Below are 71574 nucleotides of genomic sequence, written 5' to 3'. Positions count from 1 at the left end.
GAAACCAAGACGAAGCCCAAAAGCGAGGAAGGAGGAATAACGAGGATCCACGAGATGGCCCCAGAAGAAGGATTAATATGATAATGGGTGGATCGCAATACTGTTTCGACACCGTATCGTCGATTAAAGCTTTCCAGCAAAGATCCGATGCAAGTGTTAACTGGGCGGAGCCTCCGAGCTATCCCGCTACCACAATCTCATTTTCAGAAGACGAAACAGTGGGAATCGATGCGAAACATAGTGATCCCCTTGTGATCAAGCTTACCATTAGGGATCACGATGTCGTCAAAATATTAATCAATACGGGAAGCTCGGTAGACGTTATCTTCCGCAAAACCCTTAGGAGGATGGAAATCGATTTGTTCGAAGTAACTGCCGTCCCGAAGCCATTAAAGGTATTCTCATGGGAAACAACAATGACAATCGGAACGATCAGGCTTCCCGTGCAAGCAGGAGGAGTAACGAAAGTTGTGGAGTTTTCCGTAGCTGATCATCCGGCAATTTACAACGTAATCATGGGAACGCCATGGTTGAACTCGATGCAAGCCGTTCCATCAACATATCATTTATGCATCAAGTTCCTGACTCCTGGCGGAATCAAGAAGATATGGGGAAACCAAAAAGAGTCGCGTATATGTTTTTTGGCCGAGCATCAGATGAGGAAGCATGTGGTAGACTCGGTCACAAACGAAAATAGGAAAAAACTAAAGACGAACCGAGAACCTGCGAACGAGCTCGCCAAGCTCTTATAGTGATAGTAGGGTTTTAGCCCACTAAGGTCAATTAACCTCTTGTGTTGTAGCACTTGAGAGTCAATCCAAATGGAGAGATTAAAGACACCATGACTATGAGGATCAATTCTTAATCCAAGTCGAATATGCAGATGAGTTGGTAACCAAGATTATCTAAAAGCATATAATAAAACAAAGCAATAACAAACAGTAATTAAGAATTAAACAAGCAAATAAGACAAACAAAACAAAGACTCAAATTCAAATAAAGAGAAAGCTAAACCTCTAGATGTGATCATTGATTAGGGTGCTTTCAATGTGAATTCATGATGCTAAGCAAACAATGCAACACTTGCAATTCTTTAGTCTAGACTTCCAAATCAGATTAATTCATTCCCATGACCAAAATCCCTTTGTTAATTACCAAATCAAGACTAATTCCCATTAGATGGATAAGCAATCAACAAGCATAAGGTTCCAAGTCTAAAATGACCAGACAGCCTCTTTGTGCATCAAAATAAGAGCTAAGAAAGACTGAATCTTATACAGAAAGATAAAGCAAGCATCACATAATCTCAAATTCCAATTAACTTAGAACTATAATCTAGATTAATCCTCTCATGAAGGCATTAACCTCTACACTAATCCATTTTCAAACCAAATCATCATTTGTGACATATGAATCAATGAGCATTAAGAAACAGTTCTAATATGTCATTTATGCTTCAAACAAACATTCTCATGGCATTCAAAACATAAACCCTTAAGTTAGCTCATTCAGGCATTTCATCAAACACCTTTGGTGCATGAAATGCCTATGAACCCAGATTTCACTTTCTCAAGGAAATAAGGCATTAAGAGCAGTTAACTAAGGAAAGGAAATGAGAATCTAGAACCTAAACATCACAAATCAAACATCTAAGCACCCTAATCTACACACCTAGAAGTTTAAAAGAAGACTACTCACTAATCATGCTTAACACACCTAATCTTTTGCAAGAGGTGATGTTAAACATGATTAGAAGCAAAGATAAGAAGAAAAGATGCTAAGAAACAGATTAAATCATTGAGATATCTCTTAACAAATCTGGGTTTTCACAAAAGAGGCAAAGAGAAAAGAGAATAAAGCTTAGTCTGCTGGATAATGCCTAAAACATATATATATAGGTAGGGTTTCTTACTGGGCTAACCAAGGACAAACTAGGTTTTGGCCCCAAAAAGGCCCACAAAACGTCATGAAGCGAGAATGTATCGAGGTGATTTTGGCCGGTGCAGGACTGATATGATCGTGACCAGCTCAGAGGAGGAGGAACCAGAGGTAACTGGCAGGATCACTCGTTCCAGAGCTAGAGAGATGGCTAAGGAGGCTCATGCACTCATTGCCGCAGAGGACAGCGATCAACTGGAGGCTGGAGCTCACATCTTCAACATCTCTATCTTGAAGAATGAAGAACCCAGTAACAATGACTAGGTAACTTAGGTGATGATTCTGTACTCTTTTCCTTGGTGAGGATTTCGGAAGGAAGGAGGTTCTTCCCCAAGGTTTTTAACGAGGCAGAAATCATTGTTACGTCGAGTTACTTAAAAGTTGTTACTAATGGGTAATAATGTGCAAAGTCACAATGACTTGTGCACTAGTATTTTAGGCGCACCACTTAGGATTTAGAAATGACGCCTCGCTGTTTTATTTTTAAATCAAACTTTTTGTTGTTTTATTTTAAACTTCATGTAGTTATGTTATTAGGGCTGTGATTTTCTCTCTTAGTCTATAAAACAGAGAAAATCTCCTAAGTGTTATTCAGTGAAAATTTTTTATCGAAAACCTTATTATGTTCTTCTCTCTTTTGATTTCTGAGAACAAGAAAACTCTGAAATTCGAATCTCTTAAAAACTAATCTGTTTACAAGAGATTCTTCTATCTCTCCATCATCATCAATTCGATTATCACACTTCCACCACCACCCCATCGAATCGATCTCTCCACCATCACCATCATCGATCCGATCTCCATAGTTCTATTACGACATCATCAAACCATCATCGCACCTGTAGCCTTTATTCTTCAGAGTAGATCACCTTGGATCATATCACGTGGTATCAGAGCCAACTCTGAACCAAAGGTTGAGCGAAACTCTAACCCTAATCTCTGTATTTTGAATTTTCGTATCTGTGCTATTAGGGCTTAGTGATTTCGGTTGATTGTGTGCATCGAACTGATTCCTTTTACTTGCTGAATCATTGTCGCGTCGTGTAGGTTAAGAGTTATCGACTCGTATCATTCGTTTTGTTTTGATATTTGTTAGATCGTATTCGTTTTAGTTTGTTTCGCTGCATCACTTCTATATCTTCGTTAGATTGCATCGATCTGGTCTTTTGCTGCTTATTCATTGTGTCGTGTGGTGTCGAAAATTTTGTTAGGTTTAGTTTCATTGATAGTCTTCGTGTTTCGCATTCGTTAGGAGTCTTCGAGTGTCGTTTGCGTTGATGCTTTTTAAGAATCTTTGTATTTTCGGCTGTTTCGTTTAGATTTGATAAGAGAGTCTTGTATTTTCGTTCGTTAGGTTAAAAAAAAAAAAAAAAAGTGAATTCTGTGTTAGATTATTGTAGGTTTCGCGATTTTTTTTTATGTTGAGCTTAGCTAAATCATGTCTATGTCTTTGTGATTCCGTCTAGAACAAGTTACTGCGAGTTCTTTTAAATTTTTTTTTTCAGGTACTATGGAGCTTTCAGCTGAGGCGATGGAAGCTCTGAACCGAGCAATGTCTCAACAGATTAAAGAAGCGAATCAAGCTATAGCAACTCAGCTCACACAACAAATAGAACAACTCAATGACAAGTTCGAGACAAAGATGAATGATCTGCTCAAAGATCTTAGTGCAAGTGGAGAAGAGTCGTCACAAACTCCAACTCCGTCGGAAGCAATGCGCTTAGCTAAGGGTAAAGGGCACATAGGATCTTCCCGGAAACTCCCACGCCACCCAACACCTTCCGAAGCCAGGACTAAAGTTAAGTCCAGTCGAAGCCAAATTGGGGGCAGAGAGACTACGTTTAATCCGAGGAGGAATCATACTGGTGCAGAACGAGATGGCCCCAGGGTAGATCTTCAACACCGCAAAGAGGAATATATTGCTGGGCATTGAGTTACCCTGGAATCAGACCCATAATACTATGAGGAGGACGAAGCTTCTGATCATAGCAGAGAAACTGTGAGACGAGATCGAGGCCGAGGACATGGTCGAGATTATGATCCTCTACGTCAGCAGCTGCGTCACATCAAAATCCAGTATCCTCCTTTCCATGGAACTAATGATCCCGAAGCTTATCTAGATTGGGAAAGGAAGATGGAGTCTAATTTTCTGGTCCAAGGAACTTATGAGCTCAACAAGGTGAAGATTGCAGTTTCAGAATTTCATGGGTATGCGCTTCTATGGTGGGAGCAGTTGGGAGTCACCAGAAATTGCCTGAGGGAAGTTCCGATTACTACTTGGGATCAGCGTGTTATATAGATGAGGAAGAGGTTTGTTCCGGCCCATCATCAGCGCGAAATACTCAACAAGCTTAGGCGCCTCGTCCAAGGTACAAAGTCTGTTCTAGATTACTATCAGGAATTGGAAACTTTGCTCATTCGTGCAGATTTACGAGAAGGAGAAGAGATGGTAATGTCGAGATTTCTTGGAGGACTTAACGAGAAATTCAAGACAAGCTGGAACTTCAGGATTTCGCAGATATACAAGAGATGGTGCATAAGGCTGAATTGGTGGAATCTCAAGTCAAGAGGCGAATCATCAAGTCCACATTCACGCCTAGTGTGCCTAAGCCTAAAGAGATCAGCAAACCAGCTTACTCCAGAGACATCAAACCACCCTCTACTGGAGCTAAAGAAGAAGCTAAAGCTGAGTTCAAACCTAGAAGTGGTACTTCTATCAGCAATGTGAGGTGTTTCAAATGTCAAGGAATGGGACATTACTCTCGAGATTGTCCAAACAAGAAGGTTTTCTTGTTACAAGAGGGAGGAGAGATAGTTCCTCAAGAGGATTCAGAGGCCGAATATGAACTAGAGGAAGAGGAAGAAGCTCCTGCCGTGGGCGAGATGCTGGTTGCCAGAAGGACTTTGAGTGTTCAGAGTCAACCTGAGGAGACTTGTCAGCGAGAGAACCACGGTCCTTGATGTTCTTCGCTCTCAATCTCTCTTTGCTAATTTATCTAAATGTTCATTCTGCACTAACAAAATTGTTTTCTTAGGCTTTGTAGTGAGTGCAGGAGGAGTTAAAGTAGATGAAGAGAAGATAAAAGCTATCAAGGAGTGGCCAACCCCTAAGAATATTGGAGAAGTCCAAAGTTTCCATGGTTTAGCAGGATTCTACAGGCGTTTTGTTCGTGATTTTAGCACCATAGCCGCGCCCTTAACAGAAGTAATCAAGAAAGACGTGGGGTTCAAGTAGGGAGAGGCACAAGAACAGGCTTTTACAGCCCTTAAAGAGAAGCTTATCAATTCGCCCTTACTAGTACTTCCTGACTTTACTAAGACTTTTGAGATTGAATGCGATGCTTCTGGTGTAGGTATCAGAGCAGTTCTTATGCAGGATAAAAAGCCGTCGCTTACTTCAGCGAAAAGTTAGGAGGTTCAACGTTGAATTATCCCACGTATGACAAGGAGTTATACGCACTGGTTCGAGCTCTCCAGACGTGGCAGCATTACCTATGGACTAAAGAATTCGTCATTCATACCGATCACGAGTCTCTAAAGCACCTCAAGGGTCAGCAGAAGCTTAACAAAAGACATGGGTGATGGATGGGGTTCATTGAGACATTCCCCTACATTGTTAAGTACAAAAAAGGTAAAGATAATGTGGTCGCAGACGCATTATCCCAGAGGTACACTCTTATTTCTAGCTTAACGTCAAAATTGATTGGATTTGAGCATATTATAGATCTTTATGAATCTGATACTGACTTTTCTGAGAGCTATGCCAAATGTCATAAGTTTGCCTGTGAGAAATTTTATAGACAGGATGGATACTTGTTCTTCAGTAATCGATTGTGCATACCACGAGGATCCATCCGAGAGCTACTGGTACGAGAAGCTCATGGAGGTGGATTAGCTGGACATTTCGGTGTCACAAAGACACTTCTTGGACTACAAGAGCACTTCTATTGGCCGAACATGAAGAAAGACGTAGAGAAAATCTGTTCTAGATGTGTCGTATGTAAGATGGCTAAGAGTAAAGTTCAACCTCACGGTTTGTATACTCCTTTGCCTATTCCTTCTCAACCTTGGACTAATATCGCTATGGATTTCGTAGTTGGCTTACCTCGAACCAGAAATGGTAGAGATTCTATTTTTGTAGTTGTTGACAGGTTTAGCAAGATGGCTCACTTCATCGCTAGCCACAAGACAGATGATGCTGTGAATGTAGCTAACTTGTTTTTCAGGGAAGTGGTAAGATTGCATGGAATGCCACAGGTTATCGTTTCCGATCGAGACACAAAGTTCTTAGGACATTTTTGGCGAACGCTTTGGGCTAAGCTGGGAACAAAGCTCTCATTCTCAACTACGTGTCATCCTCAGACCGATGGACAGACCGAGGTGGTGAATAGAACGTTGTCCACACTCCTAAGGACTTTGGTGAAAAGTAACCTCAAGACATGGGAAGAGTGTCTGCCTCATGTTGAGTTTGCTTATAATCACGCTAAGCATTCCGCTACTCTCTTTTCTCCTTTTGAAATTTTATATGGGTTTAATCCACAATCACCTCTAGACTTGATCCCTTTGCCTTTAAGTGGAAAATGTAGTTTGAATGGCAAGGAGAAAGCTGAACAGGTCCGAAGAATACATGCTAAGGCTAAGGAGAACATCGAGAAGAAGACAAAGCAGTATGAGACGCATGCCAACAAGGGACGAAAGGAGCTGATTTTCGAAGAAGGAGATCTGGTGTGGATTCATCTGAGGAAGGAGCGATTTCCAGCTGAACGCAAGAACAAGCTAATGCCGAGAGTTGATGGACCATTCACAGTCCTCAAAAGAATCAACAACAACGCCTACCAGATTGATCTTCAAGGTAAGTATGACGTTTCTGATGCTTTCAATGTTTCTGACTTGCTTCCTTATGTTGCAGATTCAGATTTGAGGACAAATCCTTTTCAAGAGGGAGAGCCTGATAAGATCGTGACCAGCTCAGAGTAGGAGGAACCAGAGGTAGCTGGCAGGATCACTCGTTCCAGAGCTAGAGAGATGGCTAAGGAGGCTCATGCAGTCATTGCCGCAGAGGACAGCGATCAACTGGAGGCTGGAGCTCACATCTTCAACATCTCTATCTTGAAGAATGAAGAACCCAGTAACAATGACTAGGTAACTTAGATGATGATTCTGTATTCTTTTCCTTGGTGAGGATTTTGGAACGAAGGAGGTTCTTCCCCAAGGTTTTTAACGAGGCAGAAATCATTGCTACGTCGAGTTACTTAGAAGTTGTTACTAAATGTGTAATAATGTGCAAAGTCACAATGACTTGTGCACTAGTATTTTAGGCGCACCACTTAGGATTTAGAAGGGACGCCTCGCTGTTTTATTTTTAAATCAAACTTCTTGTTGTTTTATTTGAAACTTCATGTAGTTTTGTTATTAGGGCTGCGATTTTCTCTCTTAGTCTATAAAAAAGAGAAAATCGCCTAAGTGTTATTCAGTGAAGAATTTTTATCGAAAACCTTATTGTGTTCTTCTCTCTTTTGATTTCTGAGAACAAGAAAACTCTGAAATTCGAATCTCTTAAAAACTAATCTGTTTACAAGAGATTCTTCTATCTCTCCATCATCATCAATTCGATTATCACACTTCCACCACCACCCCATCGAATCGATCTCTCCACCATCACCATCATCGATCCGATCTCCATAGTTCTATCACGACATCATCAAACCATCATCGCACCTGTAGCCTTTATTCTTCAGAGTAGATCACCTTGGATCATATCAAGGACGTCGATATTTCTTCGGCAATCTGAGAGTGGTTACATCAAGGAAGTTTTACGGAACCCTAAGCCCAACTCGAGATATACTCAGACATAGCTGAGGTCGACATCATCATTGGTTTTAATAAAAGAAATCAAAAACAGTAAAGAAAATAGATGAAAGAAAGCTTCGCTATTGAAGAACCCAGACTTGAACAATCTTCTACAAAAATCGTATAAAAACGGCTAAAGGAAAAGGGTTTCTGTAAATTATGAAGGTGGTGTCGAAAAACGACCTAAATGACAAGTATCTATAGTCTTCAATACTCCATGGTCTCTAGGGTTCCGGGATTGAGGCTGAGAAATGACTTTGGGCTTCAGAAACATGGGTTTTAATTTGGAGTTGGCCGGCCGCGATCGTGAGTGATGTGACCGCAGGAAATAGGTGATTGGCCGCGGTCAGGAGGCTTGTGACCGCGGGGAATGGGTTGGTGGCCGCGGTCGCGTGATTTGCTGGCCGTCGTCGAGTGGCTCTGGGGCTAATGGAATATCTTGAGATCCAACCGTTGGAATGTCTCCAAACCAAGTGCATTTGAAAGCTGGTTGATTCTTCTATAAGTTATACAATTTTGAGGGTGATCAGACGGTGAGAAGGTCTTCGTCTCTTCATGAGTCTTTTTGTTCTAATTTGTGTCTCTTTATCCTAAATTACCTGAAAAGTCTTTTAAAATCCGAAAACATAGAAATCCTTTGAAAACCTGTGAAAAATGGAGTAAAAACACCTGTAAAAGATATTAAAGTGATCCATAAAAATGGTCAAAATCCGGTGTTATCTCAAATAAAACAAAGGCCAAATCTCGGTGAGAGGTTTGAAAACGCAGGAACTAAACAAAATCTCAGAGACCAAACTTCTAGACCAATATCAATCAGTATGCATCAATCGGGAATAGCCTAGAAAATTCTCACTAGCAATACGGGCATAACTAGAATCCGTCATGCGGAAATATATTACACTAAGATCTAACTTCCAGTCAAATAGCTCTTAACATTCATTAGAAATCTCGGTGGCCCTCATCAAGAAAATATAAGCAAAGCGATCTAGGCTAGGTGTAGAAAGGGTTATTCTAGGGGTAAGGCTTAAAGTGTTTACGTGTTACCTGAACATCTGGAAGATGCAAGATATTATGCAAAACCGCAAGAGAGAGTGAAGCTGTTGGTATCCACAGTTTACTCACTTTCTTCTTGCCATAGATTCCTGGTCTTCTTCCTCAGGTTCTCTCCTAACTCCCCCAGACTTAGATTTTTGTAAATCTTTCAAAACCATAGCTCTTTAAACGGAAAGTGGTTGCTTCTTTCTCCAAAAATTTCGACAATCTAAGACTCATTAGGCTTTTTGTTTCCCTCTCTCTTTTCATTTATTAATTTATTTATTTATTTTTTTTTAAAGAGGGAACACCTTTAGATATAGGGTCATAGAGAGCACGAAATTACCAATTAAAATCAGACTTGTAAAGCTTAATAGGGTTTCTGATACTCTTCCTTCCCAACTCCATTCAGTCTTCCTTGTGAATGACTAAAAACTGCATCGCTCCTCTTTTCTCTGACGTTTTTGCACATATCTGCTGATATAAACTAAAGAGAGAATGCATGAGGGTTGAAAACAGGGGTTTTGGGTTTAGGGTATCGTACCAGATAAAGATGAACTGGCCATCTAGAACGACAAAGAGTGGTAAAAATGAGGGTAAAAGACGCCCTAAATGTATATCTCGATGCCTGCCTAAAATCAATGATGAGAAAATTAGATATCAATATTAAGGCCAAATAAAATAAGCTAGTATATCCTGTCAGAAAGAATCTCCATAAATAGAAGTTCTCTGGTGGGAGTTCGTAGTGCAAGTACTCTAACTACCACCTAGTCTAGTGCTAACCACAAATGAGCTATCATGCATAGTGTATAACCGTGCAGGTCTAAATCATCATAGTTTTGTGTCAAACATTCCTGAAAAATACTTAATGTCGAATAGGTTACATATTAAAATTTGAAAATTATTTGAAATTTTAAAGGCAAAAACAAGAGAATGATTAGTACGGATAGACATCCTCCCCCAGACTTAAATCACACTGTCCCTAGTGTGAAAAAGTTGGTGAGAAGAGTGTGAATAAAAGCGAAAAGTGAAATAAGATAAAAGAAAAGAAAATGATAGAACCGTGATGGCAGTGAAGTGCTGATCAATCACTCATCCTCCGATGTGTCTGCTTCGAACTTGTGCAGCTCCTGTAGGAAAGTGACAACGCGCTCAAAGCGTCGTACTTGTCTCTCAACTCTGCGCTCAAGATCAGAATGTGTGTGTGACGATGTCGACGATGATGTGTGGCCTGTCGAGACAGATGGCTGGAAGTGAGCACGGGCTGCAGCTGCATCACGCTTTGCTTTGGCCACTATGTATTGGCCGATGGTGAATGCTAAACGAGGTACAGATGGCAGAAACTCATCGGGTTTTGGAGTCCATCGCGGACGTCCTCCGTTACACAATCTCGGGACTGATGCTGAGGGTAAACAGACTCGGTGCTCCTCGGTGCCAGTGCAATACTTGTAACCAAACCTGTCTGGATCGAAAGCAGCACGAGAGATAGTGTGATCGCGAGAGAGATAAAGTAGGTCATACCAGACGTCATGAAGTGGATCATCAGATGAGAAGTCGAAACCTACAGCCTGTAGTATCGCTGTAATAGCGCTCCCGTAAGCTGGAGTAGCGTCCTCGCAACCATGTAAATGCTGCTTCACCTTCACCATGTTCTGTGCTATGATCCAGGCAAAGCAGGCAAGTCGTGGGTCGTCCATAAATGGCATCTGAAGTGTAATGAGCTCGGACTTCAAAACACATCCCATGTTGGCTCTAGAGAAAATCGTGTGTGCTAAGACTTTGTGCACAACTCTCACTGCAGGATGAGTAAAAAGGGCTGACTTGGATCTCCCGCTATCATAGACGCCATGACCCATCTCTCTCCACAAGTCAAAATCTGGTTCCTCTTCAAGATGAATGTCATCAGTGTATGGAAGCTTAAGAGCTTCACAAAGTGCAGAAATGGTGAGCGTGTAAGTCTGTCCCCGGATAGATAATTACAAGATGCCATCAGATGCTCTGGGGTTCGTCCACTTCGTGTGGTGGAGTGTAATAGTTGATAAGAACTCGTGGACTAGCTCAGGATAAGTTGGAAGGTTCAGCTCCATGTAGGGTCTCAGCTTAAGTGCATCGATGTACCAGATTACATCTTCTCTGATTCCAAGCATCTCAAGTGTATGATAATCAATGCAAGGCGTCGGTTTGATGTTCAGTTTCTTGAAACGTCTTGCATAGTCCACTCTCGGGTTTATCTCCTTGCCAATGTATCGGATCTGTGGTGGCTCGGGAGTTGCTCGTGTTTTTCTTGAGTGATGGAGCAGTCTCATCACATAGTTTCTTCTTCTCGGTCTGGCTTGGTTCAGCATGTACTCTTCAAGAGTAACATCGTTGGGAATGTCCTCCGAGCTGTCACCAGTGCGACAGCTTCTTCGGGATCTGCTTTGTTCCATTTTCCTACAAGACGAGATGATTCTTGGAAAACACTGAATATGGATGATGATTTTAACACATTAATGATCGGTTATACTAATCCTGCTATCAAGAGATTAGTTAAAACCATGAGCAAGCATAATTGACATTGAATTGAAGAAATCGAGTAGTTCATGACCAGATTCGGATTTTTGATGTTCTCAACATGGCAATCTTCTAAAAATTGGTTTTAATGAGCAATTTCCATGTCAAATCTATAGGTTACCTAATACTAATCACTAATCACACAAGACTTAATCAAATTCATCAATTTTTGTTGTTCCAAATTTGATTTTTATAAAGCATGTAGAATCCAGATTTCAAAAATCTCAATTGCTCTTAAGCTAGGTGTTAAAATCGATTTTCAGATAACCTAACAGGATAATCTATTGTTCTTAAGCTATTTCCACCATTAATAAACCAAGATTTGGGCTTTTTAAGAAAACCCTAAATTCTAAAATCAATTAAAAATGGCGAGTTTGAGCTTCATACCTTGCTGGAAAGAGAGATTGGATGACAGATTTGAAATCAGCTTTGAAAAAGAGTGAGGTTTGGGGCCAAGAATCTCTTAAAAAGCTTAAGAATTGAAAAAGATGTTCTATCTCCTAAATCTCCAAGTCTTTTGGGAGAGAAGAGAAAAAGGTGTTTTGATCCAAAAAGTGCATTTCCTTTCTTTAAAAAGCATTTTTGTAGCGAAAACGGGAAATTTACGAGAATTCAAAAGTTTACGGGAACTTACCTTTCTTGTCTTGTACGCAACGGGGAATTTAAAACTTGCTGAAAATCTTAACGGGCTTTACCGGGAATGCTCCGGGAATCACCGGGAATCACCAGGAATCATCGGGAAACACCGGGAATCACCGGGAAACACCGGGAAACACCAGGAATCACCAGGTAACACCGGGAAGCACCGGGAAACACCGGGAATCATAGGTAACACCAGGAAACACCAGGTAACACCAGGAAACACCAGGTAAACCCTAAACTTTTGAAAAGCGGCGAAAATTCGAGTTCCCGTCCCAACATTCACGGTGCCGCGGTCAGTGATGCCTTGGCTGGGGGTTGGTTGGTCTCGACCGCGACCCTTTTTCCTGCGGCCTTCATCTAACTTTTAGGTTTTTGCCGGGCCGAGCAGCTAAAAACCTATCCTTCTTTCTTGGTTTTTCTAATTTTCTGATTTTTTTGTGTTTTTGTTTTATAAAATACCTAAAACTTAAAAGAAAACATAAATTGTAAAAAGGAAAAGAAAACTAAAAGAAATAGTACCTAAATGGGTTGCCTCCCATTAAGCGCTTTTGTTTTAAGTCGTTTAGCTCGATGTAAGCGTGAAGAATCAGGCTGATTTGAATGGCACTCCACCTGATGTGCCTTTATTACTTCCGGTCGCTGGAGGTTTTACTTCTTCTCCTTGAGGAGCCGTCTTCTTTCCTTTACTCTTCTTTTGGACTTTAACATTGTTTAAAACCCTTTTTGTGTTTTCGATCATTTCCTGGATTTGGTCCTCACTAGTTTCTGTTGCATCCGGTGGAATGATGATCTTGATCTTTGCAAAAGCTTTCGGTTTCTCCTTTTCGTTCTCTTTTGGCCAGTTTCCTTTGCTTGGCCGGTTTCCTTTGCAATAGTCGGGTAAAACTTTCTGCGATCTACATTGAGGAAAACAGCATGCCAATCTGCGTGATCGATTACTGCTCCTACGGTAGCCAGAAATGGTCTCCCGAAAGTGAGTGGCCTCTCCTTGTCTTGATCCACTTCCAGGACTTGGAAATCTGCTGGAACAATCTTGTCTCCTACTAGAACTTGTAGATCATGAATCGCCCCTTCGGTATCCTTTTAGATAACCTTGACTCTCGATGTCCTTAAGGTTTTTATGCCCAATTTTTCGGCAAACGTCTTTGACATGATGTTGACATTGGTTCCAGAATCACACAGACAGTCTGTGAACTTGATTCCTGAAATAAAACATTGGAAAACAAAACGTCCCGGATCGTCGGTTTTGTAAGACTTTGAAACAGTGATCGTTGAGGTACCTTGAATGGTGGCTGCTTGGCATCGACATCCTTGTAAAGTGGTACAAAGATTGGGGTTTCTTCATTCTTTACATCGGTTCTGGCTCCTTCTTCGGGCAATGTGGTTATGGCATTGCAAAACCTCTTAGGATTATCCTCAACTCTTCCTGGAAGAACTCCACTCTGCCTCTTCATAGAGTCGGCTGTTTGGGCAACTTGTACATCTAACTTATTGACGTGCGAAGATCAAGCTTCAAACTTCCCGTTCAGGTCATTGTACATGCAGTCAACCTTCACGTTCATGTATTTAGATGCTTTTTTGTTCGTCATAACGAGCTGTTGGATGGACTGCTCAAGTCTACCGATTTGTGAAGCTAGCTGGTTCATCGTGACTCCTTGCTGTTGTACAAATTGATTGTTAAAACTCAAACCTTGAAAGTTATATGGCTGTCGCGGTTGATAAGCTCCTGTCCCTCCGAAGTTCCCACCTTGGAATTTTTTTTGGAAAGATTTTTGCTGAGGTGGGTAGTACTGATCTTGAGGATTCTCTACATTTAAATTGCAGTAAGAGAGATTGTTGTAATTTGCATTTCGGAAGTTGTTGTTGAAGCCATTGTTGAAGCGATTTTGATATGGTGCTTGTGCTCCTACATAGTTCACCTCTTCTTCTTGAAAGGCTTGATTAATGTGATCGATATCACTAGGTCCTTTATCTTCTGCGTCATTGTTGGTCTCACAAGCATGGATTGAGCGATTGTTGCTCTTCAAAAGCTGGCTCATCATGTTCTTCAACTCGGTTATCTTCTTGTTGTCTGCTCCGGTCTGCTTCGTCGAGCGATCATATTCAGGACAATCATTGCTATTGGCTTGAGCCAAATTATCGATGAGGGCTCTTCCTTGTGCTATCGTCTTTTGTCCAAAATCTCCATTGCTAGCTGTATCAAGCGAAAGTTTGTATTTTGGTTGCAAACCTCGGTAAAAGGTGCTCACCAGGCTTGATCCGGGAAATCCATGGTGTGGGCAATCACGTTCATCCTCCTTAAAACGTTCCCAGGCTTCATAGAAAGGTTCAGTCGGTCCTTGCTGAAGGCTTGAGATCTTTGTTCTCAACAAGTTTGACCTTGACTTAGTATAGAAGTGATTCAGGAAAGCAGTTTTACACTCTTCCCAATTAGTAATCGATCCTGCAGGCAAAGATTTCAACCAACGGTGAGCTTTATCTGCTAATGAAAAAGGGAACAACTTACACTTTAAATACTCTGCTGGAACTTGGTTTGTTCTCATCATGCTGCAGATTTCTTCAAAGAGCTCGATATGGTCCATTGGGTGTTCAGAAGGAACTCCATAGAACTGGTTTTGTTTCACCAATGAGATGATTTGAGGCTTGACTACAAACTCATTCCGGTTCGGAAATGGAACTTGAATTGCAGATCGGTTCTGAAAATTTTGAGTAGGTGCATCGAAATCAGCTATGCGATGGTTCCTGGCTTGTCTTCGAACTTGATTTGCTGGCTGAACAGGGCGGTTAACGCGTCCATTCTGCTGCATCCCTTGGTGGTCACCATCGGCTGCATTGATAGGTGCATCAAGGTCTTTACATGCTTCTCTCGCGCGGTATTGGTGCTTTCTTGGAGGAACCTCATCCTCTTCTCCATCTTGTCGAGCATGATCACCTCCTCTGTGATCGTTCTCTTCATTTTCTCCATGTTCGGACCCATCTTGGTCCATATCTAAAGCTCGGTTAATAGGATCTCCAGGCTGGTCGTCGTTGGCCATTCCTTGCGTTCGTCTAAGTCTTCGAAGTTCTCTTTCGTGTCTGTCTGTCTCGTCTAGAACTGGAATGTTTTCTACAGGTCTGCGCCTGGTATTCATGCAATTCAGAGAAAACCAAAAGAAGGGAAAGATAATTCTGCAAAATTTTAAGAAATAACTAGAGATCAGGTGTCTAGAGAAGAAATTAAAACAAGAAAAATAACAAAAGGCAGCGAAATAAATCCCCGGTAACGGCGCCAAAAACTTCATGCGTGTCAACAGCGCGAGGGAACAAGTTTTACCCTTAACAAAAAGAAATGAAAGCCGCAAGTGCACAGCTAATCAGTTGTAGTATTATGGATCGAATCCACTGAGATTTGTGTGCCTGGTATTCTTCTACGATTTCTAACTTTATGTCTAGACTAGATTGGTTTTAGAGGTTGGTTGTTTGTCGCGGATTAAACTAAAAAAACAAGAAAGCAAATAAATCTATCCTAGAAAGCAAGTAGAAAAATCGAATGAAAAGCAAATGAAGCAAGCAGAATATCGAACTAAAGTAAATAAAATGCAAATCTGATTAAACAAGTAAAAATCGATTGGTTTGTAAACTATGGCTAAAACCGCTGAGCTTCCGGGAACTCTACAGGGATCATAATCGGTTTTAACACTAGGGTTGATAGATTGGGATTGACGGATAACAGTATATATGGGGTTCTAGACCTAGAGTACGGTGGTATGACTACGTCACTGTCGTGATCATAACCAACTGTTTCTCGCAACCCTGACCAGTAGGTTTCCACTCTGGCCCTGGAAGGGAGAGAACGCATGAGCTGCACAAGACTCGTCAATACTCACGATCTCGCCGCAGGTAGGTTTCCACTCCTACCGAAAAATCGCCTGTTTCATTTTAGGTCTGATACTTAATGAAAACTTTCGCAACACTAACTATCTAGATCAGATACTAGGTGATCAATAAAGCATACATGCAACAAGAACAAGAATAAACAGAGAACAAAATTAAAATCCCAGATCTATAAACCTAGATGTCTTAATCGATTATGAGAGCCCCTTTCGGGAACCTTAAGCCCAACTCGGGATCTACTCAGACATAGCTGAGGTCGACATCATCATTGGTTTTAATAAAAACAATCAAAAACAGTAAAGAAAAGAGATGAAAGAAAGCTTCTCTATTGAAGAACTCAGACTTGAACAATCTTATACAAAAATCGCATAAAAACGGCTAAAGGAAAAGGGTTTCTGTAAAGTATGAATGTGGTGTCTAAAAACGACCTAAATGACAAGTATTTATAGTCTTCAATACTCCATGGTCTCTAGGGTTCCGGAATTGAGACTGAGAAATGAATTTGGGCTTCAGAAATATGGGCTTTAATTCGGAGTTGGCCGGCCGCAGTCGGGAGTGACGTGACCGCAGGAAATAGGTAGTTGGCCGCGGTCGGGAGGCTTGTGACCGCGGGGAATGGGTTGGTGGCCGCGGTCGCGTGATTCGCTGGCCGTCTTCGAGTGGCTCCGGGGCTAATGGAATATCTTGAGATCCAACTGTTGGAATGTCTCCAAACCAAGTACATTTGAAAGTTGGTAGATTCTTCTATAAGTTTTCCAATTTTGAAAGTGATCAGATGGTGAGAAGGTCTTCGTCTCTCCATGAGAGTTCTGACGGTCTGCATTTATCCAAAAAAGTCTTTTTGTTCTAATTTGTGCCTCTTTATCCCAAATTACCTGAAAAGTCTTTTAAAATCCGAAAACATAGAAATCCTTTGAAAACCTTTAAAAATGGAGTAAAAAAACGTGTAAAAGACATTAAAGTGATCCATAAAAATGGTCAAAATCCGGTGTTATCACCTGGAGGATCCGGTTTCTTCTTCTTTTTTCTTCTTCGAGAGCTCCGAGGTTTCGAAGGACCTATTCCGAGCCGAGCCATTGCAATCTCAAGTTCGCGTCTGCCCTCAGCAAGATAAAAATCGAACTCCTCGGGTTCGGGTTTTATGTCATCGGCGAGATCCTTTGATTCGGAATCTCGAGGAGAGTCGCAAAATCGGGCTCGTTGCAAAGTTCGACGGACCTTGATGCGAAACGGAGTTCGCAGAATCGGCTGAATCGGTGGAAGTTTTTGGCTCGGTTCGTTGTGACATCTCGCTTTTGGCTCGGGTGATAATCGAGGAAAGGAACGAATCTGAAGAATATCGGAGGAGGATCGGGAAGTTTGATGACAGATCGGAAAGCTCTCGAGCATATCAGAAACATCAAATGATCTGCCGCAGCTTGAGAAAACCCTAGGTGGTGCGGCGCCCAAAAAAAAAGAGATAGAAGGAAGAAAAAAAAATCGAGAGAGAAAGAGAGGGAGATGAGATAGTATCTTTTGGAAATTTCGAAGAAGTGAGATTGTGAGAATGAAGGAAGGGAGCTCGAGTATATATAGCAATCTGGACGTGGGTCCTGCTTTGCCCAGGGAAGTCACAAAAAAATAATGGGCTTAGGAAAAAAAAAGGCAATCCCTAAGGCCCAAGCCCGAGCTTAAAAAAAAAACAAAAAAAAAATTTCGATAAAGCCTTGGTGTCATCGTATTCAAAAGTGGCTCATAACTCGCTTCGGAAGATCTCTGTGTGAGCCAAAACTCGCACAACCAAAAATTTGTAAGGAAAAACTAAGGGATCCGAAATTTCTAGGGTAATCGCAAGAACAGTAAGATCGAAAGAAGGTTTTGTTTGCTGTGAAAGTGTTTAGGTCTTATTGCTCTCGAGTTGTGAAAAGTTACCGAATGAATTGCATACATTGTCTATTTATGCTAACTTTGTAAACCGTTTAACCCAGAATCTCGGGAGAGATTTTAGGTACATTTCCCTATCGCTTCATGCGGCCACCGCCTCTAACCATCGCCTAGGGTTTTTATGGGCTTTCTTTCTTCAAGACTTCGGTTCGGCCCATCTCGAAAGGTAACGGCTCGGCCCACTCTCCTTCTTGCACGGCTCGGCCCATCTTCACTGGTGTGCGGCTCGGCCCATCTTCTCTCATACGCGGCTCGGCCTAGTCGTCTTGGTGAGCACGGCTCGGCCCACTTGTTTCGTGGGTCGGCTCGGTTCGCATCTGGCAGGCAGCTGTTCCTTCTTGCCTAATTGGTTTTCTCCGGTACTTGGTCATTTTCGAGATGGTTTTATCCGATTAGGGTGAAACCGACCCCAACAGTTAGCCCCCCAGCTCGTCAGTTTCGGAGACGAGAGTGACGAGGTTCATTGCTCCTAGCCATGGGGTAAAATATCAGGTTAAGCCGTCGCGAAACAATTCCAGGTGAGGCGTTTCGGGAATAAAAATGCCAAGCCGTTCTTTGATGACGCATTAAACCGAGCCGTCTTCGGCTAGGCTGTTCAAAGGGAATTACCGAGCCGTTTAAAAGATGAGGTTACTTTGACAAAAATAGCGCCGAGCTGTTTTAAACGACGTGGTGTTTACGTAGTGCCGAGCAATGTTTAGCGACGAGGCGTGTCAAGATAAGAGATAATGCCGAGCCGTTTTGTTAACGACGAGGGATGTCAAGATAAGAGATAATGCCGAACCGTTTTGTTAACGACGAGGCGTGGCGCAATCTGTGCTGTTTGATGAGATATCCTTAGGAAAAGGATTGTACGCGAGACGACTTGTGAAAGTTATGCCGAGCCGGATAAACGACGAGGCGTTTTGTGAAAGTTATGCCGAGCCGAATAAACGACGAGGCGTTTTTTGAAAGTTATGCCGAGCCGAATAAACGACGAGGCGTTTTGTGAAAATTATGCCGAGCCGAATAAACGACGAGGTGTTTTTTTCTAAGAAGGTTGCCGAGCCGTTTTGCGTTAACGAAAACGGTGAGGCATTCTTATGAAATTGTCGAGCTGTATCGACAAAACATGGTTCGGTTCACACAGCTTGATGAGATATTCTCAGACAACCATAGCTGTGTCATGGGCTCGGTTTATCTGGACAGAGCGGCTGTTAGTTCTTTCCAAGACATCTTGAGTGTTGGCGTGTATGACGGACGCGCCAAGAGGTTACGCATTCGCCGTGGACTTCACACGCCCCCATTGAACACCTTTGCGCCATCCCGAGGTCCACGCGGACTTCACGCGCTTTGGTTTTTCCTATAAATAGGTGAGCTCCTTCGTTCCTTCTCATAATCTTCAGATCCATTCGTTTTCACTGAAAGGTAGCTCTCCCTTCTCTCTTCTTTCTCTATCTAGTTTATTTATTTTCCGGCTAGGGTTCCGAGGTCTCCGCCGCCTCAGATCTTTTTCCGACGAAAGTTAGCCGCGTAGAATTGTTTTTTCCGTTCCAGCTGTACATCATGCCAAACCATTCCAACGATTAATTAGATTCACTCTTTAACTACAAGCCGAGCCGTGCAGACGCCGAGGCGAAAGGTGTAACAGGATCCTCTGAGGCGTCTATATCGCCGAGCCCTTCCAACCGTTTATCCGAAAGCGACGAGGCGTCGAATCGCTCTAGTCCGTCAGGCGCTCGCTCTCCAGATGACGAGCCGTCGGTTTCGACGAGCCGCCCTCAGGGTCCCGCTCTTGACGAAGATGTGTATCATGCCGCAGTGAAAGCCAAGGAGGAAGCGTTTCCCTTTGATCTGTTCGAGGCGAAGCGTGAATTAGAACGTCTCATGGCGTCCCAAGGTGCTTCTTCATCTGGGCGAAAGAAGCGAGTGAAAAGACAAAAAACTGACCCGCCCGGCTCTACGCTCTCCTCCCCTGACTCACTCGAGGCGTTGAGATGTCGTTTCGGGATATCCGAGGCAGTAGAATTCGTCCTTCCAGAGAAGAACGACCGAGCCGACAAACCTCATGAGAATCACTTTACTCTGTACGAGGCATTCTTTGAGATTTGTTTTCTCTGGTTCCCGATCCCCGGAGTTATCCTTGAGTACCTTTGGAAACATGGGATCTCAATCGGGCAGATCATGCTGAGGGGTCTGCGGCACATGATCGGTATTCTGGTTTGAAGTTTTGAATGCGGGCTCGATATGAAACTGAATCACCTGAAAAGCTCCGAAGGGAGACAGATTTTACATCTCCAACAAGTCCAACCGCCGGATCATAGGTGGTTTTCCAAGCAAGGATCAGTTTTGGACCGAGCGCTTCTTCTATGTCTTGGTGAACGAGGCGTCAATCAGCCAGGATTACGTTAAAAAAACCAAGACTGCTTGGGGACCACTTGGTAGCCGATCCAAAGCTTTGCCTTGGCTCGGAGCTATTATCGTATAATCTTCCCTTACTGAATTTTTTGTGTTGTTTTTGCAGTTTGGAACATTCTTCCCCCAATTCCCGACGACCTCTTTGTTGTCCGAGGTTCTCTTGCGGCTCAGAGAGTTAATTGGAGGAAGCATTTTACATTCGAAAGAGTGGAAAGAGCGCGAGCCATTCTTGTCGGAGTTCCTGTTAGCTCTTCGTCTTCAAATTCCTCACTAGACACAAGGAAGAAAATGGTGATCAGTACTCTTAGAGACAAGAAAAGGCGCGAAGAAGAAGAAGCTGCGAGACGAGCCGCTGAGGCGGCTTAAACAGAGACTGAGGCTGTCCCTCAGGCCGATCCGCCGAGCCACGAAGGTGAAGGCACGGTCCGAGCCGCAGAGGCAAACATTGTCGAGGCGACCGGGAAAGAAGCAGTGCCCGAGGTAGAACCAGGCAAAATTATCCCCGAGGCACCCAAAGATGACTCTGCGGCGCGGAGTAAAACTCCTTCAAACTCGGCTATCCTGGCTCTTCCGAAGTCATCGAGGCCCCCAACTTCGGTTTTACAGAAGCATGAGTCTGGCCGAAAACTTTTGGCCGCTGATAAGGGGAAGGGCGTAGCTATCCCGCCACACGCAAACTGGTCGTCAACGACCCTGATGCCTCGGCAATGATGTTTGCACGTGTTAACAATGCGAACACGCGTCTTCCTCCTCCTGAGAAGCTGAGGAGACCGAGGTCGTATGGCGCGATGGCACAGCGCGGTACCAAGGTATGTTCTGTTTGCTCTCCTTATTTTATCAAATTCTCACTAAGTGTTTAACGCGTATTATTCTTTGCAGTTTGTAGCGGCCATCAACGAGCTGATGGCTGAATACGAGGCGGAACTGTCCAAGGTCGAACGTCGCCTGGACAAGGCTCGGAACAAGACCGCGGCGGCGAAGGGGAAGCTGGATGAGGCGATGACCAGGGTGTCGAGGCTAGAAGAGGAGAAAATAGTTCTTCGTGCCGATGTCGACAAGGTTTCTGCCTCGGTCATTCGCCTCGAGGAAGCTAGGAGAGCCAAAAGCGCTGAGGTGGCGTTGCTCAAAAGTCGTATCGAGGCCAAGGATGCCTCGGTTAACGCCAAGGTCAAGCGCTGAGGTGACGTTGCTTAAAAGAGACTAGAGTTCCTTTGTGCCTTCCACTGTTAGTGCCGAGGCGTTTGAGTTAGGAAAGAGAGAAAAAGTGCGAAGCATTTCAGATCGGATTTGGTCTTTGGCCGTTTAAAGCGCTAAGTTTGGATCTGTTGTTGCCGAGGTCTAAGTTCTGAGACGATATCAAAGTTTGATTATAGACCGGCGTTCCCGAGGGGGTGAATGTGTTTAGCCGGGTTGTAAGGGTTCGTTCCGGTTTTAGAGAAAGCGATGTAGTCTCGTCTTATAATCTCGTGTACGATGACGAACCGTGGTGACCGATACGTTTTGGGTCTTAAATTTGTATACCGCTATTGATTTTAATCCATGGAGGATGTAACTTGCACCCTCGTCCTAGGAAAGGTGGTTAAAAGTCCATTTAGAGAACTTTGTGACTGTTGCCTCACTGTGGCCAGCAACGAGGCGAGGTGTTTGGAGACTTTGTTTGCCGAAGTGGATACAAGGAGAAGTAACAGTCCGAGGCGATCAAGTCACGATAACTTGTCAAAGTGATGAATGAACGAATTAAAAATCCGAGGCAAACATGAAATAAGTAGCTGATTTAAAACGAATGAGAATCTACCCGAAGCGACAATGAACGAATTTGAATTCCGAGATGAAAATGAAATAAGTAGCTGGTTTTAAACGAACAGAAAATTGGCCGAAGTGGCAATGTTCCTAGAGACGGTAGATGAGCTAAAATTGTAGAGTTAAATGAAGGTATGTGTATACGTACCCACTCCCCCCCTTTTTTAGGAGGGGAGACAGCTGAACCCGTCCGAGGACGGCCTGCCTACATACCCTTTGCAGGGATCAAGCCGTCCCGTAGTTCATGTTGACCGTGTTGTAGCCTTAGTGATAATACTTCTTCAGGTGCATTGTGTTCCACGATCTTGGAATTGCTTCGTCAGCTACCGTCGCAAGTTCGTAGACTCCTGGGCGAACTACTTTTGTAATCTTGTAAGGACCTTCCCAATTTGCTCTGAGCTTTCTTGCATTCTTCTCGGCAGCTTTGAGATGAACTGGGATCCGTTGGCTGCTTCGGCTTGTCCGTTCCCCTGAGGATACCTTGGCGTAGATTTGCTCAAACGAATTTTCCATTTTTCGAAGAAAGCTTCGAAAGCTTTGAGATGAACTGGGATCCGTTGTCGGTGACTATCTTGTAGGGGACCCCGTGTCCGCAGATGATATTTTTCTAGACGAAGTGTTCGACTTGAGCATCCTTTATGCTCGCGTAAGAATCGGCCTCGACCCACTTTGAAAAATAATCCGTGAGGACGAGCAGAAAGCACTTTTGCCTTGATCGATGTAGAGGTACGACAAGATCCATTGACCATCTCATGAAAGGATAACGTGACGAGATCGATGACAGCAGCTCGGTAGGTTGGTGAATAGTTGGCGCGTGTCGTTGACACTTCTCGCACTTCGCCGTAAACTTCTCGCAGTCCTTGACCATCGTAGGCCAGAAGTAACCGTGCCGTTTTATCTTGATCTCGAGCGATCTTCCGCTAGAATGGTTTCCGCACGCACCGCTGTGTACTTCGTGCATGATCTTTCTTGCCTCCGGTCCTTCGACGCACGTCATGAGCGGTCCTGAAAATCTCCATTTAAACACCTCGCCGTCGACGAGGACATATCGCGTGACCTGAGCTTTTAATTTGTGTGCTTCCCACTTGTTGGTTGGTACTTCTCCATCGGCGATATACACTCGGATGGCTCTGAGCCATTCTTTGTCGCAGCCGTACTCCAGCTCGGCTGGTGAGGCGTCTTCATCCATAGCGACTGCTTCGTCGTTTTCTGGTTCCTGCTCGGGAGGATTTATCAGCTGAACTCCTTCTACCTCTTCGATGCTAGGACGTTCGATGAATTTGACTGGAATTGTCCGTCGGAGATCCGGGTCTGAAGTCGAAGCAAGTGCTTCCAAGGCGTCAGCCGAGGTGTTTTCGCCTCAGGGTATTCGTGTGAGTTCGAACTCGTCGAACTTTTGCACCAACTCTCTGACCACCTTGAGGTAAGCTCCCATTCGTCCATCGTTTGCCTCGTATTCGCCGTTGAATTGACACGCTACGAGCTGTGAATCGGAAAAAGTTCTTATCTTTCGAACTCTGATTCCTTGTGCTAATCGTATGTTGGCGATCAGCGCTTCGTATTCTGCTTCGTTGTTCGAGGCGTGGAAGTTCAGGTAAAAAGACTGCTCTAATATTTCTCCGGTGGGAGAGGTGAGACAGATTCCTATTCCCGAGCCGTGTTTAGACGACATGCCATCGACGTGCAGCGTCCATGCTTCGTCTGGGGTTGGCTCGTTCGGCGCTTCGGCTGGAAGTTCGATGAGAAAATCTGCGAGCACCTGTGACTTTGCAGACGACCTGTTCCGATACTCGATGTCGTACTTGCTCAACTCTATGGCCCACTTGGCGAGCCGACCGGATTGGCTCGGGCTGTGCAGGATCGAGCGCAGCAGAAGTGTAGCGAGCACAACAATCAAATGTGATTGAAAATACGGACGCAGCTTGCGAGCCGAGACTACGACGGCTAGGGCGACTTTCTCGATCTGGGGGTAGCGGGTCTCGGCGTTGGTCAGTGTCTGGCTGACGTAGAAAATAGGTTTTTGCTCGGACCGTTCTTCTCTGATAAGCACCCCACTCACAGCTATAGCAGATACGACGATGTAGAGGAAGAGAGGCTCTCCTTCAACTGGTTTCGCCAGGATCGGCGGGCTTGCCAGATAACTCTTCAATTTATGGAAAGCTGCTTCGCATCGCTCGTCCCACTCGAATTTCTTATTTCCCCGAAGGGTGTCGTAGAAAGGCAGGTACTTGTCGGTGGAACGGGAAATAAACCTATTTAGCGCAGTGACCCTTCCTGTAAGCCTTTGCACTTCTCGCTTCGTCCTTGGAGAGGGCATCTCGATTAATGCCTTGATCTGTTTGGGATTCGCTTCAATGCCTCGGTGAGTTACCAGATAGCCGAGAAACTCCCCCGAGGTGACCGCAAATCTACACTTCGCCGGGTTCAGTTTCATGTTGTGTTTGTTCAATTGCTCGAAGCATTCTTGTAGGTGCGCGATATGTTCTTTCTCTTCGAGTGATTTGACTAACATATCGTCGATGCATACCTCCATGGTTTTTCCGAGCTGATCCGCGAACATTTTATTGACGAGCCGTTGATATGTTGCCCCTGCGTTCTTGAGTCCGAACGGCATGACTTTGTAGCAGTATATCCCACGATCAGTTATAAATGCCGTCTTTTCCCGATCACTAGGATGCATCAGGATTTGGTTGTAGCCGGAGAACGCATCCATAAATGTTAACAGCCTATTTCCCGCAGTGCCTTCGACGAGCTGGTCGATGTGCGGCAGAGGGAAGCTGTCTTTTGGGCACGCCTTGTTGAGGTCAGTGAAATCTACACAGACCCGCCACTTGCCGTTCTTCTTCTTCACAACCACTGGATTCGCAAGCCAATCTGGATATTTGGCCTCGGCGATTGATCCTACTTTGAGCAATCTCTCCACTTCGTCGTTAACCGCTTAGGCTCGTTCGGGTCCGAGCTTCCTTCTTTTTTGCTTGCTTGGTTTGAAGGTTGGGTCCACGTTCAGCTCGTGATAGGTCACGTCGATGCTTATGCCCGGCATATCTTCCGCTGTCCAGGCGAAAGTGTTGATGTTCTCTTTGAGGAAGGAAAGAAGTTTGCTTCTTAGAGGCTCTTCTAGTTTTGCTCCAATTTCGACGCATCGTTCTGGACGCGCTTCGTCTATGCACACCGAATCCATTTCATCACATACCGGCTCGGCGCGCGTTTTGCGGCTCTCCGCGATCTGTAATTGCTATAAGAGTTTCGAGAGCTCGTTCGCAGACTCTCGGTCCATCTTCATCTTTTTGCGATCTATGTCCGCTCGTGCGTCGGTGACAGGGTTCCTCAGCTTGTGCTCCGCTAGACAGCACATTCGCGACTCCTTCTGATTTCCCCAGATCGTTTTGATGCCTGCTGGAGTCGGAAATCTGAGGCAGAGGTGATAGGTGGAAGGGACCGCCCTCATCGCGTTGATCCATGGAGTTCCCATAATCACATTGTAGATTGCTGGGTAATCAGTGATGCAGAATTTGACGATCCTAGTAACTCCGCCAGCTACCACAGGGAGCCTAATTGTTCCCATAGTCATCGTTGTTTCTCCTGAAAATCCGGTTAGAGGTTTGGGGATCGCTGTCACCTCGGAGAGATCGATTCCCATCCTTCTGAGCGTTTCCCTGAAAATGACGTCTACCGAGCTCCCACTATCGATGAGCACCCTCGCTACATCGTGATCCCTGATCGTCAATTCGATCACCAATGGATCGTTGTGTGGTCTGTCGATTCCTGCCGTTTCCTCCTCGGCGAAGGAGATCACTGTATTTGGGAGGTCGGTTGGTTCTGTCCAATTTTCCTTCGCTCAGCTCGGCGCTGATAAGCTTTGTCTTGGTAATATTGAGATCCACCCATGATCATGTTGATCCTTTGCCTCGGCTCGGGTCGCTCTTCGGGTTCGCCACTCCTGTCACGCTTGGTGTTATCGCCTCGTCGGGGAGGATTTGCGGGTTCTGCCGTGCCCCTCGGCTCGGCTCCTTCTTTTGGTTTATTAGGGACGAGAGTCTTTGAGGTTAACCGCTTTCTAAAGCTCTCCCGCCGCCATCTTAGCTGCGAGTTTTTCTCCTAGAGTTTGGCATTGTGCCGTTGAATGCCCGTAGGTCTGGTGATACTCGCAGAATGCCTTTTCGTCGTAGTTGGTGGGCTTTCTTACCCAAGTGTTGTTGCGCGGCTCTCCTCTTCCGCGTCCAGTGCCTACTTGGTAGTTGTGGGCACCTCCGCTTCTAGGTTCGTCCGAGCTTGGCGTTGTTTTGTTGTTTGGTGGATTGCCTTTCCTCGAGGGGCGCGGCAAAATCAAGCTTCGGATTGCTGCTTTCGTTGCTTCGTACTGCTCGTCCAAATTCTTCATCTCTTCCTCGTTTACGACGAAGTCTGATGACCGATGCAAGGCATCTTGAATCGTTTGTGGCGTGTTGAGTGCCATTTCCCGTCAGAATTCGGATTTGTACCACAAAGACCGTTTCAGAGCTTCGAGTGCAGCCTTGTCGCTTATTCCTTCTATTTTGGATACGAACGCCTTGGACCTCGCCATGTAATCCCGAAGCGGTTCGTTCGGTCCTTGGGATAGCGTCCACAGGTTGACATCAGACGTTCCCTTATCCATAAACATCGAGTATTGTTTAAGGAACAAGGCTGAGAGCTGTTGGAAACTGCCGATCGAATTGCGCTCCTGCCTCGAAAACCACTCGAGCGCGGCTCCCTTGAGATGTTCCACGAAGAGCAAGCAATATCCGACATCTACTTCCCGCTCGGTCAGTTTGGCAGCGTTCTTTGTGAAAGCTCGTCCCATTGCTATCCGAAACGCTGTGATGTGTGCTTTCGGATCGGTCGTTCCTTCGTAAAACGGGATTCTCACCTTTCCGGGCTCGGAAATCCTAGCCTCCGTGATTCTCGCCGTGAATGTGTTCTCTGGGTTTCTTCAAGCATCCGATCGATCTTGGGCGCAGCACTCGTCGCGTTATACACTTGATACTTCATGGCGCGTATCTCGGCTACTGTCCGAGCCATTGAGGCTCACAGTTCTTAGATTTCGAGGGTTTGTGCGTGAGTCATTCCCTTTGATTGGGGAGGTCACTCTCACTCTTCTCTCCTCGGCTCGTCTTCGCGCTCCGCCTGCTCGATCCATTGGAGGTTTTCTTCTTCTTCAGTCGGGTTGTCGCCGCGAGCCTGATCGGTGATTTCATCAGTCCGGACGCCGTTTAATGCCGAGGTGAGCTCTTCTTGGCTTATTCGCCGAGCCGAGCCGTTTTGTTGCGAGTTCGTGGTTTCATTGTCTGTTGGGCGTCCACGTCGATCACGTTATTCTCCTCTTCGCCGGCTCGTCGCCTTGAGTTCCGACGGAGTGGAGGCGGCTCGGTCATGTTGACTCGGGTTGCCGCAGTAGTCTGTTCGCCGAGGGGACGAAACATTGGTGGAGCCAAGGGGTTACTTACGCCGCTCCCTGAGGCCTCTGCAGGTGTTGAGAAATCGAAGCGTCTCCGTATTCCATCCATCGGATCGGAGATTTTGGCTCTCTAAGTTGGGTGTCGTCGCTCAGCCGTCATTGTGTCGAGCCTCTCTGTAATCGTCTCGTTTCTTTTGTCCTGCTCGTCGATCTTCTTCATCAACGCAGCCATCATGTTTCGCATCTCCTCTTCGGTTTCGGTCGTCGCCGTCGTTGTGCCTGATGCCAGAGCGTCCTTTTCCGCGCCGTTATCGTTGTTGTTGTTGTTGTTGTTATCGTCGGGGGTGTTGCTCGCCATGTTCTTCAGATATTAAAGTCTTGTCGATTTTAGAGTAAGAAAGTTTCGATTCCCCACGGCCGGCGCCAAATTGTGTGAGCTATAACTCGCACAACCAAAAATTTGTAAGGAAAAACTAAGGGATCCGAAATTTCTAGGGTAATCGCAAGAACAGTAAGATCGAAAGAAGGTTTTGTTTGCTGTGAAAGTGTTTAGGTCTTATTGCTCTCGAGTTGTGAAATGTTACCGAATGAATTGCATACATTGTCTATTTATACTAACTTTCTAAACCGCTTAGCCGAGAATCTCTGGAGAGATTTTAGGAATATTTCCCTATCGCTTCATGCGGCCACCACCTCTAAGCATCGCCTAGGGTTTTTATGGGCTTTCTTTCTTCAAGACTTCGGTTCGGCCCATCTCGAAAGGTAACGGCTCGGCCCACTCTCCTTCTTGCACGGCTCGGCCCATCTTCACTGGTGTGCGGCTCAGCCCATCTTCTCTCATACGCGGTTCGGCCCACTCTTCGTTGTTCTCACGGCTCGGCCTATCTATCCTTTTCCACGGCTTGGCCCACTCGTCTTGGTGAGCACGGCTCGGCCCACTTGTTTCGTGGGTTGGCTCGCTTCGTATCTGGCGGGCAGCTGTTCCTTCTTGCCTAATTGGTTTTCTCCGGTACTTGGTCATTTTCGAGATGGTTTTATCTGATTGGGGTGAAACCGACCCCAACAATCTCCCTTTCGATAAAATCCGCCAGCTCGCGCATTCGTAAAAAAAAGGAGTCTCGGCAAAACGAGTTGCAACATTATTCAACGATAGTAGTCCCACCGAGCCACACTAACACTTCGGTGAATTCGATCAGCTTGGTAGCATTAGTCGAATCTCTCTCTCGCCTCGCTTCCGCAAGTTAAGTCAGGTCGACAACTTTTGCTTCATCAATCTCCGCTATGCCTCGGCTCGGCAATTCGAGCGACAGCGCTCTTCGCTACCTCGGCTCGGCAACTTTAGTTGTATAGCTCTTTTCGCTTCGGCTCAACAATTCACTTCGGCAATTCACCTTATTGATTCACTCGGCGATTCTATGGAATCGCATCGAGCCGATCAATCTCGGCTCGGTAAAAGCAGAACCCGCATCTCATCTCAGCTCGTCTAACGTCCCCCAGGCGCTCTTTTGGCTCTGCCAAGAAAAAAAAAATGAACAAACAAAACTAATAACCGAGCCGAGCCAAAAATTTCGACAAGGGGATTTATCGCGTGATCCGGTAGTTAACCTCGTTTTCGCTAATTTCAACTCGGCATCTTCGTATACGAAACTGACGAGCTGGGGGGCAAACTGTTGGGGTCGGTATTCACCCAAACGAGTTTAACTGCCTAAAAAAGACTAAGTGTCGAAATTTGTTTTCGGAAAGCCCAATTCTACGATTTACCGAAGGAAGGATCGAACCATAACGCAACCAACACAGTAAACCAAGCCAAACCAAATACCATTCCAGACCGAGCCAAATCAAAGGCTCGATTTGACTGAGCCAAACTAGGGAAGTCGAAGAACCGAACCGAGCCGGTCTTGGTTCGGAAGGTTTCCTGCGTACCTGAGCCAAGGAATCACCCGTAAATGAGAAGTAGATTGGGTCGAAAGAGAAAGAGAATGGGCCGAGCCGAAGGGTTGAAACTGCTAATGGGCGGAACCAAATAGTCGCAAAGGCCTGATGAACGAGCCCAAGAGATTTTACCCTAGGAGATAACGGAGTCGTCAGCCACACAAAAGAAAAGGAAGATTTCCGAGAATCTCGGCTAGGCGGTTTGTAGACTTAGTATAAATAGTCGATGTAATTCTTTCATTATGTAACTTTCACGCAATCACAGAAACCCTAAGCAATAAAACTACTTTTCGATCTTTGTTCTTGAGATTTTCACTTAGAAGCTTTAGATCCTTCTTTTTCCTTAACAAATTTTGATTGTGCGAGTTTCGACTCACACAAAAGGCTTGTACACATGTGTTCTCTCCGATTGCGTTATCTCCAATCTCAGAACTCCAGATCGGGTGGTCTCAAGCGTTCTAGAAATAAGACTCGAAGATCTTGAATCGTCTGGAATGGCATCGTCCGGAGTAATCTTTGAAGCACATTGGATCAGTCTGGAATCGAAGGGAGACAGGCATGTCTTTTGATGGCTATAACTCTCAGCTCAGAATTCAATAATTTTAACTGTTCTGGAATCATGAAACAATCCCCTCCAACTTTCATGAAGACCCCAGAAGCTGAATCGGAGGGCAAGGCTCCTCGGACGAGTGATCTTTGGCGCGCATCGGAACAACAGGTTTTAGCCGAGGGCTCATGTACCGCGGTAAGGAAAATGGCCGAGAGTTTGTTCCCCCTGTAAGCTTTTTAGCAGATAAAACTGAACTTCCTCTTCATAAAACTTTAGCCGATACTCTCTCAACCTGGTACAGCATTTGGCCGATAAAAGTTCACTCGGTAAGGATTTTAGCCGGTGTTTTGCTTCCTGCGGTGCATGGTTTTGCCGATGGACTCCGAATCTTGGTTTTCACCACTTTGATCTTTTAAACTCCATTTCTTCACCTGGTTCACTCTATCCACTCCAAGTATCTTCCAAAAGCACCTAAAAGACACTCCAAAAATGCAAAGATTCACTTGGACCTAATGCAAACCCCTAAGTCCTAAAGCAATACCTAAAGACCTAAAATGCATGAAATAAGGCATGCTTTGGACTAAAACATGCAAGCTAAATGAGGCATTTTATGAACATATCAACTCTCCCACACTTGTCCTTTGCTTTTCCTCAAGCAAAAATAACAATTGAGAGAGAGAGAGAGAGATTGAATGCTTGGGAGTTCATATTTCCTATGGGAAGAGAGAAGTAACCACAGAAATAATTCAAATTCAGGGTCCAAATTGCTAATTCTAAAATGCAATGCAAGACTTTACTTTGATGCATCAAACTCAACAATTATCTCCACAAGCTTTCTTATTCCTCAGCTCTTAAACATTCATTAGGCTCTTTACCACGTGAATCAAGTGATGCATGTTCAAACAAGCAAAGTTTGGCTAAGGGTGAGGTTATGAGACTAAAATGATATCATCAATGCTTAAGTGGGTTCAATGCAGCAAAGGGATCTCTCTTTGAATGATCAAACTTTGGCAGAAGGCTAAAGGTAAAAAGCTACTGATGCATACAAGGGCAAGAACTCATCTCACCCCCCATTACCTAAAATGCCTCTAACCCAAAGTCTCACACTTGTTCCACCCTCTCATGAGTCTCACACCTCTCTTCTCACTCATTTTTCTCTCACTAGGGGATTCACTTTTCAGTTCCACACTCTAGTTTTGGGGTCCAAAATTTACACTTAGCTCTTCTTACTTGCACTATCTAGCCTCCCTTCTTTTCTGTTTAAGCACTTGAGCCTTTTTTGCTTCTTTTTTTTTTTCTTTTTTCATGTAGAGGCTAGATCTTTTTCTTTTTAAACACAAGAGCTTTCTTTCTTGAACAACAAACCTCAAAACCGATTTCTTTTCTTTTCCATCCCCTAGTTCTCACCACTCTCTACTTTCCACACATCTCTCTTTTAAACTCTCACCAACAGACCATTCCCCCACACTTAATTCTTGCCAAAACCTCTTAGTTCCTTGATGATGGAACTAAACACCATGAGGCTTACACTTGTCGCTCTAAACCTGACACTTTCTGCTAATATTGATCCAAGGTGGCCTCTCAACACTCACAAACATTTGGCTTGAAGGAAGGTTGGGTTCAGGGTGTGGAAACTGATCCAAAGTGTGGAATCAGCTATTTGAGCTAAGGAAAAGAGTGGTAAAAAATGGGTTTCTAGCTCAAATATGCAGAAGTACCCACAAACTTATTCAAACAATGCATCACAAGATATTTCCAAATCAAGTTTAAGGTTTTCTCTTGCTAGAGCTGAGTTCAATTCAAAACTTATATCACTGATCCAAATCGTTTCACGTCTTGCAAGCATAAAAGAACTAACAACTTGGGCCATGAACTTAATTCTCAAAGTGATGTTCTCTCAAGGAAAAAATCTATCATTACTCCTATGGAATGGTGCAACCTATATGATTATGCAACTGGACTTAATCCTAAAAATGTGAATGCAACTAAATGAACATTTTTTTGTGACAATTTTTCAGATTTTTCAGATTATTTGACTATTTTTTTTTTTGTTTTTCTATGCACTTAGATGCCAATGCATGAATGAATGAGACTCAAGACTCAAAATGGAATATAAGATCAAAGAAAGCATGATTAGCAAACATAAAACTCTTCCCCCACAATTAAATAACACAGTCCCTGCGTTATAAAAATATGAGAGAGGAGTGCAAAGCAAAACAAGAAAAATTCAAAGTGAAAGATAAAGACTGCATGCATATATACAAAGGTTTGAAGGTGGTAACTAATCACTGAGGTTAGACCCCACATATTATGAAGGGTTGGAGGTGGAACATGATGGAGATGGCTCCATTGGTGGGCTTCTTTCTGGTGACTCAGGGAGAAAGGCTGTTGCTGGATCAATCCAAGCTTCTTTACCAGGTGGCAACTCAGGTGCACAAGCTGTGGAACTCTCTCTCCTATATCTTCTCTTTGAACCGGTGCTCGAGATGTTTCCGAGTTCTTCTCTGGTGAGGCAGGTGCTGTGAGCTTCTTGACCTTCTTCTTAAGATGCCTCACACACCTGACAAGCTTGTGGATTGTCTTGTCCTGCCACTTACACCACTGCTGAAGACCATTAACTCTGCTGTTGATCTTGCGTGTGTGATAATCAGGTGAACCCCAAACATATGGGTCAAAGTGGTATCGGTTTTCACCCATTCTTCTCGGTGGAACTTGGGTTTCATCACCATCAGACTCAGCAGCTGGAGGCTCATCATGGAGCTTACTTGATTCATCTTTCTCTTCCTTTTTGCACTTGAGAAGTGGAGGATCCCTTGATGGGTTATAGATCTGGTCCTTAAGGAGGATGAAAGAGACATTACATCTCTCTTGGAGTGAACTGATCGCTCTGTTGGGCAAGAGGACTTGCACATTCTCTTCCTGAAGTAGCTTGAAGTTGTAAGCCCAGCTGTTGTCAACTTTTTCCTCAAAGGAAACACTTTTGCTTAGATATCCTTCATCAATCAGCTGTGGCTTAGCTTTAGTCTCAGAAAACTCAAATCCTTTTGCCCTCAGGATCTTCGTCACAAGCCATCCATTTTGCAGTCTCCTAAGCCCTCTCTTTCTCCTGTCACACCACACATTCTCTCTGTACACAAGCATTTGAATTGACAAGAAGGCGCCAAGAGAGGGGATTTGGTAAGGATCATCAAACTCATTCTTGTTCTTGGCGTGGGTGATGAATGGTTTTAAACCCTAAAAGCTCCATCTCATGCAAGTGAATCACTCCAGGGTTGTAGGTGGTGAAGAACATGCACGCCAAAACTCTGTTTTCATATCTGATCGCCGGATTCTTAATCCTGCTGGTCTTGCTCTTTCCTCCTACATAAGCCCCAAATGCAATAGTGTCCCATAAAGCTTCAATCTCCTTCTTTGGGTACCCAAAATTCTCATAATAACTTCCACCTTTAGTGAAACCAAAGATCTCATCAACCTCTCTAAACCCCACTTCATAGTACTCCACTCCATTGATCATAAACTCCATGTGACCAAATCCTTTTCCTTGAGGTCTCTTTGGGTATCTCTTCCCATAGATTTACACCTCTAGGGAAGCAAGGAACTGCTGTGTGATACCATCATGAACCACCTCTCTCATCTCAAAGAATGCTTCCATACCCATATTCTGAAAAATGAGCTTTACATCCTCAACAATCCACAGCTTGCTCAACAACTCCTCATCAGGAAATCTTCCTTGAGCCACTTTTGCCTTGTTGAATTGATGCATGTATTCCTCCACAGTGAGCAGACACTGTTCTTGCTTCTCAGCCTTTTTTGTCTTTCTTCTTGGCTTCTTGAGCACCTTTAGGAGCCGGTTCAAGAGTTAGCTCTCTCTCAGCATCACTTTCTGTGTTTTCGTCATCAGAAGCTATAGCCACTTGATTTCCCTTGCCTTTTGGATCAGGTACAACAACAAGGGCAAGCTCAGTGTTCTTTTCCCTCTTTGCAGCCGGCTCACCATCACTTTTCTTGGTGACCTTTTTGTTGGTCTTGCTTGTTCTACCAGGCTTTTCTGAGGCCTTACTGTACCCTTGTTCTCCTTCTTCTGAACCTCCTTCTTTTGGGCCAAGGCAGCTGTTATTTCTGTCATCTGCAAGAGACTTCTCAAACACAGAATGAGCACCAAGTAAAATCCACCAAAAACATGTTCATGTGAAATTTCAAGAACATAGTTCTCTCAAAAATTCATGGCACAATGATTTCTCAAGCCAAGAATGATCAAGAAATTATTTTTAACAATGCTAAACACTATGTAAAGCAATCAACTCAACCAAGAAACCATCTTGCCATTAAAATCGATTTTAAGGTGCCATTTCTCAAGAATTTTTAAAACTCAAGAACAGGTGAATTTCAATGCAAGAACCAGTTTTTCCTGTGTTGTCTATCCTGTTAGAATTTCTAAAATTGTTCCCAAGGCATCTAACAACCTAAAAGAATCGATTCTACACAGAGCAAACTCAATATCGCCATTAACGAACATGGAAAAAGGTGAGTTCTTTCGGACAAAATACCTTGAGATACACAGGATTCGAGATAAATGCGATGAGAATGCAGGATAGACAACTTCAACACGAGCTCAATGAACTTTGAATCACTAAGTTTGAGTGAGAAATGAGAGAGTTATGGTCTTTCTATGTGCAGAGAAGGGAAAAGAGAGCAAACTCGGGTTTATGGCTGAAAATGGGGTCTGGAAAGGGGAGTTAGTCTGGTACAGCTGTTTTCTGGATCTGTGTTGACTGGTCAACATTTCCAAAGACTCCAGACTTGACTTTTTACCCAAGACCGTTGACCCTTGTGTTTGAATTCTCTTTTTACCGTGTGTAGAGCATGGAGACCTCGGTGTGAGTCAAGGCGAGGTGTGTACAAACTCAGTGCAATTTTATGGTTTTGTGACCATGGGCCTCGGTGTGATCCACCCGGAGGGCTCACACCAGTTGCTAACATCAGAACTCAGCACTTTGACCTTAAAACCCTCTCTTTGGACCCAAGTTTCCCAAGTGACATTTTTGTTCATTCACTTTCACAAGCCCCTGGGTATGCTCCACCCCGAGAGCATCACACCGAGGGGTACCTGTTTGTGGGTTTAACACTTGAATCATGGAGTTCAAAGCATCACGGTCTTGATGTAGAAGCTATCGGGGTATCAACACGAGGTTTAGCCTTTTTCTTTCTCAAAAACCACCTCGGTGTAGGAGATACCGAGGGGTTCACACCGAGGGGTCTCTCCACACATAGTCACTGGCACAAACAACAGGTGGCCTCGGTGTAACTTAGGGCGTGGGGTGAACGCGAGGTCCTGCCCTTTTCATTCGCAAAATAGCCTCAGTTTAGGCCATACCGAGGTGTTTACACCAAGGATATGAGCTGTGTTTCTTTAAAACATCAGGCCATCCCTTTTAGACTCCTTTTGGTACCTGTTCCTTCAAGTTACTCAGCTAGAACACCTTCTAAAACCTGAGGCCAAAGCATTCCAAAAACATAAATCAAAAAAAAAATATTTACAAGGTTAAGCTTGGGGTGTCTCCCAAGAGCACTTTGTTTAATGTCACTAAGTTTAACTTTTCATCCTTTCTGAAGAAGAGGTTGGGTCATAAAGAGGAACAGATGAAGCTTCCTCTTTCTTTTTCTGATACCAAGTAGTGCTTGACCCTTTGCCCATTAACAATTAAACCTTTGCCATCTTTTCCTTCAAGCACCAAAGCACCATAACTTCTCAATTGAAGAACCTTGAATGGACCTGACCACCTTGACCTAAGTTTCACAGGAAAAAGCTTAAACATTGAGTTGAATAGGAGGACCAAGTCACCTTCTTTGAACTCTCTCTTCAAAATTTTCTGATCACGTAAAGTCTTGGTCATTTCTTTGTAGATTCTTGCACTCTCATAAGCATCAAGTCTGATGTCTTCTACCTCATGTAGCTGGAGAAGCCTCTTCTCTTGGCAGTCTTGATGTCAGAATTTAGCAGTTTAACAGCCCATAGAGCCTTGTACTCTAGCTCTACAGGTAAGTGGCAGCTCTTCCCATAAAGTAGATTTAAAGGTGAAGTACCTATGGGGTCTTGAAGGCTGTTCTATATGCCCAAAGTGCATCATCAAGCTTTTTGCTCCAATCTTTTCTTGAGGAGCTTACAGTCCTCTCTAAAATAGCTTTGATTTGCCTGTTGGACACTTTCACTTAGCCACTTGTTTGTGGGTGGTAAGAGCTAGCAACTTTATGCTTGACTCCATGCTTTCTAAGCAGCCCCTCCAAGGTCTTGTTTATGAAATGACTACCACCAGCACTTATGACTACTTTTGGTATGTCAAATCTTGGGAAGATGATGCTTTTAAACTGCTTGCACACAACCTTAGAGTCATTTGTAGGACAAGCAATGGCTTCTACCCATTTGGACACATAGTCCATAGCCTCTAGGATATACTGATTCCCATGAGAAGAGATGAATGGCCACATGAATTCAATGCCCTAACAGTCAAATACCTCAACTTCAAAGAAGGGGTTCTGAGGCATTTCATTCCTTTTTGAGATGTTGCCATGTGTTTGGCAAGGGACATAGCTTGAAACTACACTTTGTGCATCTTTGAACATGGATGACCACCAAAACCCTGATTGGAGTACCTTAGCAACAGTCTTGAATGCTCTTAGATGCCCTCCATATGCTGAACCGTGGCACTCTTGTAGAACTGGTTGCACTTCCTCCTCAACCAAGCATCGTCTATACAAATGGTCTTTGTTGAGCACATACAAGTATGGCTCATCCCAGTGGTACCTTTTCACATCCTTGAAATTTTTCTTTCTTTGGTAAGCATTCAACTCTGGTGGCTCCACACCACAAGAAAGATAGTTAACAATGTAAAAAAACCAAGGTAAGCCCCTTTCTCTGATGGTTTTAGATTGCTCAATCTCCCAATAAGACTTGATCACCATGAGTTTCTCTTCAGGCAATGAGTCATTCAAGGGGATTTCAGAATCCACCCATAATCTTGAAAGGTGATCAGCTGCACCATTTTCTATGCCCTTCTTATCTTTGACTTCCATGTCAAACTCTTGTAGGTGAAGCACCCATCTCAAAAGCCTTGGCTTGGCATCTTTCTTGGTCATTAGGTACCTAAGAGCTGCAAGATCTGTGTAGACTACAACCTTTGAGCCAACCAAATAGCTTTTGAATTTATCAAAGGCAAATAGTAAGGCAAACATTTCATTTTCAGTAGTAGCATACTTTTCCTGAGCTGAATCCAAAGTCCTGCTTGCATAGTATATGACATGCAGCTTCTTATCCTTCTTTTGCCCCAAGACAGCTCCCACAGTATAGTCTGATGCATCAGTCATTACTTCAAAAGGCAAAGTCCAATATGGGGCTTGGACTATAGGAGCACTGATGAGAGCTTCCTTGATCCTCTTAAAAGCTTCTTCACACTCACCATCAAACTGAAACTCCACATCTTTACACAGCAACCTAGTCAATGACCTTGCAATCTTATAGAAATCCTTGATGAATCTCCTATAGAACCCTGCATGACCCAAGAAGCTTCTGATCCCTTTCACTGTGTTTGGAGCCTCTAAGTTGACCATCACCTCAACCTTTGATTTGTACACCTCAATGCCTGCCTCTGATACCTTGTGTCCAAGCATTATCCCTTCTTGTACCATGAAGTGGCACTTTTCCCAATTCAGAACAAGGCTTCTTTCGTCACATCTTATTAAGACTTGAGAAAGATTTGACAAACATGAAGAGAATGAGGATCCATAGACTGAGAAGTCATCCATGAATACCTCAACCTTCTCCTCTATTAGATCAGAGAAAATATGCATCATGCACCTTTGAAAGGTAGCTGTTGCATTACAGAAGCCGAAGGGCATTCTCCATTATGCATATGTGCCATATGGACAAGTAAATGTTATTTTCTCTTAATCTTTGGGGTCTATTGGTATCTGAAAGAATCCAAAGTACCCATCAAAAAAACAAGAATAGGGATGATTAGCTAACGTCTCTAACATCTGATCAATGAATGGTAAGGAAAAGTGATCCTTTCTTGAGGCTGCATTTAGCTTCCTATAGTCTATGCATATGCGATGACCAGTTACAGTTCTGGTTGAAATGAGTTCATTCCTATCATTCTTGACCACGGTAATACCACCCTTTTTGGGCACCACATGGACATGAGACACCCATCTTGAGTCAGAGACTGGATAAATAATCCCTGCCTTAAGCAGCTTGAGTATCTCCTTCTTAACCACCTTTTTGAGGTTGGGGTTAAGCCTCCTCTGGTGCTCAATATAGGACATGGATTGGTCCTTTAGGTGTATTCTGTGGGTACAGACATCAGGAGAGATTCCTCTTATATCAGCAAGGGAATAACCAATTACTCTCGTAAACTTTCTTAATTCATTCAACAATGCACTTTACTCATGAGCTAGCAACCTATCATTGATGATGACAGGGTAAGAAGAGTTAGATCCAAGGAATGCATACCTGACCCTGTTGGTACAGGCTTGAGCTCAACAGGGGGCGCTTTGGACTGTTCCAATCTGCTTGAGCTCAACAGGGGTGCACCGGATCTCATCAGCTTGCACTCCTGAACTAGTCCCTGACTTTTTCTTGAACCTTTGATACCCTGAACCTCAAGGCCGCTTGTTTCCAGCTCCAAAAACTCGGTTTCTAAACCCACTTCCTTGTACTGATTTAAAACCAACTTGTAAGCCTCACTTTCCTCACTATTTATAGTGAAGGTAAGCGAACCGGGTCAATCTGGAACAAACCGGGTACTGACCCGGTCTTCTTGGATAGTTGGGTGAGCACCTCGATGTGTGAAGGGTCCAAGACCGAGGGGTTGATGCCGAGGAATTCTTGTAATCTGGGTTGAAATGAAGAACATGTCAAGAACACGCATGACACCTTGGCTTTGATCCATCTTTGAATATGACCGTTGGGGAAGACTTGTTCTTATATGGGTTCAGGTAAGAGGACCTCGACATGAGTCATACCGGAGGGTCAGGTTGAGGTCTGGAGCATTTCTTTCGGACAAAGCACCTCGACATAGAACAAGCCATGGGGTTTGATATCGTGTCAACTGCGTGAGGGAACAAGTTTTACCCTTAACAAAAAAAATAAAAGCCGCAAGTGCACAGATAATCAGTTGTAGTATTTAGGGATCGAATCCACAGAGATTTGTGTGCCTGGTATTCTTCTACGGTTTCTAACTTTATGTCTAGACTAGATTAGTTTTGAAGGTTGGTTGTTTATCACGAATTAAACTAAAACAAAAGAAAGCAAATAAATCTATCCTAGAAAGCAAGTAGAAAAATCGAATGGAAAGCAAGTAAAGCAAGTAAAATATCGAAGTAAGGCAATTGAAATGCAGATCTAAATAAACAAGTATAAATCAATTGGTTTGTAAACTATGGCTAAAAACGCTGAGCTTTTGGGAACTCTAAAGGATGATAATCGGTTTTTACATTAGGGTAGATAGATCGGGATTGACGGATATCGATATATAGGGTTCTAGAGCTAGAGTACGGCAGTATGACTACGTCACTGTCGTGATCATAACCAACTGTTTCTCGCAACCTTGACCAGTACGTTTCCACTCTGGCCCTGGAAGGGAGAGAACACAAGAGCTGCACAAGACTCGTCAATACTCACGATCTCGCCGCAGGTAGGTTTCCACTCCTACGGAAAAATCGCCTGTTTCATTCTATGGCTGATACTTAATGAAAACTTTCGCAACACTAACTATCTAGATCAGATACTAGGTGATCAATCAAGCATACATGCAATAAGAACAAGAATAAATAGAGAACAAAGTTGAAATCCCAGATCTATAAACCTAGATGTCTTAATCGATTATGAGAGCCCCTTTCGGACCCTAAGCCCAACTCGGGATCTACTCAGACATGGCTGAGATCGACATCATCATTGGTTTTAATAAAAGTAATCAAAAACAGTAAAGAAAAGGGATGAAGAAAGCTTCTCTATTGAAGAACTCGGACTTGAACAATCTTCTACAAAAATCGCATAAAAACGGCTAAAGGAAAAAGGATTTCTGTAAAGTATCAAGGGTTTTTCTCTAAAAATGACCTAAATGACAAGTATTTATAGTCTTCAATACTCCATGGTTCCAGAATTGAGGCTGAGAATAACTTTGGGCTTCAGAAATATGGGCTTTAGTTCGGATTTTGACGGCCGCGGTCGGGAGTGACGTGACCGCGGGGAATAGGTGGTTGGCCGCGGTCGGGAGGCTTGTGACCGCGGGAAATGGGCTGTTGGCCGCGGTCGCATGACTTGCTGGCCATCTTTGAGTGGCTCCGGGGCTAATGGAATATCTTGAGATCCAACCGTTGGTATGTCTCCAAACCAAGTTAATTTGAAATCTGGTTGATTCTTCTATAAGTTGTCCAATTTTGAGGGTGATCAGACGGTGAGAAGGTCTTCGTCTCTCCATGAGAGTTCTGACGGTCTGCATTTATCCAAAAGAGCCTTTTTGTTCCAATTTGTGCCTCTTTATCCCAAATTACCTGAAAAGTCTTTTAAAATCCGAAAACATAGAAATCCTTTGAAAACCTTTGGAAATGGAGTAAAAACACCTGTAAAAGATATTAAAGTGATCCATAAAAATGGTCAAAATCCGGTGTTATCAACTCCCCCAGACTTAGTCTTTTGTTTGTCCTCAAACAAAACAAAGGCTAAATCTCGGCGAGAGGTTTGAAAACGCAGGAACTAAACAAAATCTCAAAGACCAAACTTCTAGACCAATATCAATCAGTATGCATCAATCGGGAATAGCATAGAAAATTCTCACTAGCAATACAGGCATAACTAGTCCGTTAATCCGTCATGCGGAAATCTATGCACTAGGATCTAACTTCCAGTCAACTAGCTCTTAACATTCATTAAAAATCTCGGTGGTTCTCATCAAAGAAAGTCTAGGCTAGGTGTCAAAAAGGTTATTCTAGGGGTAAGACTTACAGTGTTTACGGGTTACCTGAAGATCTGGAGAATGCAAGATATTATGCAAAACCGCAAGAGGGAGTGAAGCTGTTGGTATCCACAGTTTTCAGTCACTTTCTTCTTGCCATAGATTCCTGGTCTTCTTCCTCAGGTTCTCTCCTAACTCCCCCAGACTTAGATTTTTGTAAATCTTTCAAAAACATAGCTATATAAACGCTTAGTAGATGCTTCTTGCTCCACAAATTTCGACAATCTAAGACTCATTAGGCTTTTTGTTTCCCTCTTTCTTTTCATTGGTTATTTTTTTTTTATTTATTTTTTTTTAGAAGAGAGGGAACACCTTTAGATATAGAGTCTTAGAGAGCACGAAATTATCAGTTAAATTCTGTCTTGTAAAGCTTCATGAGGTTTCTGATACTCATCCTTCCCAATTCCTTTCAGTCTCCTTTGTGAGTGACTGAAAACTGCGTCGCTCCTCTTCTCTCCGACGTTTTTGCACATATCTGCTGATATAAACTAAAGAGAGAATGCATGAAAATTGAAAACAGGGGTTTTGGGTTTAGGGTATGGTACCAGATAAAGATAAACTGGTCATCTAGGATAACAAAGAGTGGTCAAAGTGAGGGTAAAAGACGTCCTAGATGTGTATGTCGATGCCTGCCTAAAATCAATGATGAGAAAATTAGATGTCAATATTAAGGTCAAATAAAATGAGCTAGTATATCCTGTCAGAAAGAATCTCCATGAATAGAAGTCCTCTGGTGGGAGTTCGTAGTGCAAGTACTCTAGCTACCGCCTAGTCTAGTGATAACCACAAATGAGCTATCATGCATAGTGTAGAAGCGTGCAGGTCTAAATCATCATAGTTTTGTGTCAAACATTCCTGAAAAATACTTAATGTCGAATAGGTTACATATTAAAATTTAAAAAGTGCTTGAAATTTGAAAGCAAAAGCAAGAAAATGATTAGTACGGATAGACATACTCCCCCAGACTTAAATCACAGTGTCCCCAGTGTGAAAAAGTTGGTGAGAAAATGGTGAATTAAAGCGAAATAAAATAAGATAAAAGAAAAGAAAATGATGATAGAACCGTGATGGCAGTGAAGTGCTGATCAATCACTCATCCTCCGATATGTCTGCTGCGAACTGGTGCTGCTCCTGTAGGAAGGTGACAACGCGCTCAAAGCGTCGTCCCTGTCTCTCATCTCTGCGCTCCAAATCAGAATGTGTGTGCGATGATGTAGATGATGTGGTGTGGCCGGTCGAAATAGATAGCTGAAAGTGAGCACCGGCCGCAGCTGCATTGCGTTTTGCCTTGGCCACTATGTATTGGCCAATGGTGAATGGTAGACGAGGTACAGATGGCAGAAAATCATCGGGTTCCGGAGTTCATCGCGGACGTCCTCCATTACACAATCTCGGGACTGATGGTGAAGGCAAGCTGACTCGGTGCTCCTCAGTGCCAGTGCAATACTTGTAACCAAACCTGTCTGGATCGAAAGCGGCACGAGAGATAGTGTGATCACGAGAGAGATAAAGTAGGTCATACCAGACATCGGGGAGTGGATCATCAGACGAGAAATCGAATCCTACAGCCTGTAGTATCGCTGTAATAGCACTCCCGTAAGCTGGAGTAGCGTCCTCGCAACCATGTAAATCATGCTTCATCTTTACCATGTTCTGTGCTATGATCCAGGCAAAGCAGGCAAGTCCTGGGTCGTCCATAAATGGCATCTGAAGTGTAATGAGCTCGGTCTTCAAAACACATCCCATGTTGGCTCTAGAGAAAATCGTGTGTGCTAAGAGTTTGTGCACAACTCTCGCTGCTGGAGGAGTAAGAAGGGCTGACTTGGATCTCCCGCTATCATAGACTCCATGACCCATCTCTCTCCACAAGTTAAAATCGGGTTCATCTTCAAGGTAAATGCCATCGGTGTATGGAAGCTTAAGAGCCTCACAAAGTTCAGAAATGGTGAGCGAGTAAGGCTGTCCGCGGATAGAGAATGACAAGATGTCATCTGATGCTCTGGGGTTCCTCCTCTTTGTGTGGTGGAGTGTAATAGTTGCTAAGAACTCGCGGACTAGCTCAGGATAATTCGGAAGGTTCAGCTCCATGTAGGGTCTCAGCTTAAGTGCATCGATTTACCAGATCAAATCCTCTCTGATTCCAAGCATCTCAAGTGTATGATAATCAATGCAAGGCGTGGGTTTGATGTTCAGCTTCTTGAAACGTCTTGCATAGTCCACTCTCGAGTTTATCTCCTTGCCAATGTATCGAATCTGTGGTGGCTCAAGAGCTGCTCGTGTTTCTCTTGAGTGGTGGAGCAATCTCATCACATAGTTTCTTCTTCTCGGTCTGGCTTGATTCAGCATGTACTCTCCTAGAGTAGCATCATCGGGGATGTCCTCAGAGCTGTCACCATTGCGACGGCTTCTTTGGGATCTGGTTTGTTCCATTTTTCTGCAAAACAAAATGATTCTTGGAAAAAGAGTGAATATGGATGCTGCTGATTTTAACACATTAAGATCAGTTATACTAATACTAGTATAAAGAGATTAATTAAAACCATGAGCAAGTAGAATTGACATTAAATCAAAGAAATCGAGTAGTTCATGACTAGATTCGGATTTTTGATGCTCTCAACATAGAAATCTTCTAAAAATCGGGTTTAATGAGCAATTTCCATGTCAAACCTATAGGTTACCTAATACTAATCACTAATCACACAAGACTTAATCAGATTCATCAATTTTGCTGTTCCAAATTCGATTTTTATAAAGCATGTAAAATCCAAATTTCAAAAATCTCAATTCCTCTTAAGCTAGGTGTTAAAATCGATTTTTAGATAACCTAAAAGGATAATCTATTGTTCTTTAGCTATTTCCACCATCAATAATCAGAGATTTGGGCTTTTTAAGAAAACCCTAAGTTCTAAAATCGAGTAAAAATGGCGAGTTTGAGGTTCATACCTTGCTGGAAAGAGAGATTTGATGACAGAATTGAAATCAGCTTTGAAAAAGAGTGAGGTTTGGGCCAAGAATCTCTTTAAAAGCTTAAGAATTGAAAAAAATGTGTTCTATCTCCTAAATCTCCAAGTCTTTTAGAAGAGACGAGAAAAAGGAGTTTTGATCCAAAAAGTGCATTTCCTTTCTGTAAAAAAAAGCGTTTTTGTAGTAAAAACGGAAAATTTTGAGAATTCATAAGTTTACGGGAACTTACCTTTCTTGTCTTGCACGCAAGGAAAGTTTAAAACTTACGGAGAATCTTAACGGGCTTTACCGGGAATACTTCGGAAATCACCGGGAAACTTCAAAAAGCGGCAGAAATCCGCATCGTCATCTCAACGACCAACGGCCGCGGTCAAGAGACTCGCGACCGCGGCGATTGAAGGTTCGGCCGCGGTCACATCCACGGTGCCGCAGTCGATGAACCTTTGGCCGCGGGTCAGATGGTCGCGACCGTGGCTCTTTCTCCTCCGGCCATTGTCCAACTTTCTGGTCTTTGCCGGGCCGAGCAGCTAAAAACCTACCCTTTTCTTTTTGGTTTTTCTAATTTTCTGATTTTTTTTTTGTGTTTTTTGTCTTATAAAATACCTGAAACTTAAAAGAAAAAGAAAGCATAAATTGTAAAAAGGAAAAGGAACTAAAAGAAAAAGTACCTAAATGGGTTGCCTCCTATTAAGCGCTTTTGTTTTAAGTCGTTAGCTCGACGTAAGCATGAAAAATCAGGCTGATTTGAATGGCACTCCATTTGATGTGCCCTTATCACTTCCGGTCGCTGGAGGTTTTACTTCTTCTCCTTGAGGAGCCGTCTTCTTTCCGTTACACTTCTTACGGACTTTAACATTGTTTAACACCCTTTTTGTGTTTTCGATCAGCTCCTGGATTTGGTCCTCACTAGTTTCTGTTGCATCCGGTGGAATGATAATCTTGATATTTGCAAAAGCTTTCGGCTTCTCCTTTTCTTTCTCTTTTGGCCGGTTTCCTTTGCTTGGAAAATCGTATAAGATAGTCGGGTAGTACCTTCTGCGATCCACATTGAGGAAAACGACATGCCGGTTTGCGTGATCGATTACTGCTCCTACGGTAGCTAGGAATAGTCTCCCGAAAATGAGTGGCCTCTCCATGTCTTTATCCATCTCCAGGACTTGAAAATCTGCTGGAACAATCTTGTCTCCCACTAGAACTTGTAGATCATGAATCGCCCCTTCAGTATCTTTTTGAGATGAATCTCCAAAAATAACCTTAACCGTCGATGTCCTTAAGGTTTTGATGCCCAATTTTTCGGCAAATGTCTTTGACATGATGTTGACATTGGCTCCGGAATCGCACATGCAGTCGGTAAACTTGATTCCTGAAATGAAACATTGGAAAACAAAACGTCCCGGATCGTCGGGTTTTGTAAGCCTTTGAAACGGTGATCGTTCAGGTACCTTAAATGGTGGCTGCTTAGCATCGACATCCTTGTACAGTGGTACAAAGATTGGGGTTTCTTCTTTCTTTCCATCGGTTCTGGCCTCTTCTTCGGGCAGTGTGGTTATGGCGTTGCAAAACCTCTTAGGATTATCTTCAACTCTTCCTGGAAGAACTCCACTTTGCCTCTTCATAGAGTCGGCTGTTTGGGCAACTTGCACGTCTAGCTTTTTGACATGCGAAGATAAAGCTTCAAATTTCCCGTTCAGGTCATTGTACATGCAGTCAACCTTTACGTTCACGTCTTTAGGTGCTTTTTCTTTCGTCATGACGAGCTGTTGGATGGACTGTTCAAGTCTACCGATTTGGGAAGCTAGCTAGTTCGTCGTGACTCCTTGCTGTTGTTCAAATTGATTGTTAAAACCCGTACCTTGGTAGTTATATGGGTGTCGCGGTTGATATGGTCATGTTCCTCCGAAGTTTCCACCTTGGAACTTGTTTTGGAAGGATTTTTGCTGAGGTGGGTAGTACTGATCTTGAGGATTCTCCACATTTGGATTGCGGTAAGAGAGATTGTTGTAATTTGCATTCCGGAAGTTGTTGTTGAAACCATTGTTGAAGCGATTTTGATATGGTACTAGCGCTCCTACATAGTTCACATCTTCTTCTTGAAAAGCTTGATTAATGTGATCAATATAACTAGGTCCTTCATCTTCTGCGCCATTGTTGGTCTCACAAGCATGGATTTGGCGATTGTTGCTCTTCAGAAGCTGGCTCATCATGTTCTTCAATTCGGTTATCTCCTTGTTGTCATTTCCGGTTTGCTTCGTCGATGTATTCAGGACAATCATTGCTATTGGCTTGAGCCAAATTTTCGATGAGGGCTCTTCCTTGTGCTATCGCCTTTTGTCCAAAATCTCCATTGATAGCTGTATCAAGTGAAAGTTTGTATTTTGGTTGCAAACCTCGGTAAAATGTGCTCAGCAGGCTTGATCCAGGAAATCCATGGTAAGGACAATCACGTTCATACTCCTTAAAATGTTCCCAGGCTTCATAGAAAGATTCAGTCGCGCCTTGTTGAAAGCTTGAGATCTTTATTCTCAACTGGTTCGACCTTGACTTAGTATAGAAGTGATTCAGGAAAGCAGTTTTACAGTCTTCCCAATTAGTAATCGATCCTGCAGGCAAAGATTTCAACCAACGGTGAGCTTTGTCAGCTAATGAAAAAGGGAACAACTTACACTTTAAATAGTCTGCTGGAATTTGGTTTGTTCTCATCATGCTGCAGAAGGAACTCGATATGGTCCATTGGGTGTTCAGAAGGAACTCCATGGAATTGGTTTTGCTTCACCAATGAGACGATTTGAGGCTTGACTTCAAACTCATTCCGGTTCGGAAATGGAACTTGAATTGCAGATCGGTTCTAATAATTTTGAGTAGGTGCATCAAAATCAGCTATGCGGTAGTTTCTGGCTTGTCTTCGGTGTTGATTTGCTTGCTGAACAGGGCGGTTAACGCGTCCATTCGGCTGCATTCCTTGGTGGTCACCATCGGCTGCATTAATAGGTGCATTAAGGTCTTCACGCTCTTCTCTCTCGCGGTTCTGGTGGTTTCTCGAAGGAACCTCATCCTCCTCTCCATCTTGTTGAGCATGATCACCTCCTCTGTAATCATTCTCTTCAATTTCTCCATGTTCGGACCCGTCTTGGCCCATATTTAAAGCTCGATTAATAGGATCTCCAGGCTGGTCGTCGTTGGCCATTCCTTGCGTTCGTCAAAGTCTTCGAAGTTCTCTTTCGTGTCTGTCTATCTCGTCTAGAATTGGAATGTTTTCTACAGGTCTGCGCCTGGTATTCATGCAATTCAGAGAAGAACAAAAGAAGGGAAAGATAATTCAGCAAAACTTTAAGAAAGAACTAGAGATCAGGTGTCTAGAACAGAAGTTAAAACAAGAAAAATAGCAAAAGGCAGCGAAACAAATCCCCGGCAACGGCGCCAAAAACTTGATGTCGTGTCAACTGCGTGAGGGAACAATTTTTACCCTTAACACAGCTAATCAGTTGTAGTATTTAAGGATCCAATCCACAGAGATTTGTGTGCCTGGTATTCTTCTACGGTTTCTAACTTTATGTCTAGACTAGATTAGTTTTAAAGGTTGGTTGTTTATCACGAATTAAACTAAAACAAACGAAAGCAAATAAATCTATCCTAGAAAGCAAGTAGAAAAATCGAATGGAAAGCAAGTAAAATATCAAACTAAGGCAATTGAAATGCAGATCTAAATAAACAAGTAAAAATCGATTGGTTTGTAAACTATGGCTAAAAACGCTGAGCTTTTGGGAACTCTAAAGGATCATAATCGGTTTTTACATTAGGGTAGATACACAAGAGAAGCCGATAAAAGCTCAAAGACAGGAGACACCGGTAGAGAATCTTGGTGTTCAAGAGGAGCACAAGGGAAGGAAATACTCACGATGTTCTAGAGAAGAAATGGAATATTGGCTAGGCTGTTTTGAGTAACATTGCTTTGCTAAGCATATTCCAGAAAATGAAAAGTTGCAGATCGCCTATCAGAGTCTTCAAGGAGAAATGGGTGATTGGATAAATAGGTTTTGGAAATGGAATGTTCCTCACAACTGGGAAGAGTTTTAAGGAATGATTCTCCGGGAACCTGTGTTAGGTGGGGAGCAAACAAAAATTCCTACGGCAAGACCTGGGAAACAAAGGATGGTTTATAAAGGTTGGAATTAAAAACTCTTACCCTAGGAACATGAAACTCGCCTAATGAGTGATGAATCTCCACATCCTGATTCATTATTCCCTCTTAGTTATAATAAGCGGTTGGTGTTTGGAAGAAGAAGCTCAAAGTTTGGGGATAATATTGTTTGAGAAATGAACTAGGAAACACAACCACTATCAGATATGGAAGCAGGTATAAAACACACTGGAAGGACACTGTCTAGATGCTCCGATGCGGAATTGAGGAACTGGATCTCCTCAATGGAGACCTATTTCCAGGTGAATAACATTCCAGAGAATGTAAGCTTACAGGTTATTCACAAAACTCTAAATGGACCACGTGGGTTGTGGGTGAAGAGATAATTTGGAATTACATTCTTCTGGAAACTGGAAGGAGTTAATGTGGATGATTCAACGAGAAAGTAAGGCAATTCCGGGAATGGTGGTCAAATCGCGATACTCAGGAATAATACAAGAAGGGTCGGTGACGGACTACTGCACGGAATTCTAAGCTTCTCGGCAGGAATCAATGAGCATACCAGAGAAATATTCACAGGATGTCTTTGCAAGGGGATTAAATCAACCACTACAAGCCAAGGTTAGGCGCCTCAATCCTGTTGGATCTTATCATATTCTTTCTCTTTCCCTTCTTATTTGGTCCTTCATGCATTGTTGGAACTTCGATATCTTGGAGTTGAGGCTTGGTTAAATCTGGTTCAGCTTGAATGTCCTCATCATTCCCTCCCTCTTGACGCGGTTTTGACCTCAAAACTGGTTCATCCGCAAGATAAGGAAACAAATCAGATACAAGTTAAAGACACATTGAACTCACCTGGTAGCTCAAGCTTGTAGGCATTGTTTTTGATCTTTTCGAGGATCTTGAAGGGGCCATCTCCTCTTGGTGCAAGCTTATAACTCCTCTGGTTTGGGAATCTTTCATGACGCATGTGTAGCCAAACCCATTTGCCAGGTTCAAATACCATCTCCTTGCGACCCTTTCATATTGCTTGTTTCTTTTCTCCAAGTTCTCTTTGGCCTTTTGGTGGAGCTTCTTAACAAATTCAGCCTTTTGTTCCCCTTCTAGACTCACAGCTTCAACTAGTGTCAATGGTGTTAAATCCAATGGTGTAGTAGGGTTGAAGCCGTGTACAACTTCAAATGGTGACATCTTTGTTGCCGAGTGCTGCTCTATTGTAAGCAAACTCGATGAAAGGGATACACTCCAGCTAATTCTTCAGATTTTTCCCAATGGTAACTCGAAGCAGAGCAGATAGAGTTCTATTCACCACCTCGGTTTGCCCATCAGTTTGATGGTGACAGGCCGTGGAGAATAAGAGCTTTGTTCCTAGCTTTTTCCATAAGGTTCTCCAGAAGTGGCTTAGAAATTTACTGTCTCGGTCTGATACAATAGTCCTTGGTACTCCATGTAAGCGTACCACTTCTTTGAAGAATAGATCTGCAGTTTTGGTCGCATCATTCACCTTGGCACAAGGTATGAAGTGTGCCATCTTGGAGAATCTATCCACCACCACAAAAATGGAATCTTTATGGTTGATTTTCGGAAGTCCAAGCACAAAATTCATTGACAAGTCGACCCAAGGTGCTGTAGAAACAGCAGTGGTATGTATAACCCGTGAGGATATACTCCTGACTTAGCTTTCTTGCACACCACACACCTTGCAAAATGAGCTTCTATGGTCTTCTTGAGGTGCGGCCAAGAAAAGTTTTCTTTCACTACAACTAGCATTTTGTCTACTCCAAAGTGGCCCATGAGTTCTCCTCCATGAGCTTCTCGGACAATAAGATCTCTAAGAGTACATTATGGTATGCAAAGCCACTTGGTTCTGAACATAAAGCCTTCAAAGATACAAAACTTGCCGTGTGCTTCATTACTGCACTCTTTGAAGCTGTCTCCAAACTCGGGATCTTCTTTGTAGTGGTCTTTTATGAACTCAAACCCCATAACGTTGGCTTCCACTGTTAAGCGCTTGTCTTCTTGATAAGGCATCAGCTACAATTTTGTCTTTTCTCTTCTTGTATTTGATGATGTAGGGAAAAGTCTCAATGAACTCCACCCTCGCATGTCTCCTCTTGAGGTGAGTCTGTCCTCTAAGATGTATGAGGGTTTCATGGTTGGTGTGAACCACAAACTCTCTTGACATGAGATAGTTTTGCCAAGTCTCCGAAGCCCGCACCAAGGCATATAACTCCTTCTCATATGTAGGATAGTTAAGCGTCGCTCCTCCTAGCTTTTCACTGAAAAAGGCCTCAGGTTTTCCTCCTTGTGTTAAGACAGCTCCTACACCAATCCCTGATGCATCACACTCCACTTCTGGTGCCTTAGTGAGATTCTCTTTGAGTGTGTAAAATGCGGCTTGTTGGGCTCTTCCCTAAGTGAATCCCACACTCTTCTTGACTACAGCTGTGAGAGGTGCGGCCAAGCCGTGAAAGCTCCTCACTTGACTTGGAGTTGGCCATTCTTTGATTGCCTTAACCTTCTCTACATCAATATGTAAACCATGTGAACTCACAACAAAACCCAGAAAACCAACTTATCAGTGCAGAATGTGCACTTCTTTAAGTTTGCATGAAGCCCCACTTGTCGAAGAGTCTTTAATACAAGCTCAAGATGTGACACATGATCAGATAAACATTTGCTGTATACAAAAATATCATCAAAATAAACTATAACAAATTTACTGATGTATGCTCTACGAACTTGGTTCATTAGTCGCATAGAGGTGCTTGGTGCATTGGTGAGTCCGAATGGCAGCACCATCCACTCATAAAGACCTTGCTTGGTCTTGAAGGCAGTCTTCCACTCGTCTCCTTCTTTCATTCGCATTTGGTGATACCCACTTTTGAGATCAATCTTGGAGATTAGAGTAGCTCCACTAAGCTCATCAAGCATGTCGTCTAGTCCTGGGATTGGATGCCTATACTTGATGGTAATGTTGTTGATGGCTCGACAGTCCACACACATGTGCCATGAACCGTCCTTCTTTGGCACCAACAAGACTGGTACAGCAGACGGGCTGAGGCTCTTTCTTACATATCCCTTTTCTAACAGCTCTTTGACTTGTTTCTCAGATTTTTTAGACTCTGAAGGATTCATTTGGTAAGTCGGCTTGTTTGGTAATGCGGCTACTGGTATGAAATCGATTTGATGCTCTATGCCTCTTATTAGTGACAGTCCTTCAGGCATCTCCTCAGGGAACACGTCTTTAAACCTGTCAAGCAAAGTAACAACTTCGGATGGTAGCTCTAGTTCACCAAAACCTGCGCTCAAAAGCTCCTTAAAGATCATTAGTAGCATTCTGTGTTTGGTGGCAATAGCTTTTCTGACATGACTCGGTTGAATAAGAAAATTAGACTTAGAGTTATATTTTTTCCTTTGAGCATTTGCATTTGTAAGTCATGCACTTGTGATGGCGTGAGAGGTGCTAAGCTTACTTTTCTTTTGTTATGCACAAAAGTATACATATTAGTTCTACCATCAAGCTTAGTTTCTCTATCAAATTGCCATGGTCTACCTAATACCAAATGTCCAGCTTGCAAGGGAACAACATCACAAATTACTTGATCCTGATATCTACCAATACTAAAAGGTATAAACACTTGATCACTGATATCAAGTTCTACCTTGTCATCGAGCCACCTTAGCTTATAAGGCCGAGGGTGTTTAGTTATGTCAAGGCCTAACTTGTCGACCATGTGAGCACTCGCAACATTGGTGCAAGACCCTCCATAAGTGATGAGATTACATACTTTGCTTTAGATGATGCACGGGTATGGAAGATGTTTTCACGTTGATTAGTCTCGGATGGTTCCACCACTGCACTAAAGGTACGTCTTGTGATAAGGAGCTCACCAGTTAAGTGTCACCATACTCCTTTAGTGGCTCAGTCTCTGCCTCGTCTTGAGATTCATAATCTCTGGATTTAGTCACAAGCATCACTCGCTGGTTTGGGCATTCTCTTGATATGTGCCCTCTTCCCCTGCATGGAAAACAAGTGATATCTCTAGATCGCTAAGGGTTAGAAGTCTTACTGAGCTCTGGTCTAGTGTCTTTGCTAGTCTCAACAGTTTTTCCTTTGAACGGAGAGTCAATGAGATACCCTAATCTTGCAATTCAAACCTAACTTGATTTACACTCATATAATGGCTTTTAAAAGAATAACGAACTCATTAAATATTCATTTATTGTCAGGAATCTTTTATTAAAAATAAATAAATTAGGAACTCGAAACTTCTTAACAATAAACCGAATGTTAAATTTTAGAAGAAAAATCTAAAATAAATATAATTAAAATCCTTATTAAAAATAATTAAAGAAAATACGCCCATGGTCCCCGGAAGCAACACCGCATCATTCGCCACAAGTACTACTCTTCGGTTTCACCTGAAAAAGAAGAGAGAAGGGTGAGTAACAAGTTACTCAGTGAGGACGATCCTACCTGTCCACTTGATCTATACGAAGAATTAAACATAACCAAATATATGTCTACTTAACTTAAGATTAGACAAACAACAATCACAAATCTTTCACAAGTACACAAAAACCAAGCACACAAGTTCCCACTCACGAGAACGTCACACTGTTCAAATCTGGTGACTCGTCAGCCACAAATCTCACAGGCCCTACAGCCCCTGTACTGGCCACACTTCCTCTAGGTATTGTCCAGCCATGGTCCCACTTCGCGAAACATCCTCCGTGAAGACCAGCAAGCAATCTGTCCATAGGACGGGATCAATCATGCGCTCTAATGCGCCTAAACTAACACCAATCAACAATATATACAACAGCTCTGATGTGTTGTGTCGTGTTGAGGGTGGTCAAGTTTTACCCTAAATGAAATCAATAGCCGCAAGTGCACAGCTGATCGATTGTAGTACTTAGGGATCGAATCCACAAGGAAGGAGGATCTTTCCTGCAAAAGCCTTCGAAAGAAATATAAAGTAAGGAAGTCTAGAACCAGGCGAGTTTTGTGAGGGTTTTGGTGGTGTGTTTAAAATGTAAAAACGAATCTTAAAGGGCACATACGGTAATTAAAATGACCTACTAACTAACCTAATTGCTTAAATATAAATTGATTGAAAGAGTAAATAAACTAGATTAAAGCTTGAATGAAAATCGGTGTAAATCTATAAGAAAAGAGGCGCTGGGGTTCAGGGAAGTTTTCTCAGGGGTATGAACGACTCAAAACATTGCTAGAGAGTAAATTTGATAAGATCTTAGCTTAAACTTTTCGAACTGGAGTCACGGACGTATGAATACGCCACTGTCGTGATCATAGACAACTATCTCTCTCAACCCTGACCAGTAGGTTTCCACTCTGGCCCTGGAAAAGAAGAGATGCATTATGTTTAAGACTCGTCAGCATTCACAAATTGCCCATGGGTAGGTTTCCACTCCTATGTTTGTTTTGCTCTCCCAAACTAGATCTGACACCGGATGAACACTTTTGTGTCAACAAGCATCTGGATCAGATTGTAGTTCATGACGCTACTCTGATGCAGTAAAAACAAATTCAGAAGAAAAAGTTCTAAGATCCGGCTCAAAAGCTCATGGAATCCTCACCGAACATATATAACCCCATCGAAAATCCCTTAGACCCAACAATAAAACTACTCAGACATGATAAACGAAATCAAAAACATAGTATTAAAAAGTAGAATAGAAACCAAAATTGAAAAAGAAAGAACAAGGGTTCAAGAGACAGATCTCTCTCTTCCTAAAACCTAACAACAAAGCTTAAAGTAAAATTTCTGTAAAGTATTTCGTCTCTCTTCTTCTCTTCTTAAAAACAACCTAAATGACATGTATTTATAGTCTCCAATACTCTCTTGTGTCTAGGGTTCCGGAATTGAGGCTGGGAAAATGATACGGGCTTCAGAAATGGGCCTTCAAAGTCGGAGTTAGCTGGCCGCGGTTGGGATGTGCGTGACCGCGGGAAATGGGTGGCTGGCCGCGGTCGCGGTGGTTGTGACTGCGGAAAATGGCTTGTTGGCCGTGATGTGTGCTATCGTGTGTTGAGAGGGTTTGTCAAGTTTTACCCTAATTGAAATCAATAGCCGCAAGTGCACAGCTGATCAATTGTAGTACTTAGGGATTGAATCCACAGGGAAGGAGGATCTTTTCCTGCAAAAAGCCTTTGAAATAAGTTAAAGTAAGGAAGTCTAGAACAAAAACGGTTTTGTGGGGGTTTGGTAGTGTGTTTGAAATGTAAAAACGAAATCTTAAAAGAAAATACGGGAATTAAATGACCTAATAACTAAACTTAATGAAAATGACTAAAAATGAGAAAAACGGATATTCTAATTGCTTAAATGAAAATGAACTAAAAAGGAAAGGCAATATTGAACTAAAGCTTGAAAGAAAATCGGTGTAAATTAATGGAAAAGAAGGCGTTGGGGTTAAGGGAAGTTTTCTCAAGGGTACGAACGATTCAAAACATTGCTAGAGAGTAAATTTGATAAGATCTTAGCTTAAACTTTTCGAAGTGGAGTCACGGACGTATGAATACGCCACTGTCGTGATCATAGACAACTATCTCTCTCAACCCTGACCAGTAGGTTTCCACTCTGGCCCTGGAAGAGAAGAGTTGCATTATGTTTAAGACTCGTCCTAATTCACAAATCGCCCATAGGTAGGTTTCTACTCCTATGTTTGTTTTGCTCTCCCAAACTAGATCTGATACCTGATGAACACTTTCGTTTCACCAAGCATCTGGATCAGATTGTAGTTCATGACGCTACTCTCATGCAGTAAAAACGAATTCAGAAGAAAAAGTTCTAAGATTCGGCTCAAAAGCTCATGGAATCCTCATCGAACATATAAATCCCCATCGAAAATCCCTTAATTCCAACAATAAAACTACTCAGACATAATGAACGAAATCAAAAGCATAGTATTAAGAAGTAGAATAGAAACCGAAATTGAAAAAAAAAGAACAAGGGTTCAAGAGAACAAATCTCTCTCTCCCTAAAAGCTAAAGCAAAAACAATAAAAATATGAAGTAAATATTTCGGTGGTGATAGGTTCTTCGATTTAGGGTTCCTAAGACATGTATTTATAGTGCTCAAGACCTCTCTGGACGTCACTTAGGGTTTCTCCAAATGTGGGCTTCAGAAATGGGCTTTCTGGGCTCGGAGGTTAATGGCCGCGGTCGGGAGTGCTCTGACCGAGGGGAATGGGTGGTTTGCCGCGGTCGGGATGCTCCTGACCGTGGGAAATTGCTTGTTGGCCGCGGGTGGAAGTGCTTGCCGGCTGGTTTACGGGACATCTTGCTCTTCGCGTATCTTTTGATTGAACTGTTGGATTGCCAAGCTGTAAAGTGCACTGGAGCTGATACTTCCATCTTTAAGGTCTCCAAATTTGAGCTAGATCAGACGGTGAGAAGGCCTTCAATCAAGGGTGAACTTCTGACGGTTTGACTCTGAGCTGAAATCTGGTTTGCTATCCATTTTGTTAAGCTTTTCCATATGTTACCTGAAAAGAGTCTTGGAACTACAAATACTAGAAAAACGTGATAAAAGTACTTAAAAGCAATTAAAAACATAGAAAAAGTATTTCAAAACGATCCATAAAATGGTCAAAATACGGTGTTATCAGGCCGCGGGTGGAAACGCTTGCCGGCTGGTTTACGGGACATCTTGTTCTTTGCGTATCTTTTGATTGACCTGTTGGATTGCCAAGCTGTAAAGTGTGCTGGAAAGATGATACTTCCATCTTTAAGATCTCCAATTTTGAGATGGATAAGACGGTGAGAAGGCCTTCAATCGGGGGTGAACTTCTGACGGTTTGACTCTGAGCTGAAATCTGGTTTTCTATCCATTTTATTAAGCTTTTCCCTAAGTTACCTGAAAAGAGTCTTGGAACTACAAATACTAGAAAAACGTAATAAAAGTACTTAAAAGCAATTAAAAACATAAAAAAAGTATTTCAAAACGATCCATAAAAGTGGTCAAAATACGGTGTTATCAAGCTCTCAAAGAATCATTCATGTTCGTTTTAATTACCAAGTAATCTCTAATTTTAGGTTCAGCACACACATATACAACTATGTCTAAGACAACCTATAGATAAACAAGTCCCGCCTCACCTTTGCCTTGTGGTTGAAGATACGGTGCGTCGGAAAAGCTGATTAGAATATGTTTCCCAAGTTCTGCGATACACATAAAACAATAAACTAGGGTTTCAGATTCGCATGACTAAGCTATTTCTTGGCCGAGAAGGCAAGCCCATAACTTTCACATCCACCTTAGAATTGAAATCCGGAACTTGATCTATAAAGTTGGATTCAAGAGCTTCAAATTGATGGGTATAACGTGATCTGGGTCCTTCTAGATCGACGGCAAAACCTCTCCACTTTGCGGCTGATTCTTTCTTATAGGTCGTCTACGAATTATACCGTAAGAGCTTCCTTGTCATCATTGAACTCCAAGCAGTTCCTAACCCTTCAAACTCCTCGTTGTATTCTTCCACAAACCTCTTCCCCTGCTTAAGACCATGAAAACGCCATTGTAAATCCCTATGAAAGTGAGGAGGGACATACCTTTGTCGCAATAGATCTTTCATGTCGATCCATGAGTCTATGGCTCTCAGGCGGTTTCTTTTGCGTTCTGATATCACCATGTCCCACCAGATAAGAGCATTGTATATGAGTTATGCCACCACTAATGCTACTCTCTTTGGACCTTGATGGTTATAGTAAGCGAAGATATGATCCAAACTCTTTTCCCAATCTAAGTATGCTTCAGGATCAACTTTTCCTGCGAATTTTGGTGCGGTCAACTTGATATGGGGTTGATTTTGCCTTGTAGAAGGGTAAAACTCGTCATCATCTTGTTCTCCATAGTCATCTTGTGGCAGACGTCTCCTTGTGCCTCGATTTCTTTGACGCCTATGGTTTGGTTCTTCGTCTTGAGAAAAGTCATCACAGTTGGTGATGTATGGTGGATCATTGATGCGGATTCCATTATGACTTGAGTTTGCTCCAGCGTGTTGGGTATTGATGAATCTGGTTCCCAAACCTCCAGGGTTTTGACTTGGTTACAAGGTCATCCTTGGTGCTTGCTCCACACGGTTGAGTCGGTCTCCAAAGTCTCGTCTTAAAGCTTTAATCTCATCTCTCATAGAGACTATCAGTTGGTGAAGGGCGTCTTGAGCATTACTACTCTCGTCTCTCATGGTTGCTTATTTAGGTTTATTTCTCACAAAACAAAGAAAGGAAAAGATTAGTTGGGACAAAGAAAAAATAAGGAAAGGAAAAGATTCTCGGCGGGAATGAATGAGAATAACAGAGAAATATGCACTGGATGTCTTTGCAAGGAAATTAAACCAACCACTGCAAACCAAGGTTAGGCGTCTCAACCCTGGATGGCTCGAAGAAGCGATTTTGATAGCTCAATGGCTAGACTAAATGAGCGGCTGCGATGGTTTCGACGAACCTGTCAACATTCATCACCAGATGTTCACTTTGGGAGAGACCGTGACGAAGAAGAATACAATTATAAAGCCAAAACTGATGCAAGGCACGTGTTTTACTTTTAGCTGTAGCAAGCTGGAGCCACACGCATATGTACAACTGAACCAGTTACTCGTCACTACAGTTGAGGGTGGTGTGCCAGAGGAGTTGATGTGTCTTAGAACAGTGATAGGTGTTGAGGATCATTCTAAAACGGAACCAAGGGAGTAGATAGAAGAAATTGATTTGGAGAAGTTAAATGGGAGGTCGTCAATTACAGGTTCTAGCACAGAGCAGATGTTGAGGGTTGACGATTCTATTCTTGATCATACGGTGGCTGTTATTATTGATTCTGGAGCTAAAAACAACTTTATTTCTGAAAAGTTAGTGGATTATCTCAAGTTTCCACGAACAGTGACAAACAAGGTTTAAGTTTTATTAGGACGAGGATTGAGCAGCAAGAGTAATAGCACTTGCATTGGAGTCAGTTTTCTGGTTCAAGATAATGAGATTAATGAGGACTATCTGGTGCTAGATATGAAACAGCCTGGTGTTGACCTTATTTTGGGTTATAAGTGGCTCAAAAATCTTGGGAAGACTTGGATAAACTAGAAGGAGAAGACTATTTCCTTCTCTGGGACACAAGTTGGGTCACGGTTGGTGGAAATGGAGAAGACCGTCGAGATACTACGTTGTGTTGTCAGTGTGGCGAGAAATTTCTCCATGGACATCATTGCGTGGGATATACTACCCCAATTGCTGCTGTGGGTGAAGGGTTAGGAGCTAGGGTCCCCTGTTTAGCCGACCAAGAAGAGAAGCCAGTCGAGTTAAACAATAGTGAAAGAGAATGTATGGAGTTAAACTTGCTAACCACTTGGTGGGAAAAGTGGATCTTTTACGGGGAAAAAAAGGGGTACATGGAGAAGCTCTTGGGTGTAAACAGAAGAGAATGAGGGGACCGACAGGAAATATTCACCATGAAAAAGCTAGTCTTTTGGTAAAATGGAAAGAAGGTTTTGGCTTATTCGTGCAACAGATACCAACAACGAAAGAGTGGGACTCCATTTTCTTTGGTCGTCTCATTTCGAGATTCATATCGATGAGGGTTAAACATGAGCTCCTGAAACACAAATTTGCTTATTCTGCTAAAACACATAGGTACAAAGATAGAAGGAGCAGTCTTTAGGATCGACATGGCCAAAAAACAAGAGATGTTAAGAGACAGAAACATCGTGAACTTGGGCCTGAAGAGTGGATTTGGTTGCTAGGTGAAGAACAAGCTACGGCAATAGAAGCTGGTGAATGGTGTGGCAAGCAGAATATGGTTCCCAAGGCTGACTTCAATTCAGTCCATCTTGAATTCTTTGTGGTACCAACAGACCTTACTCACAAGGAAGATCCATTCTCGACATTAACTACACGGAAGTTGATTAAAGAGAAACTCGAGGTTTCAAGAAAAGTTTACACTAACGAAAGGATAGAGGCAGGTGTTGAACCAGAATCTTCCATGACCATTGGATCACCCTTTCTGATCCTTCCACCTTGAAGACAAAGTGGTTCTTCATTGGGGGGGGGGGAGTATTGATAAGCACATGATATCTTAATATTGGGTCAATGGCTTCTTAAGTTTGGGTTTTAAGTTTAATGTGTTTTTAGGATTTCTGTTTAAGTAGGGGAGCAAACTCCTTGTAACTCTTTATCGATTATGATCACATGAAATTGGATTAATTCCAGAACCTACCTTCTCTCTAACTTCTCTTCTCTCCCTTAACTCTTCCTCTGATCTTTTCCCCTTTCTGTTCGATTAAAGTAAGATCCCTGTTGGATCTTATCATATTCTTTCTCTTTCCCTTGTTATTTGGTCCTTCATGCATTATTGGAACTTCGATATCTTGGAGTTGAGGTTTGGTTAAATCTGGTTCAGCTTGAATGTCCTCATCATTCCCTCCCTCTTGACGAGGTCTTGACCTCAAAACTGGTTCATCCGCAAGATAAGGAAACAAATCAAATACAATGAAAGTTGAAGACACATTGAACTCATCTGGTAGCTCAAACTTGTAGGCATTGTTGTTGATCGTTTCTGGGATCTTGAAGGGGCCATCTCCTCTTGGTACAAGCTTAAAACTCCTCTGGTTTGGGAATCTTTTATGACGCATGTGTAGCCAAAGCCATTCTCCAGGTTCAAATACCATCTCCTTGCGGCTCTTGTTTGCATGCCTTTCATATTGCTTGGTTATTTTCTCCAAGTTATCTTTGGCCTTTTGGTGGAGCTTCTTAACAAATTCAGCCTTTTGTTCTCCTTCTAGACTCATAGCTTCAGCTGGTGTCAATGGTGTTAACTCCAATGGTGTAGTAGGGTTGAAGCCGTATACAACTTAAATGGTGACATCTTTGTTGCTGAGTGCTGAGCTTTATTGTAAGCAAACTTGATGAAAGGGGTACACTCCAGCTAATTCTTCAGATTTTTTCCAATGGTAACTCGAAGCAGAGCAGATAGAGTCCTATTCACCACCTCGGTTTGCCCATCAGTTTGAGGGTGACAGGTCATGGAGAATAAGAGCTTTGTTCCTCGCTTTTTCCAGAAGGTTCTCTAAAAGTGGATTAGAAATTTACTGTCTCGGTCTGATACAATGGTCCTTGGCAATCCATGTAAGTGTACCACTTCTTTGAAGAATAGATCAGCAGTTTTGGTCGCATCATTCACCTTGGCACAAGGTATGAAGTGTGCCATCTTGGAGAATCTGTCCACCACCACAAAAATGGAATCTTTGTGGTTGATTTTTGGAAGTCCAAGCACAAAATTCATTGACAAGTCGACCAAAGGTGCTGTAGGAATCGGAAGTGGTATGTATAACCCATGAGGATATAGTCTTGACTTAGCTTTATTGCACACCACACACCTTGCACAATGAGCTTCTTTGGTCTTCTTGAGGTTCGGCCAGTAGAAGTCTTCTTTCCCTACAACTAGCGTTTTGTCTACTCCAAAGTGGCCCATGAGTCCTCCTCCATGAGCTTCTCGGACAATAAGATCTCTAAGAGAGCATTGTGGTATGCAAGGCCACTTGGTTCTGAACATAAAGCCTTCTTAGATACAAAACTTGCCGTGTGCTCCATTACTGAACTCTTTGAAGCTGGCTCCAAACTCGGGATCTTCTTTGTAGAGTTCTTTTATGAACTCAAACCCATAACCTTGGCTTCATTGTTGCTATAAGCGTATGTCTCCTTGATAAGGCATCGGCTACAATGTTGTCTTTTCTCTTCTTGTATTTGATGATGTAGGGAAAAGTCTCAATGAACTCCATCCACCTCGCATGTCTTCTGTTGAGGTGAGTCTGTCCTCTAAGATGTTTGAGAGTTTCATGGTCTGTGTGAACCACAAACTCTCTTGACATGAGATAGTGTTTTCATGTCTCCGAAGCCCGCACCAAGGCATATAACTCCTGTCATACGTAGGATAGTTAAGCGTCGCTCCTCCTAGCTTTTCACTGAAAAATGACACGGGTTTTCCTCCTTGTGTTAAGACAGCTCCTAGAACAATCCCTGATGCATCACACTGCACTTCTGGTGCCTTAGAATGCTTCTTCTCGAGTGTGTCAAATTCGGCTTGTTGGGCTTTTTCCCAAGTGAATCCTACACTCTTCTTTACTACAGCTGTGAGAGGTGCGGCTATACTGCTAAAGTCTTTGACAAAGCGTCGGTAAAAGCTGGCCAAGCCGTGAAAGCTCCTCACTTGACTTATGTTTGTTGGAGATGGCCATTCTTTGATTGCCTTAACCTTCTCTTTATCAATATGTAAACCATGCGAACTCACAATAAAACCCAGAAAAACCAACTTATCAGTGCAGAATGTGCACTTCTTTAAGTTTGCATAAAGCCCCACTTGTCGAAGAGTCTTTAATACAAGCTCAAGATGTGACACATGATCAGATAAACTTTTGCTGTATACTAAAATATCATCAAAATAAACTACAACAAATTTACTGATGTATGCTCTACGAACTTGGTTCATTAGTCGGATAGTGGTGCTTGGTGCATTGGTGAGTCCGAATGGCAGCACCATCCACTTATAAAGACCTTGCTTGGTCTTGAAGGCAGTCTTCCACTCGTCTCCTTCTTTCATTTGCACTTGGTGATACCCACTTTTGAGATCAGTCTTGGAGATTAGAGTAGCTTCACTAAGCTCATCAAGTATGTCGTCTAGTCTTGAGATTGGATGTCTATATTTGATGGTAATGTTGTTGATGGTTCCACAGTCCACACACATGTGCCATGAACTATCCCTTTTCTATCAACTCTTTGACTTGTTTCTCAGATTCTTTAAACTCTTAAGAACTCATTCGGTAAGCCGGCTTGTTTGGTAATGCGGCTCTTGGTATGAAATTGATTTGATGATCTATGCCTCTTATTGGTGGCAGTCCTTCAGCCATATCCTCAGGGAACACGTCTTTAAACCTTTCAAGCAAAGTAACAACTTTGGATGGTAGCTCCAGTTCACCAAAACCTGCGCTCAAAAGCTCCTTAAAGATCATTAGTAGCATTCTGTGTTTGGTGGCAATAGCTTTTCTGACATGACTAGGTTGAATAAGAAAATTAGACTTAGAGTTATTTCTTTTTATTTGAGCATTTGCATTTGTAAGTCATGCACTTGTGATGGCGTGAGAGGTTCTAAGCTTACTTTTCTTTTGGTATGCACAAAAGTATACATATTAGTTCTACCATCAAGCTTAGTTTATCTATCAAATTGCCATGGTCTACCTAATACCAAATGTCCAGCTTGCAAGGGAACAACATCACAAATTACTTGATCCTGATATCTACCAATACGAAAAGGTATAAACACTTGATCACTGATATCAAGTTCTACCTTGTCATCGAGCCACCTTAGCTTATAAGGCCAAGGGTGTTTAGTTCTGTCAAGGCCTAACTTGTCGACCATGTTAGCACTCGCAACATTGGGGCAAGACCCTCCATCAATGATGAGATTACATACTTTGCCTTTGATGGTGCACGGGTATGGAAGATGTTTTTACGTTGAATAGTCTCGGATGGTTCCACCATTGCACTTAAGGTACGTCTTGTGATAAAGAGCTCACCAGTATCAGGGTATTCAATGTCACCATACTCCTTTAGTGACTCAGTCTCTGCCTCGTCTTGAGATACATAATCCCCGGACTCGGTCACAAGCATCACTCGCTGGTTTAGGCATTCTCTTGATATTTTCCCTCTTTCCCTGCATTTAAAATAAGTGATATCTCTAGGTCGCTGAGGGTTAGAATTCTTACCGAGCTCTAGTCTAGTGTCTTTGCTAGTCTCAACAGTTTTTCCTTTGAACGGAGAGTCAATGAGACACCCTAATATTGCAATTCAAACCTAACTTGATTGACACTCATCTAACGGCTTTTAAAAGAATAACGAACTCATTTAATATTCATTTATTGTCAGAAATCTTTTATTAAAAATAAATAAACCGGAAACTCGAAACTTCTTAACAATAAACCGAATGTTAAATATTTGAAGAAACAACTAAAATAAATATAATAAAATCCTTATTAAAAATAATTAAATAAAATACACCCATGGTCCCCGGAAGCAACACCGCATCATTCGCCACAAGTAATACTTTTCGGTCTCACCTGAAAAAAAAAAGAGAGAGAAGGGTGAGTAACAAGTTACTCAGTGAGGACGATCCTACCTGTCCACTTGATCTATACGAAGAATTAATTATAACCACATATATGTCTACTTAACTTAAGATTAGGCAAACAACAATCATAAATCTTTCACAAGTACACAGAAACCTAGCACACAAGTTTCCACTCACGAGAATGTCACACTTTTCAAATCTAGTGACTAGTCAGTCACAAATCTCACAGGCCCTTCAGACCCTGTACTGGCCACACTTCTTCTATGTATGGTCCAGCCATGGTCCAACTTTGCAAAACGCCCTCCGTGAAGACCAGCAAGCAATCTGTCCATAGGACGGGATCAATAATGCGCTCTAATGCGCCTAAACTAACACCAATCAACAATACATACAACAGTGCTCAAAGAATCATTCTTGTTCGTTTTAATTACCAATCAATCTCTAATTCTAGGTTCAGCACACACATCTACAACTATGTCTAAGACAACCTATAGATAAACAAGTCCCACCTCACCTTTGCCTTGTGGCCAAAGATACGGTGCGTCGGAAAATCTGATTAGAATATGCGTCCCAAGGTCTGTGATATACATAAAACAATAAACTAGGGTTTCAGATTCGCATGACTAAGATGATTCTTGGTCGAGAAGGCAAACCCATAACTTTCGCATCCACCTTAGAATTGAAATCCGGAACTTGATCTGAAAAGTTGGATTCAAGAGCTTCAAATTTATGGGTATAACGTGATCTGGGTCCTTCTAGATCGACGGCAAAACCTCTCTCAAGTTGGCTCTGCGAAAATGGAAAATCAGATTTGTAGAAACAAATGATTTTTCGTCAACTTTCAGCTCACGTAAAAAACGGAGCTTACCTCGAATTTTCGATCTCTTAAATGCTATGGATTCCTTGCAGCGAGATCTTTCCATAGGTATAAAGATCAACACCTAGCTCGATCTGAGTTTCTGATAATGAAACAGCAAAAAGTTCACTCGGACACAATATTAAACTGAGGTGGCAGAGGTTTTTAGAGAGTTTCACTACGTTAACTCTTTGTGCCTCTCAAAGGAATGTGGCCGGCCATTTATATAGGGAGGGGGTCAAGCTCTTTAGCTATAGGGTGGAGGAAAAATGACAAAAATACCCTTACTTACACTTAGGGCTTTTATTTTCTTCTCTTGGGCGTTAGGGGTTTGGGCTAAGATTTATAGAGAAGTTTTAGAGATCGGGCTGCAGGAAAAAAAACAGAAAATGGGCCTCAACCCTAAGTTTGGGATGTCACATGCAATCTCTATGCCTTTGCCTTTGTCCATTGGTTTGTTCGTGTTTGATGTCCATGCGGCTTGAGGTCGGTTTCTGGCACTCATGGTCTTCATTTTGATGTGTTACTCGGCTTGAACAGCAATATGGAAAAGATCCTTGAAGTATTGATAGACTTGTCTCTCCAATTTGCGGCTGATACTTTCTTGTAGGCCATCTACCAATTATACCATAAGAGCTTCCTCGTCATCATTGAACTCCAAGCGGTTCCTCAACCGTTCAAACTCCTTGTAGTATTCTTCCACAAACCTCGTCCCCTGCTTAAAACCATGAAATGCTGTTGTAAATCCCTATGAAAGTGAAGAGGGACATACCTTTGTCGCAATAGATCTTTCATGTCGATCCATGAGTCTATGGCTCTAAGGTGGTTTCTTTTGCGGTCTGATATCACCCTGTCCCACCAGATAAGAGCATTGTCTGTGAGTTGTGCCACCGCCAATGTTACTCTCTTTGGACCTGTATGGTTATAGTAATCGAAGATGTGATCCATCCTCTTTTCGTAATCTAAGTATGCTTCGGGATCAACATTTCATGCGATTTTTTGTGCGGTCAACTTGATATGGTGTGGATTTTGCCTTGTAGAAGGGTAGAACTCGTCATCCTCTTGTTCTCCATAGTCGTCTTGTGCAACATGTCTCCTTGTGCCTCGGTTTCTTTGACGCCTATGGTTTGGTTCTTCGTCTTGAGAAGAGTCATCATAGTTGGTGATGTATGGTTAGGGTCATTGATGCGGATTCCATTGGGCCTTGAGTTTGCTCCAGCGTGTTGAGTAGTGATGAATCTGGTTCCCATACCTCCAAGGTTTCGAGTTGGTTACAACGTCACCCTTGGTGCTTGCTCCACACGGTTGAGTCGGTCTCCAAAGTCTTGTCTTAAAGCTTTGATCTCATCTCTCATGAAGGCTATCAGTTGGTGAAGGGCGTCTTGGGCATTACTACTCTCGTCTCCCATGGTTGCTTATTTAGGTTTATTTCTCGCAAAAGAAAGAAAGGAATAGATTAGTCAGGACAAAGAACAAATAAGGAAAGTTTGCTCGGTATTCTTTATGTAAAATTTCCGGTCAAACTAGACAAAAGGAATGACTGAAAATTTAAAAATGGAAAGAATGCAAACACGAGACTAATGAGATTGTTTTCTTGACTTTTCTCTTAAGGTGATCTAAATGAGAAGAAACAAGGCGTAAAGGTTTCTAATGGCGAGATACGATGATGAATACGAATGGAACTAAATGCAATGCTATGATTTTATGTTCTTTTTTGTAGAATTTTTGAATAACAAATGACAAACTATATGACAAAATATTTTTTTATTTTTATAAAGGAGTTATGATGCAATGGATCAAACAAAACAAATAAGAAACAGTATTGAAATAGACAGAGTTGGAAAGATAAAACCTGGGCTGAAGGAACTTTAGCTCTAATACCAAAAATGATACAAGCACAGGGTTGTCTCAAGGCTTGTATGATCTCGCAAAACAAAGCTTAGTTATACGGCAGGAGCCATATCTTTGAGCTCGCTTCTCAAAATTCATTGATTCCAACTGTTCTGGAACCTTGACTCAATTATCTTGATCTTTGCTGCAGACCCCAGAAGCTGAATCGGCCGGGAAGGACTTCGGGTAACGCGATCTGTGAAATGTATCTGCACCAGAGATTTTTGGCCGAGAAGCTTCATCACCCGGTACGTGTTTTAGCAGAGGAACGCTACCCCCGGTATGGATTTTAGCTGAGAAGCATCGACCTGCGGTACAGTGATTTTCTGAGAAGCTCCAAATTTTCTTTTCTCACCATTTTTGATCATTTTAAACACCATTTCTTCACCTGGTTCACTTCTCTCACTCCAAATAACCTCCAAATACACTTGTTTAACACTCCAAACCATGCAAAACTCTCTTGGACCTAATGCGAGCTCCTAAGTCCTAAATCAATGCTTTAAGACCTTAAATGAATGCAATAACACATGATTTGAACTAAAATATGCAAACTAAATGATGCATTTTATGAATATATCAACTCCCTCACACTTATCCTTTGCTTGTCCTCAAGCAAAAAGAACAAATGAGAGAGATGGTTGGTGGTTGGGAGTTCACATTTCTTTTAAGTTGGATAGTTAATCATCTTGAGAGTTCAAATTCATGACCCTAGTTACTAATTCTGGGATGCAATACAAGGACTACTTTCGATGCAACAATTTCAAACTTTGACCTACACATGCATTCTTATCATTCAGCCTTTTAACATTCATTCAAATTCACACATGTGGATCAAGTGATGCTTATCTAAATGAACTTGTTTGGCTAAGGGATGAGGTTATGAGACAAAAATTATCTCATTAATGCTTTAGTGGATTCAATGCAGCATGGGATCTCTCTTTGAATGATCAAACTCTGGCAGAAAGCTAAAGGTAAAAGGCAACTAATGCATACAAGGGCAAGAACTCATCTCACCCCATTACCTAAAATGCCTCTAACCCAAAGTCTCACACTTGTTCCACCTTCTCATGAACCTCACACCTCTCTTCTCACTCATTTTCTCTCACTAGGGGATTCACTTTTCATTTCCACACTTTGGTTTTGAAGTCCAAACTTTACACTTAGCTCTTCTCACTTGCACTATCTAGCCTTTCTTGTCTGTTTAAGCACTTAAGCCTTTTTGGCTTCTTTTCTTTCTTTCTTTTCACTTAGAGGCTATATCTTTTTTTCTCTTTTTAAACACAAGAGCTTTCTTTCTTGAACACCAGACTCCAAACCGATTTCGTTTCTTTTCCATCCCCTAGCTCTCATCACTCTTCAATTTCCACAAAATTCACTTTTGAGCTCTCACCAACAAACCATTCCCCCACACTTAATTCTTGCCAAGACCTCTTAGTTCATTAATGATGGAACTAAACACCATGAGGCTTACCCTTGTCGCCCTAAACCTAACACTTTATGCTATGTTTGATCCGAGGTGGCCTCTCAACACTCACAAACATTTTGCTTGAAGGAAGGTTGGGTTCAGGGTGTGGAAACTGATCCAAAGTATAGAATCAGCTATTTGAGCTAAGAAAAAGAGTGGTAAAAGTGAGTTTCTAGCTCAAATATGTATAAGTATCCACAAGTGCATCTAAACAAGCATCACCAGATAATTCAAAATCAGATTAAGGGTTGCACTTTCTAAGGCTGAAATCAATTCAAAGCTTGCTTTAATCAAATTCCAAACAATGTCACACATTTCATCTATTGCAAGCATCAAAGAACTAATAACTAGGGTCATGAACCAAAATCTCAAGACGATGCTCTCTCAAAGAAACCTATCATTACTCCCATGCAAGTGATGCAACCTATATGATTATGCAACTAGACTCAATCCTAAAAAAGTGAATGCACTTAGATGCTATGCATGACCAAATGAGACTCAAAATGCAAAAGAGAAAATAAGAACATAGAATACATGATTAGTAAACATAAAACCCCTCCCCCACACATAAATAACACAGTCCCTTGTGTAATAAAAGCATGAGTAAGAGGAAAAATCAAACATGAAATGCAGAAGATAAAGAAAAATGCTAAATGCTCATTTACAATTGTTTGGAGTGATTTCTTGTGTGGTTTTTATGCAAAGGAGGAGTGAGTATCTGCACCAGAGGAGGCTAGACATCACTGGAGAAGGATTTGGCATGGCTTGTACTCCCTTGTGCGACATGGACTGATCTTGGACCTACTCGCACACCCAAGTCGCACATAAAGCTTTGGCTTTCTTCGGTTGTGCGAACTGGGCTGCTCTCCTTCCTATCTCGCACACCCAAGTCGCACATAAAGCTTGTTGAATGTTCTGGCCTTTCTTTGTTGCTGCGACATGGACCTAGAAGACACCAACCCGCACACCCATGTAGGTTCAATTTGTGAGCTCTTCTGCGACTTGGATCTCTGTTTTTTGAGCTGCACAGCCATCTAACAGCACCAAGTGTGCAAAATGGCCCTTGGAAGACTGACTCGCACACCCATGTAGGTCTGAATTGCGATCATATGTGCTACTTGGATAAGGAGAGAACTGACTCGCAGACCTATGTAGGTCTGAAATGCGAACATGTGTGGAAGATGGGACCTGACCTTGTCCATCTCGCACACCCATGTAGCACACCAGGCGTCTCACCAGTTCTCAAGCCTTAAGTCCTTTCTCAGCATGTTCTCAGGCCCCTTTTCACTTTGTCCTTGGACCAGAGCATTCCTAAATCACCTTAGACCTGAAAACACTTCACAAAACCCATCAAAACATCCTAAAACATGAAAAAGAAGAGAAAATATTAAAAAGAGTTATGCACAAGGATTTGCTTGGGGTGTTTCCCAAGAGCACTTTGTTTTAAGTCACTAAGTTTGACTTTTCAGAACCTCTGCTCAATGGGGAAGAGGATGAGCTTTGATGCTCCTTGTCTTGTCCATGAACTCAAGTGTGATGGCCTTGTTCATCATCTCTTGAACACCAGATGACCCTTTTCCTATGAGCTCTTGTGTGAGGATTGCCATGAACTTAGCAAAAGGTTTTGATCCTCCATTGCTTTGGACCTTGTATTCCACAGATCCTCCATCAAACTTCCATGGAGTGAAAGTTAATACTTGAGAAGAGGACCCAAGAGTGAATGGTTTGGTGCTTGTTGGGTTTTTGTCTTGAGACCCTGAACCAGTGCCTTTGTTACTGCTGATCGCTTTCTCACTTGGTGTAGGAGATAGAGATTCCAAGCAATCCTCATCATCACTTGAGAACTTCTAACCATCAATGAACTCAAGAGCAAGCTCTCTTTGGTGTTCTTTCTTTTTCTCATAAGCATAAAAAGGTTGCCTTCTCTTTCATTCCACAAGTCCCCACATACTTCATCTCAAAGTGTTGAAACTCATCACAGAGACTTTTAGGCACATAGGCTGGCGGCTCAATAGTTTTTTCTTCTTTCTTGAGCTTTCGCTTGGCCTTCTCTTCAGCAACAATCTGAAATTTGTCTCTAGAAGCTCCATGGACGTCTTTTATAGCAAAAACTTCAGTTCCAAGGGTCACCTCCCCACTGAGTTGCTCAATTTCCTCATTGTCTTGTGAAGAAAGACCTCTAAGAGCAATGTCTTCTTGTGGACTATAGAGTAGACATTCTGATGTCGTGTGGTGAGGGTGTGTCATGTTTTACCCTAAATGAAATAAATATCCGCAAGTGCACAGCTGATCGATTGTAGTACTTAGGGATCGAAACCACGGGGAATGAGGATCTTTCCTGGAAAAGCCTAAAGAAATATGAATTAAGGAAGTCTAGAACCAGGCGATTTTTGTACGGGTTTTGATGATGTCTTTAAAACGTCTAGTCTTAATGGGAAAATACAAGAATTTAAATGACCTAATAACTAAACTTAAAGAAATCGACTAAAAACGAGAAAACGGCTAGACCTAATTGCTTATATAAAAATCAACTATAATGAAGACTAAAACTTGTATTGAAATCGGCGAAAACTTATAAAGACGAGACGCTGGGTTTTCAGGAAAATTTTCTCTGGGGATAAACTATTCACAACATTGCTAAAAGGTAAATTAAAAAGATCCTAGCTAAAACTTTTAGAACTCGAGCCACAAACGTGTGAATACGCCACTGTCATGGTCATAACCAAATATCTTTCTCAACCATGACCAGTAGGTTTTCACTCTGGCCCTGGAAAAGAAAAGATGCGATATGCTTAAGACTCATCAATATTCACAGCTCTCCCATAGGTAGGTTTCCACTCCTATGGTCGATATGCTCTTCCCGAACTAGATCTAGACTCGAATGAAAACTTTCGTAATACCCAAAACCGGAATCAGATTGTAGTTCATGACGCTACTCCCATGCATTATAAAAAAGTTTTGAAGATAAAGTTCTAGGATTCAGCTTCAATAGCTAATGGAATCCTCATCAAACATATATAGACCCTATCGAAAATCCCTTAAACCCAACAATAAAACTACTCAGACATGATTAAAAAAAAAGCAAAAACATTGTATTGAAAAGCTGAGATAGAAATAAAAAGGGTTCAAGAGATAGATCTCTGATGTGGCTGCAGTGGGCAACACAAGTTTTACCCTAGACAAACTGCAAGTGCACATTAAACGCAGTAGTACTTAGGGATTAACTCCACTGGGATTTGTGTGTTGAGGACTTCTAACTGATGCTAAAAACAATTGTAAACCTAGTCTAATAAAAAAGGATTTTGGTATTGTCACTAAATCATATTAAGCAGAGAATTAAAAAGAGCTAGAAATAAAATCGGTTGAAAACTATATGAAAAACGGCGCTGGGTTTAAGGTTCATCTTTAGGGTTCATGTTCTAAAACACAAGGAATTTAGGCAAGGATTTTCTATGACTCTGAAACTAGGATAGACACATGTATGATTAGCCAACTCTCGTCACCCTAATCGTCTAATCACTCAATCATGGCAATTAACTCTCGCTCTAATGCGTAGAATAAGATCATGCTTTGTAGATCGGAATCCATCTCGGCTTACGTATCCTTTGTACGTAGCTTTCGTCTCCTACGACGGTGACGTCCTGATGCGATCATGGAATCAGAGGCTGAACCAGAGGCTGAACCGCATGTTGAAGATTGGAGCACGGAGCAGGAACCAGACATGGACTTGGTCATTCCGGACGGGCCAATGACGAGATCGCGCACTAGGAGGTTGGCGGGAGCCGTTCAGAAGCTACTTACCGAGTTCAGGAACCAAACCATGGAACCGGCGACAACCGTAAGCGTGACCCTTCTCACAAACCAGGGTGCTAACTAATTTCGGCCTGGTATAGTTTTTGGTACTGTTTTTTCTTACATCTGGGTTTGTCCCAATGGGTTTACCGGGTGGGGTTTTAACGAGGTCAAAGGCTATACCACCACACAGCTGCGGTTTAGTATGTGCTTGGTTCACCGGTCAGAAGCTCAAGAGACAACTTCGGCTACACTACTCAAGAGTTATTTTCGCTGAAGCAGCTCAAGGGTTAGTCAAAGCTAGGCGAAGAGTCAGTCCAAGTTTTAGTCAAACTTATTTATTTCTTTTGTAATTTCTTATACATGATTCTTGGTCTGATCTGCACGTATATAAGGCGATGAACCCCTTTCATTTTC

At 42.6% G+C, this 71574-nt stretch overlaps 2 protein-coding genes and 2 non-coding genes across 4 annotated transcripts; 2 read left to right on the top strand and 2 right to left on the bottom strand.

The window, feature by feature from the left end:
- Positions 1-14280: 14280 nt before the first annotated feature.
- On the top strand, positions 14281-14391 carry LOC112087385. The gene has a single exon (XR_002900068.1). It is a non-coding gene; the product is annotated as a small nucleolar RNA R71 (small nucleolar RNA).
- A 15850-nt stretch (positions 14392-30241) lies between these two features.
- On the bottom strand, positions 30242-34567 carry LOC112087332. Its single transcript, XM_024157348.1, has 3 exons — positions 34454-34567; positions 32154-34032; positions 30242-30364 (listed from the first exon to the last, which is right to left on the bottom strand). Exons 2-3 carry the CDS (start codon positions 33045-33047, stop codon positions 30242-30244), a joined length of 1017 nt encoding a protein of 338 aa, XP_024013116.1. The 5' UTR covers positions 33048-34032; positions 34454-34567.
- LOC112087331 lies at positions 33707-37799 on the bottom strand. The gene is made up of 5 exons (XM_024157347.1): positions 36420-37799; positions 36153-36359; positions 35852-36012; positions 35614-35693; positions 33707-34032 (listed from the first exon to the last, which is right to left on the bottom strand). Exons 1-5 carry the CDS (start codon positions 37797-37799, stop codon positions 33707-33709), a joined length of 2154 nt encoding a protein of 717 aa, XP_024013115.1.
- An 8502-nt stretch (positions 37800-46301) lies between these two features.
- On the top strand, positions 46302-46407 carry LOC112087361. Its single transcript, XR_002900046.1, has one exon. It is a non-coding gene; the product is annotated as a small nucleolar RNA R71 (small nucleolar RNA).
- Positions 46408-71574: the final 25167 nt, after the last annotated feature.

The sequence above is a fragment of the Eutrema salsugineum genome, unplaced genomic scaffold (assembly GCF_000478725.1).
Source record: "Eutrema salsugineum unplaced genomic scaffold, Eutsalg1_0 scaffold_18, whole genome shotgun sequence".
Classification (NCBI taxonomy): domain Eukaryota; kingdom Viridiplantae; phylum Streptophyta; class Magnoliopsida; order Brassicales; family Brassicaceae; genus Eutrema; species Eutrema salsugineum.
This window is presented reverse-complemented; position numbering and strand designations above follow the sequence as displayed.

Coding starts and splice junctions, on each gene's coding strand:
- LOC112087332 (XM_024157348.1), bottom strand. CDS start 33,047: ATGCTTGTGTACAGAGAGAATGTGTGGTGTGACAGGAGAAAGAGAGGG. Junction 30,365..32,153: donor CCTTTGTATATATGCATGCA/GTCTTTATCTTT, acceptor TGCTTTTGGAAG/ATACTTGGAGTGGATAGAGT.
- LOC112087331 (XM_024157347.1), bottom strand. CDS start 37,799: ATGCCCTTCGGCTTCTGTAATGCAACAGCTACCTTTCAAAGGTGCATG. Junction 36,013..36,152: donor AGCATGGAGTCAAGCATAAA/GTTGCTAGCTCT, acceptor TTGGGCATATAG/AACAGCCTTCAAGACCCCAT. Junction 35,694..35,851: donor GGCTTCTCCAGCTACATGAG/GTAGAAGACATC, acceptor TGTGAAACTTAG/GTCAAGGTGGTCAGGTCCAT.